Genomic DNA, 72089 nt, shown 5'->3' with positions numbered 1-72089 from the left:
CTGAATGAATACCAGGCCACATTTGGGGGATTTTGGTGAAAAGACTGATATGAATTCCCTTGAATCAGATGGGGCTGTGGGTTTGCAGAAGACACAGAGTGCTGAGAAGCCGGTCAGACAAGATCCATGTGGGGACCATACAGCAGAAGTCTCCCTGTGTATAACCCTCAGAGCAGAGGCGTCCATTCTCAGGAAGAAGGGGACACACTCTTCTAAGTATTATATTTGTTTACAATAGGAAACTGGCCAAGAGCTGCAGTTCTTTATTTGTATGACTTGTCTCTGTCCTATTAGACTGTTAACTTCCTAGATTCCTTGGCTTTCTTCAGGACTCTCACCTACCAAGACCGAGGAAACTTGGAAGGGCACAACAGAAAACTTCACCCTTGGGTATCTTCTGAGTTCATGGTGAGTAAAGCTTTAGAACATCCCAGTGTTTGCAAATCTTGCCTCCTGCTTCCAATTTATTGAGTTTCATTTGGCCCTGGAAGATCAATGATTTTCTTTTTACTTAAAAATTTAAAAGTTACTGTGCACATTATACTAGTTTTTCATCATGGTGTTTTCAAATGAAAGTTTTCGTTAGAATTCTTCCTCCTTTCTTTTCCTGCCCCAGACCCCTCCTCTTTAGAAGCTGTCTGTGCGCCCCGTCTTCTCGCTTTGTCACATGTGCTATCTTGTCCTCCCTCCTTCCTCATTTCTTCTGTTTTCCCCTTCCTGGTTTCATGTCTTGTACACACACCCACTTAGTCTTGCTTCTATATATACATAAAAACACTGTAAGCCTGTATCTAAATATGAGAGAGAAAATGCAATATGCATCTGAATCTTGGTTACCTTGCTTAATACATATTCTATCACTATCATTTTCCTGTAAATTTCATTTTCCTTTATTACTTAATAAAATTTTATTGTGTGTACACATAGAAATATATAGATAGATGGATAGATAGATTAAAAGGGAGAGTTTCCTCATCCATTCATCTGTTGATAGGCCCCTAGTATGGTGATTTGATGAAGAATGGTCCACATAGACTCATATATTTAAATACGTAGTCACCATGGAGTGTCACTACTTGGTGGATTATAAGGATTAGGAAGTGTGGTCTTGTTGGAGGAAGTGGGTCACTGGGGTAGACTTAGTCTCTTTCTCTGTCTATGAGTCAGGATATAGCTCAGCTACTGCACCAGCATCTACCTGTATGCTGCCATGCTTCCTGCCATGATAATGGATTAAACCTATGAACTGAAAACAAGCCCCAATTAAATGTTTCTTCTTCTTTCATGAAAGTTGCCTTGGTCATGTTTTTCTTCACAGCATTAGAATAGTGCCTAAGACACAAGGCTGACTGTTTGAGATTTTTAGTTATAATAATATTTGACCTTTACTTTGACATTGAAATAGGTCAAATGACTTGTCTGAGATCCCACTCTTATGGTAAGCCAGCATAGGCAGGCCCAAACTAACTCTCTCTGATTCCAAGCTTGAAAGTATTTTCTGTCTCAAGTGTTTTGCAGAGATGTCTGAACCTCTAAAAATAACTGTTTAATCTGTTCAGCATACAGTTGTGATTCTGTGTCTTAGGTTTTTATTGCCGTGAAGAGACACCATGACCATGGAAATTCTTATAAATAAAAACATGTAATTGAGGGGGTTCGCTTACAGTTTCAGAGGTTTAGTCCATTATTATTATGGTGGGGAGCATGGTGCGGGGCAGGCAGATATGGTGGTAGAGCTGAGAGTCCTACATCTTGACTTATGCAACATGAAGTAGACTCAAACACTGGGCAGCAGCATCCTGAGCATATGACACCTTGAAGCCTACCCCCACAGTAACACACTTCCTCCAACAAGGCCGTACCCATTTCAACAAATCCACACCTCACAATAGTGCCATTCCTATGAGCTTATTGGGCCAAACTATCACATTCTCTGTACAATAATGTGTAATTCTACACATTATTCATCTTCTTTATTCTTGAAGAACAGCTTTGGTACTCCCCATACAGGTGACCAAAGTTTGAATGTGAGAATAAAAAAGTTTTGGATTGGCTTGGTCTGCTCTCCCAGAAGAGCTGTTTTAGCTGTTTGGGTTGGGGTGGATTTGGCAGCTTGCTTCAATCAGTATTCCAACATGCGCAGGATTTCACATGCCCCAGCATCCCCATCCTTGGATCGATCACCCTCACCTATCTTTGCTGTCTCTGTCATCTCCATCTCTGTCGTATCTATCATTTGTATCTGTATTATTGCCATCTCTGTCGATTCTATCATCTTCATCTCTAGCTTTGTACCTATCCTCTCTCTAATCTGTATTTCTGTCTCCATTTATTCCCCCCTTTCTTAATCTCCGGCCCCTCATCAGATTCTATCACATTATTTTTCTGGTCCTCTTTATAGCAAAACATATTAATTGTCCAAAAGCATCTAATTGTATTCTAATACCTTCTATATAATCTATCATATACTCTAACTTCACTTCCATACTCCATTGGTTTTTGGATAAAAGTCGAGATGCAGACTGAGTCTCCTGTCTGAAACACACTTTACTATAAGAGGTTTGCTTGGTGGGCAATGGCCTGAATGTAAGGTCTCTATCAATTCATGGTGCCTGAGAGCCTCCAAGTACTCCACTGCCTCTTGGTATTTATATGACTACATCATTATTGCTCATTTATATGAATTTTATTAGAATTCTAAAGACAGAGCTGTTTTTGGTTGCGGCATCCTAAATAATAGAAAAGTCAATATAATAGTGCTATACAAAGTAGCTGTCTACCTTTCAAGACTTAAAGACTTGACCTCTAGGTATTATGATCCCTGATGACCAACAACCTTTAGTTTTAGCCCTCTCCAGGATCTGACTTTGTTTAGAGCTGACACACTCACCATCACATCTACTTCCCACAGCACACCTTTCATATGTATTGGTCTGAAGCTTCAACCCTGCAGAACTAGCCCAGTGCACAGTTCTGGTAGCATTGTCTGAGACCTCTGCTGACACTGTAGCAGCATGGCTGTTCCCCATACCCACTTCAGTTTCTTACAATGAACTTAGTATTCTTTTGATGGGCCAACCTTCATCTCAGGCCTGCTTCTGGGAGAAACTAAAACATGGCACCATTGGCTATGAAAAGACCCTCTAAGGAAAGAACTCATGCTCTAGTTAGAGAAAGGGATGCATGGGTAGCCCAGGGTGTTACAGATTGTATGTGGATGTACAAGTATCTAAGGGTGTTATGGACATGAGTGCCCAATGCTGTGGGTAATGTGGTAACTCCAATTAGGAAATAATCAAAGCAGAAACCACAGGCAGCAGCTGTGCTACTCTGGTCATTCCTTCTCTACATAGCAAACCTGAGCCTTGTCCAAAATGGAGTAGAGATAAAAATAAGGGATACTTTACCTCAATTGGATTGGAAATATGCTCAAAGATCCTCTTATTTGTTTCTCATTTATTTTTTCACCTCTCTCTCTCTCTCTCTCTCTCTCTCTCTCTCTCTCTCTCTCTCTGTCCTTTACACTTGGGTAATGACTGGATTCTCATATCAAATGATGGATAGGCTCACAACAACTCCTGGGGAGACATTACCCATTCTGCCATGGAGTTAAAGGGCAAATCTCAAGTCTTGGGTTTTAGGAGATCAATAACCAAGTTGCTTCCAGACTCACTGGAACAGGTTTTACATTTATAATGTGAAAAGAAGCAGGTTCAAAGAAATAAGAGAGTTCATCTAAGTGGAGCCAGATTCCACCGTTAAACCTTTAATTAACCTGATGACTTTGAGCAAAGAAAATCAATGGAGGCTTCTTACTTGTACGAGAGAATAAATTAATATTTTATACATGAATGTTTGTCCTTTAAAAAAAAAACAGTGTGCAGTTTCTTTGGTGAGTTCCCATGGCTAATTTTCTTCCAAGAGTTTATAATTGCATATTTTTAAAGCAAAAATTTAAAGTTGAAAATGTGTTTCCTGTACTGGAAGATTTCAAAAGAACTCAGAACAAATACATGAGTATGAGCGTTAATTTCTGCCCATACATATATACATACATAGATATATCTGTCTCGCCATCTACACACATAATAATTCTATCTGTTCATCTATCTGTCTATCTATCTATCTATCTATCTATCTATCTATCTATCTATCTATCTATCTCTCTATCTATCTATCTGCTTCACAAGAAAATGCTCCATGTTTTTTTTTTAAAGGCTTGTGTGTGTGTGTGTTGTGGGGGATGGTGAAGTGAGGAATGTAACAACCTTTTAACCTGGACATAATAAGGTTCAAATTTATTCTTGTGAGAAGAGAGGATTTTTATGAATAGTTGATTTCATTGGGTGTTGAATATCCAGTAGAATATTGCGTGAGTATTCTGAAAGAACACAAAGAAGATGTTTCCTTCTGTTTCTCACCCACTTAATTCACACTTACCTGACGCTCAGTTAGTTGTCAAGGCCCAAGCATTTCCATCACCCATGGCTTCAGACAAGTCTCTGATAATGTTCAAACTATGAGTGACCAACGTGGAGGCAAGCCTACCAATGTCACAGATGCCTGCTAATGCTTCCTTCTATCCTTACCAATTGAAACTGGATGATGTCTGTCTGTCTTGAGGGCAGACAGTATGTGTGGTCTCCTTTTGCTCTTTCTTTAGGTTTAGCTTTATGACTCAAGCTGTTAGCGCACAGAACGAATTTCTGACTGGCATTAAATCAGGAAAGGCTGGTTTTAGGAAATATGAATCATTTGCCTTGACTGAGCATGCATTTGGAGAATTTTATATTTATGGCATTGAAAGCTCTGGTGATTCAGCTCCAAAGCTGGACTTCATGTGTAATTCCCAGGGCTCTGAAAACATTCCAAAGAAATTTGAAGGGCCAAAGAGAATATCAAATAAATCAGCAAGGTTTTATCTCTAAATCTTAATCTTTTGGAATTCTGTAACAAAAGTCAATAACCTATGTTGTTTATAACCATGGAAAATTATTCTTAAGGATTTCAGAGGTTGGAGGTCCATGATCGAAGTACTGAGAGATCTAGGGTCTGGTGAGGGCTTACTTCCTGCTCATAGCTGATGACTTCTTGTGCCTTCACATAGAGGAAGTGATGACAAGACTCCTTCCCAGCTGTGCTGTCACAACCAAATTACTTTCCAAAGGATTTCTATACCACTAGCATCACTTGAATTAAAATGAGATTTTGACATATAAATTTGGGGATGGTACCAGTATTCATATTACAACACTCTTTAATAGTTAAAAGTAAGCAAGGGCATTTCAATGTTAATGATTTTTACTCCAAAAACAATGAAACAGAAAAATAAGTGGTCCAGTTAGCTATAATTCTGCCATTGTCTTTTTGAGACAGGTTCTCATATAGTCCAGGCTTACCTCCAGCTTGATAGATAGCCTAGGATGACCTTAAACATCTGGTCCTTGTGCTTTTAACTCCCACACCCAAGGGTGTCAGGAATGGGCTACCATGCCCACTTTATGTAGTGTTGGGGATAAAATCCAGGGCTTCATGAAAACTAGACATGCACTCTACCTACTGAACTACATCCTCCAGTCTTGACTTCTACAATATGTGATAAAAAATGTGGGAGTGGGTAAAGGATAGCCCTTTGGATTGAGAACATGATAGATTGACTTTGTCACTACCATAAATGGAAAAACAAATGTAAATCTTTCTAACTGGAGATGAGGATTTTCGAGGTATTTAAAGATCTCAGGTGGTCAGTGAGAGACAGAAACAGCAGGAAGCAGTCTTAAAAAGGGTCTCGTTAAGAACCCAGACACTTTGATTATTCATCATTTCCTTTAGCTCCATGACAGTCTGAACTGACTCTTGCTGTGGAATATTATTCTAATTGGGAAAAGATGTGTTACTTTGTTTATGCTGAGGAATATTTAGCTATATGAAGATGTGTTACTCTTGTTTATGCTGTGGGACATTACTTTTAACTGTGTAAAGAGGTGTTACATTGGTTTGTGCTGTGTTTGTTTAACAATGTAAGGATGTGTTACATTTGATTATGCTTCATTTGTTTAATTATGAAAATTGTGTTGCTGTTTCACCTTGCATTCCTAAGGTGATTGGTCTACTAAAAATCTGAGTGATCAATAGCTAGGCAAGAGAAGGATTGGTAAGGCAGGCAGGCAGGCAGGCAGAGAGATTCAGTAGGAGGAGAAATCTAGGCTCCAGAAAGGAGAGAAGAAGAGCAGCCAGGAGAATGAGGAAGCAATGAGGACCACACCCGGGGCCAGAAGGCAAGTAGCTGCCAGCCAGCTAGCCAGAAACAGTGAAAGTTAAGATACACAGAATTAAAAAAGGTAAAAAGCCCTAAGGCAAAATATAGATGATGAAAAAGTTAAGTTATAAGAGCTATTGAGAATCAAGCCTAAGCTAAGGCCATGCATTCATCACTAATACTAAGTCTCTGTGTCATGATTTGGGAACTGGTTGGTGGCCCAAACGAACAAGCTTGGTACAGACTCTCATGGGCTATGTCTCTAGAAAGGTTGTAGAGACTAAGTACATCCATTTTGAAGGATTTTTCCAACTTCTCCTTAATATCTCATTGGTTTTCCCATTTTTTTTTTTTGGTCTGATAATCTATGTCTGTGTAAGTTTACACACCATAAAAGGTGACTAGAGGACATGGCTACTGAGCAAAGAGAATTAGCAGATATAATCCCTAAAAAGTCATCTATTTGGCTAACTTTGGGTTTTTTTAATTCTCTTTGGTGTGTCATAGATTTGAATGTCAGCTGCATATGTTTTCTTTTCTTTTTTTTTTGGCTAGGTACATATAGATTCTGGGAATAAATTAATAAAACAGCCATAAGTATACATAATGATTAATAGTTCAGTTTTATATATTTACTCAAGTAGCATTTACTTGGTGCTTATATACCAGGCTTTATGGCTATTATGACAAACTAGTGAGGCATGGTTTCTGCTTCTATGGAGCACAATTAAATGAGGGATGTAGACAGCTACCTGGGTGATTTCCACTGATGGGTTATATGTTACCTTTGCTGTCCTTCTTATGATGACAGTATAAGGAAGGCGCCTTTGGCCTGCTCTAAATTTAATGAAGTCTTTTAGTATCTACCTCCAAATTAATATATGGTGACCCATAACTACATTATGAAGTTAGCCTTTTTGAGAGTTGTCTGGGTAGAGTCCTCATGAATGGGATCGGTGCCTTTCTAAAAGGAATTCCATGGGGCTCTTTCATCTCACAATCCACAGATTTGTGAGATACCAGTTGGTGGTGTTTATAAGACACTCAGTATAAGGTATTGTTATAGGAGAGCACATTAGGACAAAGACATCTTCTAAGAGGGATCCAATTTGGGTGTAGCGTTGCACACCTGTAATCCTATCTCTCAGGGAGCTTAGGCATGCGAATTTGGAATGCAAGGTCAGCCTAGGATGCATGAGTCAATATATATATATATATATATATATATATATATATATATTCAAATTATATATTTATATATATGTTGAAGTCAAAATAATAATGAATATAATTAATCCAGAGAAAGGGGAATGGAAAGGGGAAGAAATATATCAAGTATATGGAGCAGAGGGAGCAATATTTAGAGTGCTTCTTGTCAGTGTCTTCTGACAGAACTGGGTCTCTTTGCAGATCCTCTCTGGAGCTCTTCTGAAATAGATTTGCTTCTTATTTCCAACATAAAGTTTCAGAGAGAGAGAGAGAGGCAGAGACAGAGAGAGACAAAATGCACATGTATGTGCAGATACATAGAGAATCCTGGGATTAAAGGTGGTTATGAGTCACCCAGCATGAGTGTTGAGAACCAAATTTAGGTGCTCTGCAATAACAGAAAGTGCTCTTGACCACTGAGCCATCTCTCCAGCCCCTACAATGTAACGTTCCCTTCCTGTCCTAGTTTGTCTTTCTATTGATTTCATAAAACACCAACCCAAACTGACTTGGGTGGAAAGGGTTTAATTTGACTTACAGGTGAATGTTCACTCTCTAAGAAAACCCTGGATGAAGCTCAAGGCAGGAATAAAGAGGAAGAAACTGAATCAGAGGCTATGGTGGAATTTACTTACTAGCTTGCTCCCCATGGCTTTCTCAACCTGTTTTCTTACACAACCCAGATCTTCTACCCAGAGGTGGTGCCATCTACAGTGGACTGGGACCTCCCACATCAACCATTAATCTAGAGGATGCGCCACAGTAATTCCCACAGGTCAGCTTTTACTCGGTCGAGGTTCCCTCCTCCCAGATGACATTGGCTTGTGTCAAGTTGCAAAAATTAACTTGCATAACTACTTTACTAATAGAACCCTGGATGAAATATTTTTTCATTAAAAGTTTTTCTCAACCCTGTATTTGTAGTTGAGCACATGGACATCTGTAATAAACTCTGTTTCTCACACAGTCAGCCAGAAGTTACCATGTAACTAGATTTTAGCCAATGAATGTAGTGGCTATATTGAGTTCTAGAACAATCAAAATAGAAAGCGTTCTTCTTCATATCTTTCCTTTATACTGACTGGAACTGGAGAAACTGGCTTGGGCTAGGAAAGTATGTGTGATTTATCAAGGGTTACTGAGCAATAAAATGAAGGGAATCTGTATTCAAGATTGTAAGGCTAGAAGAGTTAGAGTAGTCTTTGACCTCTAACCTCTCAGGTGACATCAAGACAGTCAAACCTTTCTAAATATTGAGTAGAAATGGATATATTTAGTAAGCTCTTGTCCCTGAACCTCTTAGAATATGCTGCCCCTGTTACATCTCCTTTGTTTTAAAATAAGCTATTAATTCATTTTGTTCCTATATTTGTGCCTTTGATAGCTCCTGTTTATTCCTATGTCCCTTTAATTTTTTCCACCATCAGTGAAAGTTTTAAAATGTGTTTGCACTACAAGATGTTGCCCCAGGCTTGATTTGTTTTATGCCCCTGTTCTGGAAATATCCAATTCTCTAGTGAGTCATGTTTTGCTTTTATTGGACGATGCACAGAAAAGCAAAGGATTGAGTGCAGAGTGTGTCCCTTAATGTTAGGTGTTGCTTTATTTACCCTCCATAAGCAACATATCAAGAAAGAACGTACATGCTAATATATATATATATATATATATATATATGCACATGTATCTAGAAATATTTTATATGTAAATGCACATATGCATATCTAAGGCTAAAGATGAATTAATACTGTTTAAACTATAAGCCATTTCCATATGGATCATTTTAACTTCTCTCATTTATTTGGAACTTTCTACTCCATTAATGAAAAATACAACCCTTCTATTCCTTTTCTTCATTGTTTAATTTCAGCATAGGTGTATATAATTAGATAGTCTAGATTGCTAACCTATACTCATGAGAAATCATTTTATCAGCTGGGAAACATAGGACTTTGGAGCAGTTCGTTTTGCCTGTAAGGTGCTTACTTCACTCATTCCCAAAGCTCCCCTCTCTCTCTCCCTGCCCACTTCCAGGGAATTTGTTTCATTTGTATGTAATAAAAAGAGACTCTCAGCTTCTACATTCTTCTTGATTTCATCGTGGAATCTCCAACCTCGTAATTTTCCACCTACAGCATGAGGACTATACTGAATAAAATTGTATTTGATTATAGACCTTTAAATTAATTTTATTTTAGCTCCCCTTGTCAAAAAATAAGTAGAAAAGATGAGATAGATGTTAATGTACTTCATTCTTATAACCATTTTACTGTCTATATGTATTTCATAGTATTATGTTGAAAACCTCAAGTATGAACAATGGCATTTTAAATGTGCCTATGTTAAGAATGACCTGACTTTGACCCCAAGTATACCACACAAAAGAATAGAGCTGACTCCTGTAAATTCTACTCTGACCTTCACATGTGTGTGCAAGCCTGCTTGCACACATATTAAGTTTAAATTGGCAAAGCATACCTATTTTAATTGCCAATTCTTCAGTTCATTATACCCTAAAATAAATATTATTCAGCACATTTTATAGGTCCACTTGCCGCTTATATTCCGTCCTTGGAAAGAGTATATTAATATCTTTCAATCTTGCCAGCATCTCCAGCTCCATCACTTTGCATGCTGTTGTGATCCTTCTGTGATTTTACTGTTGCCAAACCCACAGCTCTCTTAGACACCTTCGGGAGTGCTGACCTTAACTGGAATGTGTAGCACATATTCTAAGAATACACTTTTTGAAGCTTGCTGGTCTAAAAAAAAACATGTAATTAAGTTAGTTTGGGGATCTATAGGAAAACGGACATGGAAAGAATTTGGAGGAAACTTAGAAGGATTTCTTGTTGGTCCCAATAGCTTCTCTTAGTCTCCCTTATGGTTGCATCCCATAGCATTTGTGTTCCCAATTGCGAAATCACCATCCATAGATTCTAACGGTCACGAGAACCATTCTGGGAGTGTATTGTCTCGAATGAGGGCCTAAGCGTTCCTAAGATTTGAGCCTTCACTCAGGAGTGTTCTAGAATCCAGATAATTAGTTTGAATAGCCCAAGGACTGGCTGTCCTTTCCCATTTGTATACTTGAGTGCTTTTTCTCTCCTACTGACTTTGTTCTCACTTGATGGATTGACTTGCTTCAACTCTGGCAGGACTACCCAGACTCATTGGCAAGAATGATGCTGTGGCTCTGTCTAGCGTGTAGCTTGGGTGGCAAAGCAGACTTGGCATGCTGTTCCACTGAGGCTTGTAAACAATAATTAAATGGACTCATGCCTCCTAATTCTGCTGTTTCATTTCCTTCTTTCAAAAATATGTGGAAGAGTTTTATCTCTGGATAATGAATGACAAGAATCACAGCTCTCTGCATTTAAACTAAATGAGCTCAATGAGGGTGTATGGCTCCTGCAATTACCATTTTACTGTTTTGCATATATTCACAATAGAAGACAAATCAAGGAGGTTCCGGCTTCTTGTATATGCTGAAAGCAGAGAGCTCAAAAAGAGATGTTTGAGGACCTCTGGCTGTCTGGCTCTTTGAAGGCCAAACCATATTTACAAAGCCTTCCATTGATTCTAAGACTGTCTCCCTGACCCTGCAGGGAAGTGCTCATGTTTCTAGGCATTTCTCTCTGTGTCGAAAGAAGCAGGTGATACCTGATTTACTTGTAGATGCAAGGTGAGATGATAAGAGATGACTGCTAGCACTGCCAGTGATGTGTCCAAAGGGTGTGAGGTGTGGAGAACTGGTAGTGGGATGTTTCTGGGACTGGTACTGACTGCATTGAACAACCAGGGGATGCAGCTCAGTTTGAAAATTTGATTTCTGTATCTTGAAGCTACATTTCCAACTGGAATGATTTGGGGGATATGTTCCCTCAAGAAAACAGTGCCTCTTAGAACAAATAAAATAGCGATATGCAAGATTAGCAACAGTTGTAACAGCAGCATTTAAGAACCTCACGCTGAATATCTTGGTTTTCGCACCTGGGTTTGGGAAAGTCAGCAATGTTTTAAGTCTGTGGAGGGACTTCAGTTTCTGTTCTGTTATGGATTTTTTTTTTTGTTTTTTGTTTTTGTTGTTTTTTTTTTTTTTGTTTTTCGAGACAGGGTTTCTCTGTGGCTTTGGAGCCTGTCCTGGAACTAGCTCTGTAGACCAGGCTGGTCTCGAACTCACAGAGATCCGCCTGCCTCTGCCTCCCGAGTGCTGGGATTAAAGGCATGCGCCACCACTGCCCGGCTGTTATGGATGTTTTTATATCTGCCTTGATTGACATGGAAATATGGGAGTCACATCTTTTAGTCATTCATGGCCAGTATACCACATTTACTTATTCTATGCTCTGTTGTTTTTTGCCTAAGATGGAGGAAGCAGAAATGACGAATAATCACAGAATGGCTGGGCTTGAAAAGCCCTTGGAGAACAAAAGACTTCTCTTGTTCTTATGAGGAAACAAAAGGGAAGCAGAGAGAGTGGTTTGTATTGCCATTCAATATTTATGGTGAGTTGTGTTTGCCACATGTGGCCATTTCTAAATCTAGGCAGGTTCATGGGAACCTGAAGTCTGTTTATTATCAGGTTAATAGGAGTATGCATGCTGGGTGGAATTATCATCAGTGAAGGCTGACTCTGGTGTGGTTTATAGGAGACCAGGAAGGCTAGGAAAAGCTCATTGTGCTGACCTGTCTTTCTTAGGACATAAATAGAACAACTATGTAATGGTTATTTTTTTTTTGTCAACCTGACACAAGCTAGGATCATTTGGTAAGGGGGAGAAACTCAGTTGAGAAATACCTTCCTCAGATTGATTTGTAAGCCAGCCAGTGGGGCATGTTTCTGTTAATGGTTGGTTGATAATTGAGAGGTCAGTCCACTGTGGATGGTTTTACCTCTGAGTAGCTGTCTGGGTTGTATGAAAAAGCAGGATAAGCAAGTCATGGAAAGAAAGCCAGTAAATACTGTTCCTCCATGGCTGCTTCTTCAATGCCTGGCTCCAGGTTCGTACCTTGAATTTTTGTCCTGACTTGCCTCAGTGATGGAGTGTGACCTAAGAGTTATCAGATGGAATAAGCCCTTATTTCCCCAAACTGAGTTTGTCTAAGGTTTTATCATAGCAACAGAGAAACTAACTAAAACAAATTTTATAAAATAAGACGAAGCACAATCGACTATGTATCAGTGTTAAAAGATGTAAGGAAGGAGGGATCGATTATGCTAATTAACCAAATGGTGGATATGGAGTGTGTGGATGCTTTTGAAGTAGCCTATAAGTTTCTTTGATTGTTCTAATGAAGATGTTCACACAGATTCCTTCCCCTTTGCTCTGATATAAACTGCCCTGTATTTCCATCTATACCTTTACTATTGAGGGATCTGGGACAATTACCTCTTTTCTAGAGTGTATGGTGTCTCTTTTCTATTTATGGCATTGTCAACAGCAGAGGTGGCTTTCCGATCACCTAAGAAAAGTTTTATTATTGACCCTAAGGGGCCATTTAAGTACAAATCAGTAGAAATAGAGCCCATCTCTCTGTGAATTCACAGGTGAGAGATTAATGTTGATCCTGTTTGAGGGTTCAAATATATTTGTCAGCTAGGTCCTTATACAGACTTTAAAATGCATGAAGAAGGTATGGGTCCTAGTTCTTAGAGAAGGGAGTGACACTGGATTTGTCATTCCGGCCCTAGTGAGTCCAGCAGATTCTTTGGCTCAGAGTTATTGCTGCTGTATTTCCCAATAATTAGGTATTTACATATCCACAAGTCCATTTACATCCTCTCCTATTTCATGAGCAAAAGTGAATAGTGATAAAACCAGATACTAATGAGTTTAGGACATCAGAAAAATCCAGATCTTTTGAGAATAAGTATCTCTTTAGGATGGGTGAAAGTAAAGGAAATCTCTGTGTTAAAGAGAAACATCTGTGATTTCTTGTTTCTACTGAGCCATTTCTCTAGCATTTCCTTGCCCTAGAACCAGGATGATATCTGCGATTTCTGGGCCACATTGAATTTCCATCCCTGGCATGTAAATTTGCCACCACTTAGGTCATCAGGCTCTCCCCTTTGAGATATAGCTTTCAGACTGAAGCATAATAACTCTTTGGTATGTTAGACTTATTCCCTGAGAAGGAAAGGATCCTTGATGGCGACTAGCCATTGTAGTGATGGAACTTTGGGCACTAGCCAAGTGATTGGAGATCATGGACCTGAGTTTCTTGTGTTTGGTTATCATGAGTAATCCCTTTGATGTCTAACAACTTGTAAAATTTGATCAAACTGAGGTTCAAATCACCAATTGGGTTCTTGTCACTGAAAAAAAAAAAGTCTCTTAAAACTTTTGAGAAACCTACTTTTGCCTCTCCTGGTGTTACCATCCACCTGCTTCCTTGACTTCTTCCAGTCTTCCTGTTCATCCATATTGTTAACCCACTCATACAGAAAAACATCACTTTCTCTGCTTTTGGATGGTGCTCATTGCAGTTGTGCTCTGAGACCTCCCTGTGTACCTTCTAGCTCCAATGTATGTTGTGGCAATTTGTGTCTTCTTCATCTTCAGAAATTGCAATTGAGCAAAATCAGTGTGAATAAGGCAAACATCCAAACCAGGCAGGTAAAGATGAAAATAAATGGTTGATAATTGGTCAGCAACTGCATGAACTATAGATTTGACTTTTGGAGCTATTTCACAAGGAGATAAGGAGGAACTTCTGACTCTCATGTAATATAAGAATTTTTATTGACTAAGTCTTGGTGATCACTTTCTAGTGTTGATGTCACTAGGTGTCTGTTGATCTTGTTTCTCTGGTCAGTTGCTAACTTTGAGCAATTCTTAACCATGGCTGTCTTAGGAATTTCTACTTTGCCTTTTCAATTGTAGTTCTATGATACTATTCAAAATGCTCCAAGAATTCCCAGATATTTGACCATGTTTTCTTTTGAAATTATATTTTCTCTATATGGTTGAGTTTGGGAACTGTCTACTGACCAGTTGAAATTGTGGGTCCTTCCCTGAGTTATGTCCAGCATGTTAATGAACACAACAAAGTCATGGAGAATTTTTTTAAACTTCTTAGATAGGCCTTTGTCCCTTAAAGATTACATCTCTGTGTTTGTATTACCTGACTCTCATTTCTCATGGATCTTTGAAATCCTTTTAGCTCTCAACTCTAATTACTGTTCAGAACATAAATAGGTAAGATAGAAGGCACATGAGACTTAGATTCAATGTCTTAGATTCTGAGTTTTTGTTCCACTCCTGAATATCATGATTTGGGACACATTCCTCGACTTTCTAATAATCATAATTTTAACCCATCCCCCAATAAAGGTGAACACATGCATACCCCAGCCCTACCAAATTAAATCCAACTATGGATACAAAAGATATCATGGAAATTTTACATTCTTATTATATCATCACATTCTTCTGTGGAAGAGGTGACCAGAAATAGAGACTCATTAAATTTAAGAATAACCTTTCTGTTCATGTTCTAGTGTGTTCTTCTTGTTGTGGGTTCACAGACTTAATCATTATCTTAATGTACTAAACCACATCCATATCTGCCTGATTAGATTCTCTTTTCTTTTTTTTTTTGATTGATTTTTTTTATTGAGAAAAGGAGAAAAAAAAAACAAGTTTCCACCTCCTCCCAGCCTCCCATTTCCCTCCACCTCCTCCCACCCTACGCCCCCTCCTCCCACCCTTCTCCCCCTCCCCCACTCCTTTCCCCCTCCCTCTCCAGTCCAAAGAGCAGTCAGGGTTTTCTGCCCTATGGTAAGACCTAGGACCTCCCCCCTCCGTCCATATCTAGGAAGGTGAACATCCAAAATGGCTAGGCTCCCACAAATCCATCACATTATGTAGGATCAAACCCCCGTGCCATTGTCCTTTGCATCTCATCAGCCCTCATTGTTCGCCATGTTCAGAGGGTCCAGTTTTATCCCATGCTTTTTCAGTCACAGTCCAGCTGGTCTTGGTGAGCTCTCAATAGATCAGCTCCACTGTCTCAGTGGGTGGGTGCATCCCTCGTGGTCCCGACTCCTTTGCTCATGTTCTCCCTCCTTCTGCTCCTCATTGGGACCTCGGGAGCTCAGTCCAGTGCTCCAGTGTGGGTCTCTGTCTCTATCTCCATCCATCACCAGATGAAGGTTCTATGATGATATGCAAGATATTCGTCAGTATTGCTATAGGATAGGGTCATTTCAGGTTCCCTATCCTCAACTGCCCAAGGAACTAACTGGGGACCTCAGCTTGGGCACCTGGGAGCCCCTCTAGGGTCAGGTCTCTTGCCAACCCTAAAGTGGCTCCCTTAACTAAGAATTGTGGTTCCGTGCTCCCCTGTCCACCTTCCTTTATCCCAATCCTCCTGTTTTCCCAAGGCCCGACCTCCTTCCCTTCTCACTTTTCTCTCCCCATCTCCCCTTACCCCCATCCCACCCCACCCCCAAGATCCCAATTTTCTCCCCGGCAATTTTGTCTACTTCCCTTAGCCAAGAGGATAACTATAAGTTTTTCCTTGGGTTCCCCTTCTTACTTAGCTTCTTTAGATTCACCTATTGTAGACTCCGTGACCCTTATTTATGGCTAGAAACCAATTATGAGTGAGTACATCCCATGTTCATCTTTTTGGGTCTGGGATACCTCGCTCAGGATAGTGTTTTCTTCACCAACCCCGCAACAGACAAAGGTCTGATCTCCAAAATATATAGAGAACTCAAGAAACTAGACTTTAAAATGCTAATTAACCCAATTAAAAAATGGGGCACTGATCTGAACAGAGAATTCTCAACAGAAGAAGTTCAAATGGCCAAAAGACTCTCAAGGTCATGCTCAACTTCCTTAGCAATCAGGGAAATGCAAATCAAAACAACTTTGAGATATCGTCTTACACCTGTCAGAATGGCTAAAGTCAAAAACACCAACGATAACCTTTGCTGGAGAGGCTGTGGAGGAAGGGGTACCCTCATCCATTGCTGGTGGGAATGCAATCTTGTGCAACCACTATGGAAGTCAGTGTTTCGGTTTCTCAGGAAATTCGGGATCAACCTACCCCTGGACCCAGCAATACCACTCTTGGGAATATACCCAAGAGATGCCCTATCATATGACAAAAGCATTTGTTCAACTATGTTCATAGCAGTATTATTTGTAATTATTTCCAGAACCTGGAAACAACCTAGATGCCCTTCAATGGAAGAATGGATGAAGAAAGTATGGAATATCTACACATTAGAGTACTGCGCTGCGGTAAAAAAACAATGACTTCTCGAATTTTGCATGCAAATAGATTCTCTTTTCTTGCAAGCTGAAAAATCAAAGGTAACTATTAGAAAACCAGAGGACTTGACATTTAAGGTAGTCGAATCAAGAATCATTATGGATACCTTAGACAATCTATTGTGTAGTAAGCTTTATCATTGGACTTTTTTTGGACTTCCAGTTTGCCAATAATTACATAAAAACACATTATTAATTGTGGAAGTTTGACCTTTAGCCTAGGTTTTTTTTTCCCACTATCATAACTCAAATTAACTTTTTTCTATTTATCTATGTTCTGTCATGTGGCTATTACATATCTTCCATTTTGTATGTCCAACTTCCTCTACATCTAGCCGGAATCTCCTGTGTGCCTAGATTCATCCAGTGTTCCTCTCTTTGCCTGGACGTTTTTCCTCTTCTCTTCTTCATACCTATTGACCATTGAGTTCTTTGTTAAACCAATTACAGTGACTCATCTTCTCACAGTGTAAACAAATATTCCACAATGCCATTGGGTGAAAAAGAATTAGAATCTGAAAGAGAACCATGCTTTCAGAAAACTTCCTAGTCTCCATTTTACCTACTTACTGTATAAGTTTAGTGGTATGAAGATGAATTTTTCTCTGTCACTATTGACTAACTCTCTAATTGTAATCTTCAGCCCAGCTGTGCTCTTGCTAAACTTTCTATCTACATCTGAACCATAGCCATAAATCTAAACTGTACTTGAGGTTCCATGGATGTGACAAAAAATTCTTTAGCTTGAGTTGAATGGCTCATAGGATTATAATGTTTATGGCAATATTATTACAATTATTACATTATATTTTGGTCTTTCTCTTGAGTAAGAAGGTATCGCAACTTTGATGTGTGTGTGTGTGTGTGTGTGTGTGCACATGTGTATATGTGTGCAGGTATTTGTATATGTGTGTATGTAAGAATTTGTATTCTGAACAATATACATGATATTATTTATCCATTGAATCCCCCATTTAACCTCCAATTTGCCCCCAAAAACTTTGTTGATATCTTAAGAAAATGTACATTAAGTCTGACGGCCTAGAACACCAGAAAGATGCATGTAATATTAGAGATGACTTCACCTTTCCTGAATACCACCAAAAGACCTAGAAAAAATGGTCTTTTCTTTAACAAGCGCTAATTAAATTCTGGAGTCATGTAATTCATCATTTAAATGGTGATATGTTTATCTAATGTTCATTTCAGTAACAGGGGTTAGACAAATTATTTCCTCTGACATTTACCCTTGAGGACTTAATGAAATATTCAACCTGTCCCTCTCGCTGTACTTGATTGGAACAGGGATATTTATCCATTTTTTTCTGAACCATTTTTGTGCCACAGTCATCTCATTTAATCCTTACCCCATATTCATTTTATAATTGAGGAAAACAAGGCTAGAGAATTTTTCAAAATTCTATACCTAGATCAAGAATTCTGGTCCTAGATTTGGAGTACCTGGGTTTGAATCTTAAATATAAAGTGAACCTGAAAACAATTTGAAAAATATCAGAGGCATTGATCAGCATGATTTGGCAAATGATTAATAATTTGGTAAGAGGTTTATACCATTACATGGTTCTTTTCGGGAAAGAATGATAGAGTGTAGGTGCCAGACAGGGAAACTGACTTTGTCCCCAGGGAATTTTAGCCTAGTAAAAACATATTTTCAATGGTCTCAAGTGAAGAGGAGGGTTGCTATTGGCATGATAAATAGAGGCTACATGATAGTGTTGTAACCAGAACCAGAACATTGTACACACAGGAAGCAATGGCCTAGCTATCAGTGCTGAGGATAAAAAAACAGCAAGCTACCTAAGTTGGGATAAGGACATAGGGATGTGAACTCAGGCTTTTCAAATCTCAAAGTTCTGTTGAGATAGATGGCTGTAAGTGTCCATATAAACATATTGATAATTATAGTGCATTTAAATCTATGTTAACTAAACATATAGTCCATGGTTCAGTTGAGCTTGGATCCAGACTACAGAGCCAGGAAAGACATGACTATCATCTTCAACATTTATAGGCTACAATGTGAGAGGGGAGGGCACTCCTTAGCAGATAGTTTTCAGATGTAGATTAGCTCTGCTTGTTTTGCATACTCCTTATGTACAAAGTTTAAAGAAAGATTAGCAAAAGTTGTTAGTGCACTTGCATTTTCATTGCGGCCACCAGTCAAGGTCAGGTATGGGGCTTCCCATTTATGATGGCAACATAACACTTCACAATGCTCCAGAATTTGGAGTGCTTTATAGTTTTAGATTTTGGGCTGGAGGTGTTCTCCATTTCACATGTCACTACATATGTATCCTTTGAGGATGGGGCCCTGAAAACATGATGACGATAAGGGTATGATGAAGAAGTTGAAGGTAGAGACTGCGATCAGAATGGTACATGAAGGCCTTTTTACATGTGTGTGCTCTGTGAAGAATGTTGGGCCTTTCTCTCATAGACAATAAACCGCTATTGGAGGCCATGAATCAAGGCCAGGAGTGGGATGAACTTTTAATTTATTTATGCACATAGAGCATATGAATGTGGACCTGTGCCTGTATTTACTACGGCACACATGTGGAAGTCAGAGAACAACTTATACGTTCGATTCATTTTTCACCGTGTGGGTTCTGAGGATTAAATTCAGGTCATCTGACTTGGGCCCAAGCTCTTTACTTACTGGGTCATCTTGCCTACACATAGGGTGGCTTTTTTGGTAACGTATTTTTTTGGTTACTTCTTGTTGTGACTAAATCACGGATTCAAGAAACTTAAGCGAGGGAGGCTTTACTTTGCCTCATAGTTTGGGGTGCATTCTATTATGTCAGGAAAGGGGTTGTTGCTGGATCATGAGGCAGATGTACCCACAGCCAGGAGGCAGAAAGAGATGCTTTCTGGTGTTTAGTTCATTTTTTTTTGTTTGGTCTAGGACCCTGGTCCATGGGATGGTGCTGCCTATGTTTGAGGTGGGTCTTTCCAGTTGAGTTAAATATCTCTGAACCCTCCCTCAAAGGGTTAAAATGGGATATTCTAAATCCCATCAAGTTGACAATGAAGATTAACTGCCTCAGAAATTATCTTGATGTATTAGAAATAACCTTGTACATGGATAAAAGGCAATCTGGTCAGCTGGATGCCTCGGGGCAAGTCATTTACTCTATCTGTACATCTTAGCTTCTCAGCTGTTCATTGCATAAGTCAATACTATAGAAACCAGGTCACGGTGGCAGTCTTGGTGAATACAGCAACCCTTGTCAACCTTAGTTTGTCTTCCTCGACAAAAAAAAATCCCTCTCATGAGTACACATTCTCATGCCTCATTGAAGACTCTATTATATATAGCAGGCCTGAAATCACACATACATATATAATACAGTCATTAATAAATGATTGGATTACTTATCTGGCACAATAAGTGGTTTCATTTAGGTTTTCAAAAGAGCATGAGGCCAATACCCATCCGCTTTTGTTTCCCTCTTGTGACATTGGCATATGCGAGGGAACATTTGAGCTTCAAGAAAATTAAAAGAATTCATCACGTTTCTCCCTTTTGGCTGGAAAAGTTTCTCTGCTCCAATTTTTCATGGTGCTGCAATGAAGCTTCCAAAGAACTCCCCCATCAAGGCAAACGTATGGTGCTCATTTCCACACATAACAGATTATTCTTTTGCACACATCCCAGCTGCTGTACTTCTCTTGGAGTTCTTAAACATCCAAGCAGTCATATTGTTGCCTGTTCTTGCTCTGCAGAATCACTTTCGCAAGCAATAGAAACATGATAAGTTTTGAAATTTTTTATGTCATTCTAATGTGAAGTCATATCAAAGATAATCATGCAGAGAATATGATTTCCCTTGACTTGTTTTCTATAGAATCTTTCCCTCCACGTGGTAGCATCTGTCTCCTTCTCTCACTTTTTCTCTCACCTACTTGGATCCACCTCCTGTAGAAGGTGTCTTGGCTCTCTGTGCTCCTGTCTTTGGGAATCTCACCTATTCCTTCCTGAGAGTGACCTCACTTTGCATATTAACAGTACTTCTCTCCTTCATCAGGCATTCCTGATTCCTCTAGACATTGCTGTTTGTTTGTTCCATTCTTATATTAAATACACTATCACAGATCCTATGTTATATATAAAATGTTTACTTTCAATCTTCCAAATTAGCTCTTACCTTTAAGATTTATTTTCATTTATATGTGTGTGTATTCACATATGCCTACATGTACATGTGCATACACACATACACTACATCTGTTAAGGTGTCCACAGAGACCAAAAGAAGGTATCAGATGCACTGGAACCAGAGTTGTAGGTGGTTTTGTGTCACTCAGTGTGTATGCTGGGAACCAAACTCATGAAAGAGCAGCAAGCACTCTTTCAACCATGGATCCAACTCTCTAACTTTCCCTTATCTTTAAACAAGCAGTAGATCTCAGATGCTGTAGGAATTCCTGCAGCCAGTAGCCTTTAAGTTACCCACCCACTTGGGTGGGGCCTCATATACTATATATGCTGATGTAAAGTGTGCGTCTGCTCTCTCTTCTGGCTGCAACATTTTGGTTGCTGTTCCCTGTTTGAGCAGGGCATTGTGATCTGTGAGTCTACCCCTAAATAAATAACCCTCTATTATACTTAATTCTGAACTAGTGTGGGATTTCTTTTAAGTGTCCTTCTTCATCTGGTGCCCAATATGGATTCAGACTCCAAGAGGATGACGGGCATTGAAAAGGCTCCTTATGGAATTTGTTAGCCATTTGGGCAAGAAACTGCTCTTTCCTGGACTGGTTGATGAACTGGACATATAGGACCCACAAAGAAATGACTGCTGAACTTGCATAAAAGTGAGACTGTCCTTCGGGATTCCTGCTACATGAAAGAGTCTGCCAGACACATTCTGCAAGACACAGAAAAAGGTGACTGAAATTTCCAGTTTATGAAAAAGTTTGCTGGATACTATGGACCAGTAGGCTGAAGGTGGATGCCCCAATGGTACATAAGAACTTTGGGTGACTGTCCAGGTAGTGAGATGTCTCTGTCAATTCTAGAATTTTGAAAATTGCTTACAGTGTACTTTCTGTTTACTTAGGTAATTTTATATCCTTCTGGAATATTTGATAGAGTTGAAGAATAGATATAGTTTTCCTTAGTTATGGTAAAAGATAAATATAGTAACTGTAGTTCTTGCTTGATACCTGTTTTGTTGTATGTATTTTACTATATTAAATTTCAAACCTTCTTTTTCATTTAAACCAGAAAAGGGGAGGTGATGTGGGATTTCCCTCTGTATGCTGTGATTACCATTGAAAAATAAAGGAACTGTTTGGGCCAATAGCAGAGCTATAGGGGAAGAGAGCTAGGTGGGGAAAATGAAGCTGCATGTTGGGAGAAAGAAGGTTGGAGTCAGGGAGAAGCCATGTAGCCCTGCCAGAGACAGACGCTGGAACTTTTCCTGGTAAGTAACAGCCTTGTGGTGATACACAGATTAATAGAAATGACTTAAATTAATATGTAAAAGTTAGCCAACAAGGAGATAGTTAACAGGCCAAACAATGATTTAATTAATACAGTTTCTGTGTGCTTATTTTGGGGCTGGGCAGCTGGGAACCAACAAGCAGCCTCCCTACAACACTCAGAGCTGCTGCTGCTCTCTCTCTCTCTCCTCTCTCTCTCTCTCTCTCTCTCCCTCTCTCTCTCTCTCTCTCTTCCCCACCCCGGCCAGCATCAATAAGAATACAGTCTCAGTGTCTTATCAGCCGAGGTGCATGGGATTGCATGTACCAAGTCAGTTGTAAGAAGGATGGAGAGAAGCTATGCCAATCACGTGATTACCCTGGATGGAGGCACCATGTCATTGTGGAGTTTTATCCTTTCCCTCTCCCCTTACTCATGACTATCACCAGGACTCTACCATGGGGTTGTTGAAGCTTAGTAGAAAACAGAAAGAGTATCCAGGTACTATCAGCTATCTCTGCCACATGGACTTGATTGAATGTATATATCCATGGACTTCTACGTATATATCTTGCTTATATCCTATCATAGGTGGTCTCATACCATTTTGTCTTCTTTATCTAATATCTATCTATCTATCTATCTATCTATCTATCTATCTATAATTTACCTATCTATCTACCTATCTATAGCAATCATTTATTTATGCATCCATCTGTTTATTCTATGTGTATGAATGTTATGCTTGCAGATATGTATGTGTACCATGTACATGCCTGGTTTTTACAGCAGTCAGAAGTGGGCATTTTATCCCCTATGAATGGTGTTATGGATAGCTATTAGCCACCATGTGGTTGCTAAGTACTGAACTTGGGTTCCCTGGAAGAGCAGTAAGTGCTCTCAGTCACAAGGCAACCTCTCTAGTCCCCAACATCTTATAGTTTTGATATGATTTTGATTTCATGTGAGTCTCCAATGGTTATAGTCTATCTGTGGTTCTCAGCCCTACAACAATCCTTCAATCTCCTTCATAGAAAGAACCACCTCTTAACTTCTATGCTTACCATCTTCAAGATGACAGAGCAATACACCTCTGTACAGTGCTTTTTATGGTTGTTTAATGCAACTTTCTAATACATTTTTCTTTAGAACTTGTGTAAATACTTTCCTGACATTCTTCACTATACATTTGGAATACTTTTAACCCAGTCCGCACCATAAAACATGATTTCCTTGAATGACCTTTGTAAGGGTCTCCTTACCTTTTTCCTGGTGAGTATCCCAGACTGTTCCTTTCCATCTACATTGGTTTTGGACATGGTACTGTAAGAATACCATTATTCTTCTAAGCCTCTAGAAGCATATGACTTTTCTTTACTTCACAACGCTGTCACTTTCACATATCTGAACATGAAGGTATCCTTTATCATACTCGGATCTAGACCTTTAGATAAACAGGTGTTTCCCAGCTTGAGTGATGATGTAGCTGTGCCATGTAGAGAAGTTGCTTCAGCAGCTCCCAAGGTCCTATGAGGTCACAATCAAGAGTAGAGTGTGCCTAAGGAGGTCAGACTCCCATCTTTCTTTGTTCGTAGCATGTCTGCTGTCAGGAACTCTTGGGTTACTGTCACATGGGATTTTTATAGCATGTCTGGCACAGCACAGAGCAACTAACTCAAGAAGCGAGAGCCATGGAAGAGAAAGAATGGAGCTTTTGAGGACTTGGTTTCCAAAGTCACATAGTGACCTAAAATATTTTCTTAGTTAAAAATGAGTCCCTAAGGCTGGGGAGAACCACCAGTCAATAAGGTGCTTGCTGTATAAGCGTGAGGACCGATGTTCAGATCCCCAAACACACATCAAAAGCTCGGTGACACAGAGGCTCTGGTAACCACAGTATTGCAAGGCAAAGGGAGTTATCCCCTGAGTTCACAGGCCACCAGCCTAGCTGAAGCAGTGACCTCTAGATTCTGTGAATCAAAAAGTGAGGAAGATGCCCATAAAGTATCTTGTAAGTTGTCATATGACTTCTTCACAAGCAGGATAAGTGAATGGCATCTTTGTGACCAGGCTGCCTCACCTCACCTTTCTGAGAGAACAGGTCCTTGTGTCTCCCTGTGTCTTTGGGGTGCTTCCTTCCTTCTTTCCATTGAGATATTGAGGTGAAACAAATGGCATAGGTTTGATACAAATAAGGTACAAAAGGGAAAAACTGTAAAAGGTCACATCTGCAATGTTTCTGAACAAAGACAATTTATTTAATCCCTTTGATCCCCAGTTCACTGTCACTCAACTAGAATAAAGCAGACACTGAAGCAAACATATTTGGAGACTGGTAGACGGTAAGTGTCTGACAAGCAGCAGGCATCAAAGAACCTTCAGCCAAATGCGTGAATGGATGTGGTTGGGTACTCCCTGTGTTTTCTACGGGAGAGGCAGGTGTATGGCTGGGGGGGTCGTTGCTGCTTTAAAAGAAAATGTACCCCAAAGTGAGTGGCACTGTTAGGGGGTATGGCTTTTTTGGAGAAGGTATGTTTTTGTTGTAGCAAATGTGACTCTGTGGAGGTAGGCTTTGAGGTCTCATATGTGGTCCAGCTATCCCAGAAAGACAGTGTAACTCCTGTTAACTGCATATCAACATGTAGCAGCTCCTCCAGCACCATCTCTGCCTGCATGTCACCATTCTCCCCTCCATGATGATAATGGACTGAATCTCTGAAGCTGTAAGCCACCATCTCAACTAAATGTTTTCCTTTTAAAAGTTGTCATGTTCATGGTGTCTCTTCACAGAAATAGAAAGTTAAATAAGCCAGGGTCCTAAATAACACCTTGCTTACAGAAACTAACAAAGACCTAATTTAGATACTACAGGGACAGCATCTGTTTTTCATCTGTATTTAATGCTTTGCTTAATTTCTTTTGCAAGAATTTTACGGGTGATTTAAAAATTGGAATTCATTTTTGTGTTTGATCACAGAATGAGTATAACTAAGAGTACTTTGTTGCTGTCACTGCTGCTGGGGTTTTGTTTATTTTTTCTTTTATTTTATATTACATTTACATTTCCTTTTAGACAGGGTCATCTTAAGCACAGGCTTTCCTTGATCTCCGTAACTCTCTATGTAGCTGAGTGACATTGAATTACTCCCCCTCGTGCCTTCATATCTAGAGTGCTAGGATTACAGACATGTTCCTCTCCTTCTGGCTTTGGTTGCCCTTTTTTTAAATTTAGATTTCTGTTGACATTCTCTTATGTTTTAAACCAACTTCTAATACATCAGACCCAGGAGTCTCTGAAGGAATGGGAGTTTCTACCTATGTTCTCTCTCTTAGTTATTTTGTATCTAAAGATTTTCTTCCACAAGGCAGGGGGTAGTACAGGAAGAAGAAGGGTGGAAACATGGGATCATGTGTCCCTTCCTGGTGTTTACTTTCCTGGTTAGGGGCCAGGCCCTGGGTGTAGAATCTCTCTGCACTCTGTCTGAAGAAAACTGACACAGCTTGAGAGATGACTTAGTGCCTTTTCCCTCTGTGAAGCTAAGTGTCTTTCATCCCTCTGCACTGAAAGTTAGCCTTACTTCCATCTGGATTCAAACTTGCAATTAGACACTGTCAAAATACAGTGTCGAAACAACATGCAACTTTTCCTTACAGATTGCACAGAAAGGCTGCATATGTTGGTGTGGAGAGATGCCTCGGCAGGTGCACTGCACACATCTTTCTTCTGTCTGAGACTCACAATCTATTGTCTTTCATAACAGAATGTGCCTAGCTTTACTAAGGGCACCAAAGAAGCTTTGCAGTGCTCATAGACATTTCTTCTGGTCTGTGTTGAGTGACTTGATATTCTAAACAATATCAGTTGCACTGAAATTGAGTAGATTGTGATGGACATGTGTAGACCTTGCTTCCTGATGTACAAGTGTTGTAAATGCAGGCAATGTAGAGGTTTAGGAAGTGACCAGATCAACTCATAGAGAGCTCCTGATATACTAGACCTCACAGAAGCCCATAGGCTGCATGGACAGAACATTTTTACAGTCCTAAATATGGTTAACGCTACTGTCTTCTTAATAACAGTTCCTCTACAAAGAAGCATAATTACTTTCACTGGATAGAGAATGGATAGAAATTATCCAATGACTTTTCTCCATTGTGTATTTAACATTTTCATTGATCAAAGTCAAGTAAAATTAATGAAAATTTTAATAACAAGAAGCTTAAGTAAGACAAAAGGTAGTGTTTTCAAAATTCAGGTGTTACTTTAGGGAAAGCTTCTTTTTTTTTTACTTTTTTTTCCATTTATTTATTTATTAAAGATTTCTGTCTCTTCCCCGCTACCACCTCCCATTTCCCTCCCCCTCCCCCAATCAAGTTCCCCTCCCTTGTCAGCCCATAGAGCTATCAGGGTTCTCTGCCCTGTGGGAAGTCCAAGGACCACCCACCTCCTACCAGGTCTAGTAAGGTGAGCATCCAAACTGCCTAGGCTCCCCCAAAGCCAGTACGTGCAGTAGGATCAAAAACCCACTGTCATTGTTCTTGAGTTCTCAGCAGTCCTCATTGTCTGCTATGTTCAGCAAGTCCTGTTTTATCCCAGGTTTTTTCAGACCCAGGCCAGCTGGCCTTGGTGAGTTCCCGATAGAACATCCTAAGGAGAACCCAAAGAAAAACATATTGGCATCCTCCTAAATATTAACCTTCATCAGGCGATGAAAGGAGACAGAGACAGAGACCCACTTTGGAGCACTGGACAGAAATCTCAAGGTACAAATCAGGAGCAGAAGGAAGGAGAGTATGAGCAAGGAACTCAGGACCACGAGGGGTGCTCCCACACACTTCTTTTAATATTTGTTAATATATTACATATATTACTATATTGCCCCAAATACCGTCCAGATCCTCCCTACTTCCCTATATGCTCAATTTATGGTTTTCTCTCTTTCTGGAAACAATGGCCCACCCTCAGAAAAGTGAAAATCAAAACAAACAGATACATTTTATGCTTTGGGGGGTCAACACACTCCTCCACATTTTAGTTGGGGACCACTTCTCACCATTCTTAACTCAAGCAATTTCATATCCACTGGGCTCAGATTGGCTTATGCCAATTATCACACCCTGTCCCCTGGATCGTGGGAATTGTCTTTCAATAGACAGATGACCAAAGTCTAGCCTGTGAGCATCAAATCCAAGGCCCTGGGGCCTTTGACCACTGTGAGAGGCTGGGAGTTAAGGTCTGAACCTGTGGCAACTACTTTGAGAAGGGTGGAGGGCATATGAAAAAGAAATTGCATAAAGAGGAAAGCAGAGCTTAGCCTGGAGTCAAAGGGAATAGCAGGTTTTGTTTGGAGTTTACTACATCACGGTTTGATGTAGAATTTAAATATACTGTTAGACTTAGAGTTTCTTGGTTTAGACTGTAAGGCATTAATGATTTCCTCACAAACCATTCTGTTTTCCACTGCTGGAAAATCAAGACTTCTAAATGATCCAAGTACTCAAAGAATGAGTGCCACTGGGACTCACATTTGGAGGAGAGAATTCCATTGGCATGACTTTTCTGATTTGGATAAACTTGCACTCCAAGGTCCTTTATTTTATTTTTCCTTCTTTTTTGGCTATTCTTGTTTGCTTTGCTTCAGTGTTTAGTATTGAGCTCAACATCTTGCATCAGTGAAGTTAAAAAAAACACATCTTTCATTTCAAAGGGGATAAGTGAATTTATTCTGGAGCCACATATAAGCGATGATGGCTGGAGAACACAGATTTAGGTCACTTTAAATTCCTTGTTCCAGTGTGGAGGCAGTTTCATGAAGTTTTTATTGTAATAGAATAATAAAAGTCTAAATCAAGGCACTTTTCAAATACAGTGGTAGAATCATTAGGTAGGAGGGGTAAAACAAGGTTGAGACACCTGTTAGAGACCCCCAGTGCTAGCTGACAGTATGGGTATTTCATAGGCACATCAGTTAAGTATGTTCAAAGAAGTACTCATTAACTCCATTCTCTCCCTGTCCCCCAATATTAAGCTTGTTTGTCGTTCAGCATCTAATACCTTGATTATTGCCACGACTTCAACCCAATCACTCTGTCCTGGACCCTGCCTTGTTGACAACATCACTTCTTCACACCATGTCCTTTGCCGGCTGTTCTTCCCTGAGATGTCTAACCTACCTATTTCCCTTTTTTCTTGCCTTCACCAAGGACAGATGATCTGATGGTTGCTCACTTGCTCCCAGTGCCTTCAACTGCTTGCTCCTGTCCTTCAATCCTACACTGCTGCAATGCTCAGTTTTAGAGCATTGTTGCATATTGTTGGTTCCCTTCTCATTGCCAAAGCTAGTAATCTAAGCTCAGAGACTGAGTCGTAAGAGACTAACTTTCAAATTGAGCTTGTTTTAGAATTAAACTTATTTTTTATTTTATTTTTTGTGCCTGAATATATAAAGGCTTACTTATGTGTGTGCAGATATGTGTGTATACATTTGTGCCCATACTTTGAAGATATAAAACTGATTTGCATATTCTTCAATAGCTCTCCATTTTGTTTATTGAGTTGGAGGATCTCCCACTAGTCAGGTTAGCGCTGATGATTCCCTGCCTTTGCCTCCTAGAATTGTAGGAGACTGCCACGTGTGCCCGACTGTTATGTGGGAATCCAAACCCTGACCATTCTGCTTGCCCATTAAATGCTTTATCCACTAACATATCTCCCATTGCCAGATCTTATTTAGATTTTAAAGCTTACATCAAATAGAGCCCAGATATTTAGGATAGAACCAAACATGATTGGAGAAAAAAAAGTCAACATAATAATTGAAATGATATTCTGTTATACTCATAGATTGGTGACTACCCCAGTTGTCATCAGAGAGTCTTTATCCAGTCTTTCCATCTATAACTGAAGGAAAAAATACAGAAATACACAGTAAAAATCAGGCTGAGCTCAGGGAATCTTGCTGAAGAGAAGGAGGATGGATTGTAGAAGCCAGAGGATTCAAGAGCACCACAAGAAAACCCACAGAAACAACTATCTTGGCTTCATAGGATTTCACAGAGTCTGAACCATCAAACAAGGAGCCTGCATGCAACTGACCTAGGTCCTCTACATATATGTGACAGTCGGGTAGTGCTTGGTCTGCTTGTAAGACTCCTAACGGGGTCAGAGAGAAACCATGTAGCCCTGCTGGAGCCAGATGGAACTTTATCCAGTAAGCCACAGCTGTGTGGCAATACACACATTAATAAAAATGGGTTAAATTAATACGTAAGTATTTGTAATAGCCAGAACCTGGAAAAAACCTAGATGTCCTTCAATGGAAGAATGGATGAAGAAAGTGTGGAATATATACACATTAGAGTACTACGCTGCGGTAAAAAAACAATGACTTCTCGAATTTTGCATGCAAATGGATGGAAATAGAAAAACTATCCTGAGTGAGGTAACCCAGACCCAAAATGATGAACATGGGATATACTCACTCATAATTGGTTTCTAGCCATAAATAAAAGTCACGAAGTCTATAATTGGTGATCCTAAAGAAGCTAAATAAGAAGGTGAACCCAAAGAAAAACATATAGTTACCCTCCTGGCTATGAGAAGCAGACAAAATTGCCGGGGAAAAAATTGGGATCTTGGGGGTGGGGTGGGATGGGGGTAAGGGGAGATGGGGAGAGAAAAGTGAGAAGGGAAGGATGTGGGGAACTTGGGGAAACAGGATGATTGGGATAAAGGAAGGTTGGATAGGGGAGCAGAGAAGCACAAATCTTAGTTTAGGGAGCCACCTTAGGGTTGGCAAGAGACTTGAACCTCCCAGGAGTGGCTCCCAGGAGCCCAAGGAGATGTCCCCAGTTAGTTCCTTGGGCAGCTGAGGATAGGGAACCTGAAATGACCCTATCCTATAGCAATACTAATGAATATCTTGCATACCATAGAATCTTCATCTGGGGATGGATGGAGATTGAGACAGAGACCCACACTGGAGCACCAGACTGAGCTTCCAAGGTCCCAGTGAGGAGCAGAAGGAGGGAGAACATGAACAAGGAAGTCAGGACCACAAGGGGTGTACCCACCCACTGAGACAGTGGGGCTGATCTATTGGGAGCTCACCAAGGCCAGCTGGACTGTGACTGAAAAAGCATGGGATAAAACCGGACTCTCTGAACATGGCGAACAATGAGGGCTGATGACAAGCCAAGGACAATGGCACAGGGTTTTGATCCTACTACATGTTCTGGCTTTGTGGGAGCCTAGCCAGTTTGGATGTTCACCTTCCTAGACATGGACGGAGCGGGGAGGACCTTGGACTTTCCACAGGGTAGGGAACCCTGACTGCTCTTTGGACTGGAGAGGGAGCGGGAGAGGAGTGTGGGGAGTGGGAGAAGGGGGAGGGAAATGGGAGGCTGGGGGGAGGCAGAAACTGTTTTTTTCTTTTTCTCGATAAAAAATTAAAAAAAAATAGTCCACCAATAAGAAGCTAGAGCTAATGGGCCAAGCAGTGATTTAAATAATAGTTTTCTGTGTGATTATTTTGGGGCTAAGCAGCAGGGAACAAACAAGTGGCCTCCTCCTATATTTCTATATGTGTGTGATATGTGTGCGTTTGTAAATGTGTTTATGTATATGTGTGTTTGTGTGTGTGATGTATGTGCATGTGTGATTTGTATGTGTGTACATATATACATGTGTGTGATATGTGTGTGTGATGTATATTTGCATGTGTTTGATGTGTATGTGCATGTGTGTGAGTGTGTACATGTGTGTGATGTATATATGTGCATATGTATGTGTGTATGTTTGCTTGCTTGTATGAATGCTGAGGTTTGAGCTTGTCATTAGGTGATGTTAGGCGTCTGCCTTTATTCCTCTCTACCTGATGCTATAGAGTTGGGGTCTTTCCTTGAAATCTGAGCTTACTATTTGAGCTTCTCTGGCGAGCTAGTTTACTCTGGAAATACCCTGCCTCCACATGCTAAGATTATAGGTGGACCACCATGTCCACCTGGTTTAAACTTGGGTTCTGGGTTCTGAACTCCTGTCCTCACCTCTTGCATAGCAAGTGCTTCAGCTTTTAAGTCATCTCTAGCCTCATATATTATATTTTTAAGAAAAGAAAAACATTAATGCTTAGTTTGAAAAGATTATAGAAGTTGGGCACTTATACTTAGAACTTGCTCCAGCAATTGTTCTCAATTCCATTAGAGTGAGAATTGCCAAGCACAATTGTACTGCCTTCTGGGATAGATGATTATTCTTGGAATGGGGCTGTCTTATGCACTGTAAGCCATTTAATAGTATCCTTATGTTATACATGGTATGTGCCGATACTGTCATTCCAAGTTAAAACAACTAATAATATTCCCAACCTTTGTCAGCCATTTTCTAGTTCCATTCTGTGGTCTAGAGCAGTGGTTTTCAACTTGTTTTGCAAAACATCTTAGGAATATGGAGCCTTTCACAGGGGTTGCACATCAGATACCCTGCATATCAGGTGTTAACATTACAATTAATAACAGCAGCAAATTACAGTTCTGAAGGAACAATGAAAATAATGTTGTTATGGTTGAACTGTATTAAGGCTTGCAGAATGAGGATGGTTGAGAACCACTGCTCTACAGGTCCCTGCTTCCATAAACTTTATATGCTGCATTCTAACTTCCAAGGGGATGGTGTGAGGAGTCAGGACTCTGTGGAGTTGATTTGATCATGAGGGTGATATAGTTGAGTATTCATTGATGGCCATGTCAAAAAGGCTTCACAGAACTGCCATGTCACTTTGAGAATTTGGGAGTGTTGCATACATGTACAAAGAAGACATTCTGACATCATCTGCCAGCACATTGATCTTAGATTTCATCTTGGAAACATCCGTAAATGAACAGTCTGTATTTATTAGTTAGCATATACAAGAGTGGGAATAGAACTCAGCTGGTTGACTATTATACTAGAATGTAGGAAGTCCTGGGTTTAATTCCAGCCCTGCCTAACTGGGTATGATGGCCCATGCCTCTAAGCCCAGTTCTTAGGAAGTGGAGGCAGGAGTCTCAAGTGTTCAAGGCTATTTTCTACTACATCATAAGTTTGAGGTCAATCTGAGGTACACGAGTCAGTGTCTCAAAAGAACAACAGCAGCACAAACACAAATATGTATCTAATCTAATATTTCTGTAGCATCACCAAGCCTCAAAGACAGAGTAGTAAAGTTCGTGAGCGGAAAATGCTATAGAAAGAATGTGTTCCCCTCCAAATTTAGCCATTGACGTCGTAAAGCTCATAATAATGATGATTAGGATCAGGGTCCTCCAGGAGGCCATTAGGTTGATGGAATTGGGGCATCATAATTGGGTTCTCAGAATTTCCCTTTGTCCCTTCTGCCTCTGCGTGAAAACAGGACACAAGGAGGAGATTCATGAACTGCCAAATGAGTCCTTACTAGTTAGAATGCAGAGACCTTCCAGCCTCTAAAACCGCAAGAAATAGATTCCTTTCTTTTATTTTGTTTTATTTGAGAAATTAATTTGTTATTTATAACCTATGTAGCCTGTGTTATTCTATTACAGAAGCTTTGTGGACTGACAGGAAACTAATTTAAGAGAAAATAATGACAAAAAGACAGGGGCACCTCAGAGTAAATGAGGTATCAGAGCAGACAGAAAGTACATGGCACTTATATTTTCATGTTCCCTTCTTTTTGAATAGCAAGCATGACCTACTAATCATTGAAGTCAGCCTTTTAGAGCCAAACAAAATCCCAGGAGGCTATAGCTGATAGGTTAGAGCTGGGAGTGTTTTAAAGTGTGCTTATCAACCTAAGCTACCTGAACTCTGATTCAGGGATCTGTTTTCATTTGCTTATGTACTTTCTACCTTTTTAAAGATTTATTTTTACTTTATGTGAATGGTTGCTTCTCTGTGCACAATGTGTTTAAGTAACTCTATTGCTATGCATTCAGTTTGTTTTGTGATTAAAAACATAATAATATCTTAGATTATGAGAAGGCAGAGTGTATGATGTGTATGCCAAGAGCGAGGAAGTTTTGTTGCCAGCCTGCCTTCCTGCTGCTTGTGTGTTAAGTGTCATTGGGTTACAGTGGGGCCTGTTACCTGACTGGCTATCCTAGCACAGTAGGGTCAGAGCAGAGAAATTGTTCCAGAGATTGTACAGCATGCAAAGGAAGAAATGTTTACTCTCTGGGCCTTTGCACAAAAGTTTTCTGATCCTTAATCTATTCCCTGCCATACTTCATGAGCAACCTTAAGGAGCTGGCACTTCCTCTAACAGTGTGGAAAAAGCATGAAGATATTTTATTTCAGAACGATCACTCTGGTTGCAGAGAGATAAAAGGCAAACAGACTTACATGCCCCCAGAGAAGTGCTGGGCATGGGGGAGCTGTCTTTTATCTCCCAAATTGGCTGTTTGCTCCTCTCAGAAGGGAGACGGCTGTTACATTTTTGATTTCTGTGTATGTGTGTGTGAGCGTTGTTAACTCTTACAGTGACTGGCAGAGCACTGTGCCCATGCTAAGCCCTACTTATGATGCAATGCATTGCTTGAACTGAAAATGAATGTGCACCACTTTCAGGAACTTGATTTGCTTGCATATCAAAAGTCACAGTTCTTGTGCTGGGAAGATGGCTTAGTCAGTGAAGTGCTTGCCATGCCAACGTGAGAACCTGATTTCAACCCTTGGTGCTCAAGGAAAAGCTGGGCATGCCAGTGCATGGCTGTTCCCACCACCAAGTTGAGGGAGACAAGGAGGATCCTAGGGTATCACTGTCCAGCAAGCCTAGCTGAATCAGCAAGCTTCAGATTCAGAGAGATACTTGACTCATACAAGCCATTCAGGAAGACACCTGCCATCAGCCTTTGGTTTCTAAAATCCTGTACAAACACACACACACACACACACACACACACACACACACACGTACACACAGAAAAAGATATTCACATGGACATGAGCACCTATGAACCCATAAACATAATCCATGAACATACACATGGGAGCAAAAATTATATGCTTTCAACAATTATGCTTTCAACAATTTCCTTAATATCTCAGCTTGTTTCTGATTCAGAATATAGACCTTCAAAGCAAAGGCTGGTCCTCAGCCACCCCTGGTTTCAGGAGGGAATCTCTTGTTCCTGCTCCTTATCTGAGCAGGACTGTAGCTATGAACTTTGTACCTCCCGCACTGTGACTTTGTAGGAAAAGGAAGACAGAACTGTTGTCTGCAAGCTCTTTAAGTGTGGACATGCTCTTGTCCAGGGAGGGAACACTAGGCAGTCTCTAGATCTTCTGGCTAAGTTCCCTGCATCTGCATCTTATGCAGAGGTCTTATCACATCATAGTCATACCACGGTTAATAGGAGTGTTATATGAATGAAGAAAATTCTGTAGTCTCCAATGTGGTTTTTAAAATATACATTTTTTTTTAATTTTATATACGTTCTTTTTCATTTGTGCAGACAGTAGAACATCACTGGCTGGGCTATAATGATATCAATGTTTGCTACCAATAAGGCATGATTGTGTAGACAGTAGCCTTAGCAGCTGGTAAACTTGCTTGCTGTGACATGAGTTGGCAGGACTTGAATGAATTGCATGTTCATTGATGAGAAATGGGAAATGTTGTGGGAAAATTCCTCTTCAGGCCATACCACTGTGCCAATAAAGCCATGTTGAATGAAAGGATGGAGTCAACGATTGGCTGACTGGTATCAGCCATAGGGTTTTCGGAGGACTGGGGAGGTCTGCTAGAGAAGGAGAGGAAAAGAGAAAAGAGATTCTTGGGAGGATTTCCAGGGCTGGTGGATGGATAAAATATGGAGAGATGGGCATCCAATCGACTCTTCACTATTCCTTGCTTTTATCAGGTCTTTATTTCAATTTCTGACTCCTGAGTTTTTTATTATACTGGAAAAATTTAGGGAATTGTTTCATCTGATCATGACAAATAGGCATACTATCCAATCCATGAGAGATGAAGCATAAGGTGTTGAAAAATGACTGGTTCATGTTCTTCTAGAGGAGGTCACCAGATTATGTATGGAGAAGGAGGTGAAAATTGAGATCAATATATGACTTTGAGTACAAATAAACTATTCCCAGTTCTGTAATGAGTTAGTGATATATCTACTATGAAAATGTACATTTAACCCATCACAAAACAGTTTGAAGCTAGGGATATTACTCGGTAGATAGAATTCTTGTTTACCCACACAAGGGTCTGAATTTGGATCACTACCATACACCTAAAACCTGAAAATGGCACCGTGTGTCTACAATACCATTATGGGTCTTGGGTGACATGACAGAAGGAAATATATCCTTGTAGCTTGCTGGCCGGTTAGTCTAGAGGAATTGTCAGGTTCAGAGAGAGACCCTGTCTCAGAAAACAACATAGAGAGCAGCCAAAGAAAACATTTGATATTTGGCACATATGTGTGCAATTGTGTGTGTATACACAGAGACACATGTATACCTGTGTTCATATCTGCTCATACAGAAACACATACACAATTTGTAAGTTATATCTTACAAAAGCAGGGGGACTATGAGGAAGCTGACTCACTGATATTTTGGGGATCTAGTTGTTCAAATAACTTTGGGTATTATCATTGGAGACAGTAAATAAAAATAGTATTTTCTTAGCAGTCTACACTGAGAGACAGTGCCAGCTTGAAGGTTTCTAGAATGATGGAACTGTGCAGGACTCTGTACTTGGGTGAATATTCTCCTTTTACCATCCTGAAACTCTTACTTTGCTAACAACTGCCTCTGAGTTTTTAATTTTTGTATGGCAAACAATGAGGATTATTCTTAATAGAAAATAGCAGGTTGTTTCCTGTCTCAAGGCCTCCCATGAATCCTTGCAATATTAGAATCCTTGAATCATGTGGGACTACAAGTAGGAGCTTGCACAATTGTTTGGAGACTTTGCTCTTTTCTCAAAACAGAGAGATGACATTGCATGTGGTATAAGGAGGGGAACCAAGGATTTACATTATTGTAATAATTTCCCCAATAGACACCAGAGATAGGGTGTAAAACTTCCTTGTTTGACTGTCAGTCCACACTGAGAAGGGACTCTGTGGGTATGGCTCTTTGCTGACTTTAAGATACAGCTTAATAGAGTACTAATGGCCTTTGATCTCATTCCAGTTACTAGGAAACTCAGGATATCTAGGTGCATTGGAAAGACTCTCAGTGCACACAGGGGGAGGCACGGATTGGAACAGAATATTGGTGAAAATGAGAATCAGGAGCTAAAAGTGGAAAGACAGCAATGGGAATAGTTTATTTGTCTCAAAGTCATATGGATTCAACACCTGGTACAACAGCAAGAAAAAATAGAGGAAGAAAAGGAAGAAGAGGTAGAAAAGAAGAGGGGGAAAGGAGGAAAGGAGGTAGAAGAAGACAGGATGAACAAAAGGAGAAAGAAGAGGGGAAAAGAACAGGCAGAAGATGATTAAAAGACGAGTAACTAAGCCAATTGTCAGATCCCCTGCAACCCATTGTACTCCGAGGCCAGAGGTGTTTCAGACTTTCAGAGTTGAACACTACTCCTAATACACACCTCCTGCAGCCTGTCTTCACCCTACCCGGTAAGGAAGTGTGTTGTTATTGTTTTTTCTTTTAACAAAAAACACAACTTCACACACCAAGATATAAGAATGTAAAAATAGAAATGTCAGCTTTGGTCAAGTGGCACTGTCAAATGTATTCAGATCAAGTTAAACTGTACTACCTACTGCTGTCTAGAGGACCAGCCTCCAGACAGTGCCGCATTTTGAAAGGAGTCCAACAGAGTCACCATAAACTAAACTTTTCATTCTGAGGGAGGCTTTAGAAAAGGGAACACTTATACACTCTCTTGATGGGCTCCTTCTTTATTCTTCTTTCTTTCATGGTCTTTCTGTGTTCTGTGTTCTTTCTCTGTTCTTACTACTGTGCACTTTTTTTTCCTACAGTGTATATTGAAGGCATAAGTCACAAACAATGCCACACCAATTTGGGGTTATGATTATTAGGGTGGTATTTATTTAAAGGGGAAAAAACTTACAGATCACTGTCCCAGGCAACAGCCCTCTGTGCAACCAGGAAGGGAGTCTAGTCGCCAGAGGAGCAGGAAGTGAAGAGAGAGAGGAGAGGGAAGTGGCCGCTTTTTTAAAGGGAGAGAAACCACGCACCAATGGGCTGGTACCTCAGCGGTGATAGGCTGGAGGAGTGGGAGGACCTCCCGCAACAGTATATGCCCCAACAAAAATTTTCAGGCAATATAGGGATTATAATGTGGTTATATTCTGTTTTTCAAGTGAATACAAAATAAATAGTAAAAACCAGCATGTTTTCCATATCCCTTACATAATTAAACATTATATGACCTACAAGTGAAAAACAAATTAGCCCAAAAACCCACACGCATTAATACCCGAAAAACTGGTTATAGATTAATCATGTGGGCAAGCAAGATGTTCTTGTCTGGTCTTTTACTGGCAGGCTGCATTTTGCAGTTACAAAGAAAGGGCCAATTAATTTATTACTTTTCTTGAAAGGTAATTTTATAAGGAGTTTTAAGGGAGCTGATCGGGGGAGGGGGAGGGAAATGGGAAGCGGTTGCGGGGAGGAGGCAGAAATCCTTAATAAATAAATAAATTAAAAATAAAAAAAAACAAGTCAGTCAGCTGAACTTTTAGTCCTCAGGGTACACACCTATTAATAACAAAAAGTTGAGGTCAGGAATTGGTACAAGAAATTTATCATCACCATTGATTATTAACCAGACATAGCAAGAGGAGCTAGCAACAACAGGTCATTTTATTTTCGACCCTAGCCTACCTAGTCTAATAAGATGAATTTTCAAGACCCTGATTAACCACTCAGCATCTTTGTTAGCACTGTTCTGGTCTTTAGACCAAGGGAAGTCAGTGAGGTGAACCAACTTATACATAAATAAAAAAAATTATTATATTTGTCATGTTGTCCATGTGTGTGGTGTTTATGTATGTATGCGTGCATATTCACATACGTGTAGGCACATGTGTGTGCATTTGCCGGTGACATTGTATATGGTGGCTTAAGGCTGACATTGAGAGTCTTCTTTGCTTGCCATACATCTTAGCTATTGTAACAGATTTTTTTTTTTTTTTTTTTTTTTTTTTTTTTGGTTTTTCAAGACAGGGTTTCTCTGTAGTTTTGGAGCCTGTCCCGGAACTAGCTCATGTAGACCAGGCTGGTCTCGAACTCACAGAGATCTGCCTGCCTCTGCCTCCAGAGTGCTGGGATTAAAGGCGTGCGCTACCACCACCCAGCCTAGGAATTTTTTTTAATTTATTTATTTATTAAAGATTTCTGTCTCTTCCCCGCCACCGCCTCCCATTTCCCTCCTCCTCCCCCAATCAAGTCCCCTTCCCTCGTTAGCCCAAAGATCAGTCAGGGTCCTGAAGCTGAAGCTCACCTAGCTAACTTGCTGGTGAAGCCCTCTCCCCCGCCTGTTTCATCAGAATCCTGGAATGACAGGTGGGCTGCTACCTCATGCAGCATTTAAACGGGTATGAGGATCCAAGTCTGGTCCTCATGCTTGCAAGGAAAAGAGCCTTCCCTACTATGCTATCTCCAAAGCCATAGACTGATTTTATATGTCTGTAAATTATGCATAACTCACATCTTCGGTCTGTGACCTGTGGATTGTCAGGAAAGCCACCCCTTGGCTTCAGTTTCCTCATCTACCTAAAAATGAGAGACTAAATTGCTGTTCATGACACCTAACACTGTACTTGTCTTTGTCTCTGTGTCTGTACATCCTCACAAGAATGTAGGCTGTGTTTGGTTTGTTCAGAAGTATTTACCTGTCTCTAACATAATGCCTTGTGCACTACAGCTACTTGGCGAATATTTGTTGAGTGAATGAGTGTTTGCAAATATTTAGCTTCTGAAGAATTTAGATTCCCAGCTCATCCTTGCAAATAAGCTATACACCTGAAGTTTTAGGCAAATACCTCAGGAGAATCCAGCCAAGGGTAGCAACACTCAGGTTACTCTGTGAATGACCTTGGAAGAGAGCTGGGGGATGCTCTTTCCCTCTGTAATATTCACCAGCAAAGATAATTTCAGTCCATTAATCCCAGAAGAAATAAAAATCTGGCCCACTGAATATTCTAGGGAGTCAAATGTTAACAGATTTTGTGTTTCCTTATTCACTTCCATTTGAGACCACAGAGCTGTATGACTTTGTGACATTGTCAAACTCATTTTCATAAATTCAAGGTCACCATTATCTTCAATTCTTACTTAAGTTTAAGCTTATGATGTCTCTCTTCTTGTTGTTGTAGTACTGGGGATGGAACTCACTGTAAGTGGAGACTGCTTGTTCACTTCCTGGCTGCCTTGACCCAAATAATCACACAAAAACTATATTAATTACAACACTGTTTAGCTAATGACTCAGTCATATTCCTAACCAGCTCTTATATCTTAAAATAACCCAGTTTCTATTAATCTGTATATCACCATGAGGCTGTAGCCTACCAGTAAGTAGGCTTTAGCAGCTACAGAGCTCCTTGACTGTGCCTTCTGTCTCCCTATATCTATTCCAGCCTCGCTATATTCGACCCTACCATAGGTCAAAACAGTTTCTTTATTAACCAATGGTAATAAAATATATTCATATCATGAAGAGGGGAATCCTACATCAACCCACAGCTTCATATATGCTAGGAAGAGCTCTCCATCCTCAACCCCACTGCAAAGGTTCTATTTGGGTGAACTTCCCTTGGCATCTCTCACCCAGTTGCTGAAGACTAACCCTGCTGATCAGCAGCCCAATCAGGCAGCCTCTTCCACTTCCTGTGGTGGTGATTACCTTACAAATGTCACAGGCAGAAATAGTAAAAGTCTCTGAATAACCTTGATGTTAGTCCACAAGACTCTTACCATTTCTGGGGTGTGCCTTCCATCTAGTCTGTTTACAAAGCAGTTGCACACAGAAGGCCAAGACAAATTTGTAGCACGTCCCCATTTGACACCCACAGTCAGTAGACTCCAGTGAGTCTTAAAGAGTTGAAATTACCAGTTTTATAATGTGTGGGAAGGCTTTTTATCTCTAAGAAGCAGATCACAGAAACTCATCAATAAAACTCTGGGGATAATTTTATTTCCACACTGAGGAAAATATTGACATCACCATCCTGGGCCCCAGGGAAGCTTGATTGTACCAAGAATAAAAAAAAAGGTAGATACTGTGAAACAGGTCACAAAAGTAGTGATATCCTCCCACAGAGATCAGGCAGGATGCAGATGTCCCTGTTCGGTCTCCAGATGGGAGACTGTGAAGGTAATGATCCACAAAGAGACCAATCTGACATCCTTTCTGTTCCCGCCCCCACCTGTCCATGTCTGAGCCTCCAGAGAAAAAACTAATTCTCACGTGACTCCCCAACTACTTAACTAGCATTCTAAAACAGGAATCTGATCATGCTCTAGCTTCAATACCTCACTAGTCTCTCACTCCATTCCCTCCAAGTCTAAACTCCTTCCTAAAGGCCCCATTACCTTGTGGACAGCATTTCAGAATTTGTGAACATCTCAGGCCTTTTTTCCCAGCATCTTTTTTTAGAGGTTTGGAGTTATTTTTAATTCCCCTTTTATTTTCACAGCATTATACTTTTATAAAATTTATTTTTAAGAAGCCAATCTTTTTTCATTTTATATACCAACCCCAGTTCCCACTCCCTCCCTCTCTCCCTCTTGCTCCCTTCACCTTCTCCCCAACCTCACCCCATCCACTTCTCAGAGAGGGTAAGTCTTCCCATGGGGAGCCAACAAGTCTAACACATTGCTTTGAGGTAGGACCAAGGCCCTCCCCACGGTATCCCTCCAAAGAGAATGGGCTCCAAACAAACAGGTAAAGCAATGGGTGTAAACCTTGGTTCTACTGCCAGTGTCCCCACAGACTACCCCAGCCATACAACTGTCACCCACATTCAAAGGGCCTAGTTTACTTGAGGTAAGCTGTTTCAGTGGGTATCCCCATCATGTGTTGAAGGGAGCTGCAGGCTGCGTTCCTGCCACCAGGCTCCCGGCCGCCTGGCTAGCTTATGCTCCGAAATAACAACACACAAACTGTATTCATATAAACACTGCGTGGTCCATTTCTATTAATGTGTGTACCACCATGAGGTGCGCTTACCAGGAAAATTCTAGCCTACATCCATCCTGGGTGGAAGCTTCATCGCATCTGCCCTGGAGAAGAGAGGGGGAGAAGAGCGGCATTGTGTCTGTCTGAGGCGTCTTACTTCACTTCCTCTTCCTCCCAGCATTCTGTTCTGTTTATTCCACCCACCTATTTTCTAACCTATGAGGCCAAGCAGTTTCTTTATTAATTAACCAATGACCTTCCTCCATCAATCATGGTCTTGACACTTTTGCTCATATTATTGCTCCTCCCTATTCTTGACTGAACTCTGGGAGTTCAGCTCAGTGCTTCAATGTGGATCTCTGCATTTGCTTCCATCAGTTGTTGCATGAAGTTTCTATGATGACAATTAAGGTAGTCATCAATCTGATTACAGGGGATGGCTAGTTCAGACACTCTCTCCTCTATTGCTTAGGGTCTTAGCCGGGGTCATCCTTGTGGATTCCTCAGAATTTCCCTAGTTCCAGGTTTCTTGCTAGCTTCATAATGGCTCCCTCAATCAAGATATCTCTTTCCTTGCTCTCCCTCTCTGTCCTTCCCTCCATCTGGACCATCCCATTCCCTCATGTTCTTCTCCTCCCTCCCCTTCTCCTCTCCTCCTCCCCTCTGTCTTCCCTTCTCCCCCCACCCCCAACCCCAAACTTCCAATTTTCTCAGAAGATCTTGTCTATTTTCCCTTCCCAGGGAGATCCATGTACACTTCTCTTAGGATTTTCCTTGTGATCTAGTTTCTCTGGGGTCGTGGACTATAGGCTGGTGATTCTTTCTTTGCTTTACATCTAATATCTGTGTATGAGTACATACCATGTTTGTCTTTCTGGGTCTGGACTACCTCACTCAGGATTTTTTTTCTCCTAGTTGCATCCATTTTCATGCACATTTTATGATGTTGTTTTTTACACTGAGTAGTACTCCATTGTGTAAATGTAGCATATTTTCTTTATCCATTCTTCAGTTGAGGGGCATCAAAGTTGTTTTCAGGTTCTTGTCATTACAAATGATGTTGTTATGGACATAGTTGAGTAAATATCTTTGTAGTATGATTGAGCATACCTTTGGGTATATAGCCAAGAGTAGTACTGCTGAATATTGAGGTAGGTTAGTTCCAGCTATCTTTCACTCTCTCATTGTGTTCTAGTCACTTTGCCTCTTCTTTATGCACTCTGTCTTATTCTGTCTTTGTGTTTTTCATGATTTTTTTATTATCTAGAATTTTTTTCTCCTGGTCTGCCTATGATATATTCCTTTTCAGCCTCTATGTCCTTTCTCCAGTGAGGCCATCCATGAAACCAACTACAAGGAAGATCTCACATTTTACTACACTCTACGTATCCTTCCTGCAACTACTTACTGTCATTGGGCTGTAATTTAGTTATTTGTGTTTGTTTTAGCATCTGTTTCCATCACTGTACTGTAACCTTAGGAGGTCAGAGCTCATCAGTTCAACAACACTTGACAGATTTCACATACTTGATTAAAATATCTACCAAAGGAATTTACATTCTCTTGTGCATGGTATATGTCATATCATCTCAATAGAATCCAAACCCTTTAGCTGAGTAATTATAAACTTAAATAAGAATTAAATTTGTAGTAATAAATGAAAGATATGAATTTAGATAACCTTAAACATCTGGAATAGGCTTTATCTTAGCCAGAGAGGTGGCATGTTGAGTTTTGGTCATGTTATAATCAGGTTGCAGGCCAGTTCCTTAATGATCAAAGTTCAAAGGGATGCCAATTAAATGCTTCATTCTAATGTTTTTGTATAAGGATGGAGAAGAGGTAAGGAAGTTCATTGGGGGCAGAACAAAGAAGTTAGCTCTTCCCTTAGATAAACTATTTTTTTTGAAACTTCAGGTTCTATTGTCTCTTTTTGTAACCCTTGGGTGTCTGGGTACAAATCAGCTGCTTTTCTTTTGCAATTCCCAAATAGCTGGCTTTCTATAACTTTGAAATCAGTTTACTTGGCTTTTGGGGGGATCCTTTATTAATAGTAGTTGGTTCTTCTCTAGGGCTTATGACATGTTTGGTCACATGATTTTGGCCCTAGAAATGCTACCAGCTATGGAATTCATACTTATAGAGTGAGCCTTAAACCTAATTAGAAAGTAGTTGCTTATCCCCATATCTTCGGTGCCAATATTGCACATGTGGGTGTGCTTGCTGGACCAGTAACTATTGCATCTTGCAGGGCTTATAACTGAGTAAAACTGGAGCTTCTTTTTCTCCTCTGGTAGTACACATAGCACCTTGAAGCACCTTTGAAGCTAGCCAATAGGGATGAAGCTTTCATATGAATACTCACTTGATTTCTCCATGTTCTTTGACGACCAGCAACAAGGTCCTATCATTAAGTTATAGAGGGAAGTCAATAGCAATGATATTTCTATTGCTGTAATATTTTTTGAGGTTCATGGAACCTCACTGTCAAACAACTGCAAAGGCAGGACACCTTCTTAGCTTTGAGTTTTTTATTTGCTAGACTGCATTGTCTAATAACACTGTGGTCCCATTATAAAGCAATTTCCCCTGGGAGATGTTGGGGAATGGAACCAATGTGGTTCAAATATATTGTAAAAACTTGCCTAATGACTAATAAAAATGAGGGAAAAAACCCAAACCTTGTGAAACAGCTTTTACAAGTGTAATTTTTCTTAACTGTGACTACCCTTCAGTTACAAATTGTAGTAGTCAGATGTTAGGTCAAAATTATCTCAGGGCCTGTACCTCAAGGCCTGTGGGACAGAGAAAAGCCTGGCTTGAGTTTGAGGGAACTGAGTGAGGATGAGACAGAAAAAACTAGGTAGATTCCCCTCCAACTAGAGGGAGGGCTTGGCTGTCTCTCATTGGCTGGAGGTACCCCCACATCACACCATGTCACTTAACCTATATAAGCTAATGCTCAGAGTAATAAACTGAGTTCCTGCTTTGACTTGACCCACTATCATGTCTGATTGTCCTGTGTTGTGGGGCTGCAGAATAGGCAGATACTGCACTCACATTTTCCTGGGAAATAAGGGAGGCTAAGGAAGCCTAGCAACTGGCACCCAACATGGGGCATCTGGTCCCAGGGCAAAGCGGTTTTCAAGGCTAGTGGGACTCCACGATGGGTAACACAACCTCACATAAAAATGACCCAACACTTAAGGTGCTGAGATATCCAGCTATTATTGCCCTTAAGGCAAGCTTTCACCCTGCTGTTCTGCCTCCCCTAATGGCAGGTAAGGAAGAGGTCAGAGACTGGAAGAGGTCTAAAGAATCCAAAAATAAGTATATATCTTAATTAAGGGAGCAATTTTAGGGTTGGCAAGAGACTTGACTCTAGAGTGGCTCCCAGGTGTCCAGGGAGATGTCCCCAGCTAGTTCCTTGGGCAGCTGAGGAGAGGGTACCTGAAATGGCCCTGTCCTATAGCCATACTGTCGAATATCTTGCATATCACCATAGAACCTTCATCTGGCGATGGATGGAGATAGAGACAGAGACCCACATTGGAGCACAGAACTGAGCTCCCAAGGTCCCAATGAGGAGCAGAAGGAGGGAGAACATGAGCAAGGAAGTCAGGACTGCGAGGGGTGTGCCCACCCACTGAGACAGTGGGACTGATCTATTGGGAGCTCACCAAGGCCAGCTGGACTTGGACTGAAAAAGCATGGGATAAAACCGGACTCTCTGAACATGGCAGAACAATGAGGGCTGATGAGAAGCCAAGGACGATGGCACTGGGTTTTGATCCTACTTCATGTACTGGCTTTGTGGGAGCCTAGCCTGTTGGATGATCACCTTCCTAGACCTGGATGGAGTGGGGAGGACCTTGGACTTCCCACAGGGCAGGGAACCGTGACTGCTGTTCAGACAAGAGGGAGGGGGAGAGCAGTGGAGCGGAGGGGGAGGGAAATGGGAGACTGGGAGGAGGAGGAAATTTTTAATTAAAAAAAAAAAGAATCCAAAAATAATCAACTGGCTAGGAGGATAGGGGAGAAGAAGATAGGTGAGGAACAGGAAAAGGTCAAAGATCGGGAGAGGTCTGAAGGATCCAAAAATAACCAATTAACCAAAAGAATGGGAGAAAATGAGACAGACAAGGGGGAAGATCAAAAATGGGTGCAATTTACTGGAGTGGTCACAGGGGAAAGGAATATGGCAGGCAGAGGCAAAGACAAAAAGGAAAGTAGATATTGTCTGTGATGAGGAGTGGCCATCTCCTTATGCACTCAGCCTCCCTGGAAAGAATGAAGTAGGCAAAGGGAATGAAACAACTAAGGGGACTCCATTCTTGCCAGGAGGAAATGAATATATACTTGGGTGGGGCCACACAGAGACAAAGGAAAGTTCAGGCCTCTGATCCTCCTGGGGTTGTCTGCAAACTTCCTGGGATAAGATTTGTTAGGACAAATGGATGCTGTTATTACCACTGACCATCTAGCCTTTTATGATGATAAAAGCAAGGTGTTTTCAGGCAGACCCCCCAAAAGTAGAGATCACTGCATCCAGTATTCCTCCATTAGGTGGGCACCTGGTAAGCTGATATGGGTGGAGCAGTGGCCATTACCTGAACTTATACTTAAGATGCTCAAGGAAATCACCAGAACTCTGATTAAAGAAGAGTATATAAGGCCCTAAATAAACCCCTGGGACAGCCCTGTGTTTGTGATATCTAAGCCTAATGGGACCTGGAGAATGTTACAGGACCTATGATTAACCAATGCCCATATGGAGCTAGTAGGGACCCCTTTAAGGGGCTTACCTTGGGTCCCTGCAATCCCCTCCCAGTTTCTCCTTACTGTAATTCATCCTAAAGGACTGTTTCTTCTCATTTTTTTTTCATGAGGAGAATTGTGAAAAGTTTGCCTTTTCCATTCCTACAATTAACTCCTCTCGACCTGATGAGAAATATGAATGGGCTATTCTCCCACAGGAGATGGCCAATAGTCTGGCTTTTTGTCAATAATATTCTTATAGTATCCTCTCTCCTTATTTTGAGAAAGATAATACCCTCCTATTTGTTTATATGAATGATCTAATAATTGGGCATTTGGAGGAATCAGGGCTAGCTCCCTTGGTAACCACTATTTTTGATATTCTCTAACAACAGGGTTTTAAAATAGCCCCAAACAAAATACAGAACACAAAAGGTACCCCCATTTCATTAACACTCACTCAAGCCAAAGTAAATGGACCCCAATTAATCCTGCCTAAGCCTCTCACTTTAACAGGGTTACAAAAGATAATGGGAGAAATGAACTGGGTAAGGCCCAGAGACTGGGCAACTAGATGTGTTATATGATCTCCTAAAAGGGGGTCAACCTTATGAGATCATTTCCTTGCCCCAAGAGGGTCATCAGGCACTCAATGAATTTATCAACGAGCTCCATCAGGTTTCTTTAGCAAGATAAAATCCTAACATTCCAATTCAAGGCTAAATATTATTAGGGAAAAAGACCAAGCTAGCTGCCATTGTTCCGCAGTCACAACCACTAGAATGGGTACACCCCACTCTCAGGTGTACTCCCAGACGGTACTCATCAAATAACTGATATGATTGTGAAAATCAGGGACACATTCCTCCAACATTATAAAAAAGGTCTCTCTAAATTAATAATTTCATTCAAAATTAAGGATTTAGAATGGATGACCAGACATTGTTCTCAATTGAGCTTTTCCCTGGAGGGATTTCTGGGTATCCTGGATACCCACCTTGGGGAGTCTCGATTAATGAAGCTATATCAAGAACTATACAGGAGAGTCCTCTTAGTCTTTTCTTTTAGGCCCCGGCCCCAAGTATTTATTGTTTGCACAGATTGTGGGAGAAATGATACTGCCATTGTAGTTTTCCCCGCAAGGGGGGACCAAAGCAAAGATTACAAAAATTCTCTCTTATGGAGGATCTGCTTAATATAAGGAAATGATGGCCATATATATTGCCCTACAAGAGGTCCCAGAACCCTGCAATCTCTACTCAGACATCACTTATGTAGTGCACCTACTGTCACACTTACCCTAAGCCTATAGCAGATTGGATTTCTACCTTGATAATACAACTTGTATCACTCTTAGAAGGTAGAAAATGCCCCAAATATATTCAACATCTCAGGGGACACCAAAATCTCCCAGGACTCATTTCCTAAGGGAATGCTGCTGCAGATGCTGCAGCTTCAGGGGCCTGTCTCATAGAGGTCTCAACTCTGCCCATACAAAATGCATGTCAACTGGAGAGGCCTCAAATACCTATACCCCCAGATCCCTACAGCAGAATTAAAGAGAATTTTTCATACACGTAAGACTTCAAGAACAATTGCAGTGGGTTTTTGATCCTACTGCACGTACTGGCTTTGTGGGAGCCTAGGCAGTTTGGATGCTCACCTTACGAGACCTGGATAGAGGTGGGCAGTCCTTGGGCTTCCCACAGGTCAGGGAACCCTGATTGCTCTTCGAGCAGATGAGGGAGGGGAACTTGATCGGGGGAGGGAGAGGGAAATGGGAAGCGGTTGTGGGGACGAGGCAGAAATCCTTAATAAATAAATAAATTTAAATAAATAAAAAAATAAAAAAAAATAAAAAAGAAAAGAAAAAAAAGAAAATCTTAAATAAAATAATACGCAAAGTGAAAAAAAAAAGACTTGCCAATGGATTCTCCATACCCCCCTTTACAAGGGCCAGGGGTAAACCCAAGAGGGTTAGGACCCAATATTATCTGACAACACATTACCCTCTGTTTGGAAAATTAAAATATATGTTTGTGACCATAGACATGTAATCTAAGGCATGCTGGATTACTGCCCAATTGGGAGAAAAAGCAAGCCATGTCAAAAACCACTTCTTACAATGTTTTGTTACATTGGGACTACCTCAACAGGTCAAGACCAACAACAGCCCCTGTTTTATAAGTAAAACATTAAAAGAATTCTTCCAGAGATGGAATATATCCCATACAACCCTCAGGGTCAAGCGATTGTTCAAAGACGTCACCAATATCTCAAAGAGGACCCTATAAAACAGAAAGGGAGAGAAGTCTCCCCCCACTTACAACTGCAAAAGGTGTTATTAACCATCAATATTTTAAATATTCAAAAATCAGATGAACAAAATAGATTCCAGAAACGTTGGGGATGCCTACCTAATGAGGCCCTGCCTAAAGGTTATGTGGAAGGATCCTATCACTAACCAATGGAAGAGCCCAGATCCCTTATTGACACAGGGCTGAGGATATAGATGTGTCTTCTCAAACAGAGGGGAAATGCCTATTTGGCTACCTGCTCATAACTTAAAATTTCTCCCCTCCCCTCAGAACAATGGGGAAGACCAAGATGACTAAGAAAGAAAGAAAGAAAGAAAGAAAGAAAGGAAGAAAGAAAGAGATTATGATGGACAACCCTTAAATTTAAACACACACACACACACACACACACACACACACACAAAATCACCAGTGACCAAGGGAAACTGACCTTTGAGAAAAGTGTTGCCTGTTTATTTCTGATAGTGGTAATCTTATTAACTCTTTTCACTGGGATCAAGATCCAGGCATCAAGCCTCCACCAACCACAGAAGGTGATGTGGATCCTGTCAATTGCTGGCACTGGAGGGATCCTAAACCAGACTTCTCAGATGACGACACCCTGGATATGGTGGCCTGACCTGATGTTGGATCTCTGTAATTTGGTGTATGGGAACTGGAACATGGGAAACTGGATTCTGGGGATCAGTGGGAATGAATGCAGAGGCTCTCATGGGTGCACCCTACCCCAGGCATCTTACCCTATTGAGTCTTGGTGTTCTCATGTCCTTAGGAGACATGCTGGTGTGGGCCCTCCTGCAACAACTGGCACTCCAACATGGTCGACTATATCCATGTAATACCTGAGAGGGCTTGAAAAGGAATTCTAGACAAAAAAAAAAAATACAGAGTTTAACTCAGCGTCTTGCTGTTTACTGGCAGTGTGCCACAGCTCCTTTAAGAGAGAGCTTACTGATTCAGCCATAGCAGTAAAAAAGCTGCATGGTTTTAAAACACAGCTTCCTGGCCATGCTATCAGCATGAACTTTGGCTATGGAACATTTCAATGGCATTGGTAAGCCCGGGTGTTTGTGTGCTCACTCAGGGTCAGGAGGAAAGTAGCTGAGACCATGCTTATGGCTTAGTGCTTCCCACTGGGGCATGCAGTGGAATCAGAACTCCTAAGCATGCATAAGCAGGAGAGCATGGCAGATTCCTGCCACCATACACAGAGATATTTCCAGGCCATGCAGTGCACTGCATGTTGCATTTAACTTTTAATCAGAAAAAAAGAGTTTATATGCTACTTGGTGCTACCCAGAGTTTTGGCAGTGAGGATGACTCCCACCCGGCAGTCCTAGAGCTGAGGTGAACTACCTCCATCATATATAAAGCCTGAGAGTGGTAGAGCCAGCACCCAGAGCTCTGAGACCAAGCTGCTTAGCATTTTAAGAAACACTTCTGATCAGTAAGTAATTACAGATAACACAATAAGGACAGATTCAAACATAAAAAAACTCTAAATGGATCACAGTGTTCTATAAGTGTATGTAGACTTGGAAGAGAGAAGAAAAAGAGTATAGAGCATTGAAAAAGAATCAAAATAGTCTTTAAAGAGACAGAGAACAGACAGATATAGAATAAAAGGAGTAAAGAAAAATAAGCCATGTAAAAATGAAAAATTTACAGAGTCTGGATTATGTATACTATGGTGTTATCTTTGAATTTTTTGACTGTGAATGAGCTAAAGTAAAGAGAGACATCTCATTGTATGGGCTGCCAAACTAAACCAGCACATGTATTATAAAGGTCTAAGGCTATGTTGCTTTGGAAAAGAGACTATTCTTTTGTTTTCACAGAAGATGAGAACCTGTGGATTGCTTATAGACCAATATGATTTGATAGACCACACCCCCTGAAAGGTTGCCATGAACACCCTCAATAAATTATTTTGCCCAAATGCTGAGTGAGATGAACCTAGCACACAGGAAACACCATTAAAGACCTGATTGACAGCACCCCCAAACAGCAGGAAGCTGTTTTTTGTATGGACAAATCTACGGCCATATTCCCAAGTATTGTCTATAAATGTTTGTTTATATTTAAAGGGGGATATGATATAGATATGAATAATTTGCATTGGTATGGATCTGAGTTTATTGATAAAAATTAATGTCAATTTTGTTATATGTATATTTCTGATCTTAATTAAGGTATTGTGTTTGTGTAGCTCATTTAAAAGTGTAATGTATAATTAAGAAATGTAGATTAATAGATAATCATCTATAATAGTCAAGCTTGTAGTCATGTTAGTTAGATTTTCTAGATGTATAAAATTATATTTTGTTAGGTATTCTTCAGATCTTTCAGAGACCTTAAGAATATGGCATTTAAAATATTTAAGAACTTAAGACTTTTCATGACAGTGAGACACACCTGCTCCTGGCAGCACCAAGCTACTTCAAGAGGATGATGAGCATTGAAGAGACTCCTTATGGAGTTGGTTAGCCATTTGGGCAAGAAACTGCTCTTGCCTGGACTGCTTCATGGTATGCTGTAAAAAATGGACATGCAGAACCCACAGAGAAATGACTGCTGAACTTGATGAAAGGTGAGATGATTTTTCAGGGTTCCTGGCTTCATGAAAGAGTCTGTGAGACATTCTGCCGGATACAGAAGAAAATGACTGGCAGACTACCAATATAGGCAGATCTGTCTTTGAAATTTCCTGCTTCATGGAAAAGTCTGCTGGATACTATGGGCCTGTGGGCTGAAGACTGGATGCCCCAATGGTACAGAAGAACTTTGGGTAACTGTCCAGGTAGTGAAATGTCTCTGTCAGTTCCAGAATTTTGGAAGTTGCTTGCAATGCACTTCCTGTTTACTTAGGTAATATTATATTCTTCTGCAGTCTTTGATGGAGTTGAAGAATTTATAGTTATAGTTTTCCTTAGTTATGATAAAAGAAAATGTAGATATAAATATTGTAACTGTAATTCTTCCTTGATAACTATTTTGTTGCATGTAATTTTACTATGTTAAAGCCTTCCTTTTTAATTAAACAGAAAAGGGGAAATGGTGTGGGAGGTCCTTCTGTCTGTATGCAGCTTTCATTGGTTAATGAATAAAGAAACTGCCCTGGACTATTGATAGGGCAGAACTTAGGTAGTCATGGAAGACAGAACTGAATTCTTGGAAGAAGAAAGAGTCAGAGGGATGCCATGGATCCTCCACCAGAGATAGACTCCAGTAAGAATCTTTGCAGCTAAGCCACTGCCACATGGTGATATACAAATGAATAGAAATGGGTTAAATTAATTAATATAAGAGTTAGCCAATAAGAAGCTAGAGCTAATGGGTCAAGCAGTGTTTTAATTAATACAATTTCTTGAAGTTATTTCGAAGCTAAGCTAGCCAGTCAACGGGGATGAACAAGTTGTTCCTTGCAACAATATGCCCTCCTGAAGATACCCCTTTATGTATGTCAGGAAGCAAGCAGACTGCCTCCACTATTAGAAACTGTGGGACAGTTCCTGATTATTATTGTTCTCCCTGGAGATGTGAGCAGACTGGGCTGGACATAATTAGAAAAGACAGAGACTACATTACATTATTTACAAAAGTCTTTGGATTCCTTAGCAAGGTAACCTTCCAAAATAGGAGAGGCTTGGATTTGCTGTTTATGGAACAGGGAAGAATTTGCTGAGCACTTGGGGAAGAATGTTGCTTCAATGGGAACTATTCTGGGATAGTTACAAGAACCCTAGATGAGTTAAGAAAATATTGATTCATTTAAGTCAAGAATCCCACATGAGACCTGGCTTAATTGGTCCCCATGGCTTACCACACTCATTTCTTTCCTAATTGGGCCAATGGCTATTTGTTTATTGATCTGTCTTTTTGGCCCATGTGTTCTCCAAAGGCTGTGACAAGCATTGCAAAAAAAGTCATGGATCTTCAAGTACAGTATGATAGGCTTGATACATCTCACCCCACAGATGAACTCTCAATTTGAGGGTATCCTGGCCTAAATTCTGGATAGGGGTGGCCCTGACCTGTATTCTCTCTCTGGTGGGCAATTCGGACTTGGTGACTGGGGTAGGGGGTAGCATATAAAACAAAAAGGGGAGACGTTGGGCCAAAATTATTTCAGGGCCTATATCTTGAGGCCTGTCGGACAGAAAAAAGCCTGACTTAAGTTTAAGGAAACAAGTGAGGATAAAACAGCAAAAACTAGGTAGACGCCCCTCCAGCCAGAGGGAGGGCTTGGCTGTCTCTCGTTGGCTAGAGGTAACCCCACATCACACTATGTCACTTAACATATAAGCTGACATTCACATTAATAAACTGAGTTCCTGCTTTGACTTGACTCCCTATCATGTCTGATTGTCCTGCATTGTGGCGCTGGAGAAAGGGTGGACAATGCACTCACCCTTCCTTGGGGAATAAGCAGGCTCAGGAAGCCTAGCAGTCATAGATGAGATCTTGGCCTACAATGATTTACAGCCTGTGATTTTCCTAGCATCCTATACTGTCTTAAATATTCAGGTAGTGAGAAAGTTTATGGCTAAAGCACTTTGTAGATATGAATCACCATTTTCATACTACCATACTACTAAAGGCTAAAAATGAATTTCTTTTGTTGCCTTAACTTATTTGAGATTTTGTTAGGAGGTTCTAGTAGACCTCAGCTACTCATCTTGACTAAAGTCAGCTTCTGTCTGGGAAAGTTTTACTCTTTGACCCAGTCTGAATCTTTAGGAGGGACATCTATGAGACAGTGAGGGATGAAGAGAACACCAGCTTAGTGAGTCATATCAGGTGAATCAGTCATGATAATCAATGGGGTAGGATAGTAGACATCACTGAGAGATTGCCCTAGTGTCCACTTTAAAGTATTTGATACCACTAAGCTGATAGAGGAGGGTCATCTGTCTATGTGTTACTTTCATTGGTTAATAAAGAAACTGCCTTGGCCCTTTGATAGGACAGAAAATTAGGTAGGCAGAGTAAACAGAACAGAATGCTGAGTAGAAGGCAATGAGGCAGATGCCTCAGGCAGATGCTATGGCTTTCTTCTCCAAGATGGATGCAGGTTAAGATCTTTCCCAGTAAGCCACCACCTCATGGTGCTACACAGATGAGTAGAAATGGGTTAATCAACATGTGAGAATGAGCCAATAAGAAGCTACAGATAATGGGCTAGGCAGTATTTAAAAGAATACAGTTTCCATGTAATTATTTCAGGTAAAGCTAGCCAGCAGCTGGAAGCCGGGTGGTAGGAAGCGGCCCGCAGCTCCTTCTACAGAATGGCGCCCAACGAATTGGTGCCCAATGTGGTAACAAACTCCATATAAAACCTGAGAGAGCTTAATTTTAAACACAGAAAAAACAGAGTTTAACACAGCTTTTTGCTGTTTATGGATGGCACCCAGATGTGGATTACTGAATCCACTGAAAGCCTGAGAAAGCTTGGGAAAGAATAGAGTTAAGCATGTTTTTTTTTTTTTTTTTTTTTTTTTTTGTAGCAGCAATTTCTCAGGTCTGATCTGCTTGCTAGAGGGAAGAAAGTGCTCTCATCTAAGAGAGGCTTCCTGACTTAGCATTTACAGCCATCTTATCAAACTTGCAGTGAGTTTTCAACATTTAAAAAAGTCTACTCCAAAGAACAGTTTTATTTGGCTATATTCTAATAAATATTTTCAGAGTATATTGTCGAACATTTATTTTAAAAAAGAAAGAGAATAAGCATATGAATATCAATTAAGTAATCAATGATGGTTTGTTTTTCTTCAACTGATATGATGTCGTGCTTCCTTCCAGCCTTTTAAAGCAATGCTTTGGCTATGATGAGGTAGAGCCAAATGCAACAGATGTTGCTTAGTCATTTTTATTTATTTTATTATTAGTGTTATCGTTATTGTGATATGTGTGCTCATGTGCATTTGTGTATGCTTGCTTCTGCATTCACATGTTGTATATGCATATGTGCCTGTGTGTATGCAGTCAGCCTCTTCAGACACATACAGAGACAAGATGTTTATACCAGGTTGTCTTCCTCAATTGCTTCTCCATCATAGTCTTTTGAGTTCCAATTTACCTAGATATTACCATTTCAACTAGACCAACTGGCCATTGAACACCAGAGATTCAGCTGCCCATGCTTCCAACTCTGGAGTTACAGGCTCATGCCACCATGCTTGGCTTTTATATGGGTATTGGGGTTCTAAATCAGATCCTCACATTTTGGCAGCTAGCCTTTTACCCACTGGTTAACATTTTCAGCTCAATATTTAATCATTTCTTATTTACTTCAAGTAGCAGTTTCATATGGTTCTATCCCAATATATTCAGAACATATTGTAGGGTGTTCATGAGAAAATAAGGAGAAGGAGAATGAATATCTGAATATTAATTAAGTAATCAATGATTATCTATTACAGATTCAGATGATAGATGAAGTATACAGTGGAAAATCCATAACATTGAAGTATATAACCCAAATGGTGTGACTGTAAGCACTTTGCTTACCAGAGCCAGAGCAAATGCATATAACAGGATGGGAAGAGAGAGGGCCATATCTCTGGGGATGGTTAACTAGCAGAGAAAGTCTCTTATCTACACCTGTCCATTAATGTATGATTCCAAATTTATCCTTACATTGCTCAAGGGTAGAGGGAAGTAAGAAAGCTGAGAGAGAGAGAGAGAGAGAGAGAGAGAGAGAGAGAGAGAGAGAATTTATGACAGGTGTCCCTGAAATCTAGTAGACAGTTCCCTGGTGGTCCAAAATTCCCCTTCCACAGGGATTCTGAGACTATTTTTCAAATAATTCTCTCTCTTTCTCTCTCTCTCTTTCTCTTTCTCTCTCTTTTCTTGTGTTTGAACCTAGGGTTTCAACCATGATATGTCAGAGGTTTACCACTGTGCTATGTCCCTAAGCCTTTTAAATTCTTAATTTTGAGACAGAATCTCACTAAGTTACCCCAAGGCTGGCTTTGAACTCATATTATAGCCCAGTTAGGCTTTTAATTCTTTCTGCTTAATCCTCCAGAGTAGACAGGATTACAGACTAGGGCCACAGGTCCCAAGATGCTTAATTTTATTGATTTTTTAAAAATCATTTAAAAGTAATGACATAAAGCTGTTGTCATTGTAGTACCAGTTCATGTAAAGGCACCAAACTCGTAATAGAAAAGTCACTTTCTTTTAGGAATATCTTTGGTGAAAGTAGTAGATTAATTAATCTTATTAAGTTCTCATCCCGCATAATATACTAACAAATTTTACAACCTGCAATTATAAAATTGTTCATTGTATATTGTTATACCTTATATCATACAAACAAAAAGAGGCACGGCAAATGTGGGGCTCAACTTAAAGGGCAACATGTTGACACTTGTTTGAGCTGCCAGCAATCTAGCTCTTTTGTTCACTGAGCACCATTTTACCTGAGAGAACAATAGGCAGACACAGCACGATTGTTCAGACTGTGGAATGTGGCAGATGTTTTCTTTAAAATGAATGAGGCAAGTTTGTCACTTTAAGAGAAACAACAGACAGCATTTGTGGCAGATGACAAATGGGAGCATTCATTCAGGCAGGCTCAGAAATTTGGAAGAACTTGAATCTTCCAACATCAGTGTGGCAGCTTCCTAATGTTTAAAGTCTTTCTTTCTTTTTTTTCCATTTTCATATAAATTGGTTATTTTAGCATGTGATAGGCTGTTGTTTTAAATAATATATCCTACCTACTTTTTAATTTTAATTTAATGTATGGAAAATAGCAAAGCTCTATGTCTGTGTGCTAAGTGATCTGACTGGGTCTTTGGAGCATTATACAGAAAGATATATTGAAGTAAAAAGATGCTATATATAGGAAACATTGTAAAAAGCAATGTATTAATGGTTTTTCATCACTTCCAGACTACACTTGATTTAAAAAAAAAAAAAAACATGTTAAAGTTGTACAAATGTCTCGGGTGCTATGTCACTTTGTGATTTATATACATGGTGTTTAAGGTAGGCTCAGCTCCTTAACATGTCTAGCACACACACATTGGTCACTGCTTGTGAAAGCACCACACTTCCAGAAATCCCTCTGTGATGGGGAAGGCAAAACAGTGATCATCCTAAATTACAGTCACAATGATGGTTAACATTGTCAGCTTGACAAGGCCTAGGGTCACTGGCTAGACAAGCCTCTGAGTGTGTTTGTAAGGAGGTATCTAGTTTGAAGTAGGAAGACCCACTTACATACAGACAGCCCTATTCCTTGAGTGGCCACTGTGGGATAGTAAAAAGGAGGAGGACATGAGGTGGGCACCAGCACTCATTTTCTCTGCTTCTTGACTGTAAATATGATGTCAACAGCACCTTACACTCTTGCCCTTCTTCTTTCCCTGCTACGAGGGAAATGTCAGGTCAAATTACCCCTTCTCCCCAAAAGTTTTTTTTCCAGGATTTTTGTCCCAGCACCAAAAAAGTAAATATCTAGCCATTTAGCAGACCTTTGATAATGCTTGTATAGACCTTGAGTGACTTGCTAATCCCATGTAAGAAAAGCAAAAAATCAAGTCCTGATATCAAAGTCAAAGGAACTAGATACCATATGCACTACCCCTGGGCAATGGTTTAAATAGGCTCATGAATATTTGCAGAAGGTTGAGCGGATGCAGTGTGTAGGGATGCCAGTTTTCCCCACACTCATATTAGTTTAATAAAACACTGATTGGCCAGTAGCCAAGAAAAAATTATAGGTGGGGCGATCAGATTAAACGAATTCTGGAAAGAAAAAAGGCAGAGTTAGTTACAAGCCAGAGACAGGGGAAATAAGATGAGAATGCCTTATTGAGAAAAGGTACCAAGCCATGTGGCTAAACATAGACAAGAATTATGGGTTAATTTTTGTTGTAAGAACTAGTTAATAATAAGCCTGAGCTAATTCACCAAATAGTTTATAACTAATTTAAGGCTCCTATGTGTTTCTTTGGGACTAAATGGCTGTGGGACTGGGTGAGATAGTAACTTCTGTCTATACAGATAAAGCTCAGGTTATCCTCAACTGTTTTGTTACAGAAGATTATTTTCAGACCAACCATTGGTAATTATGTTAGTAGACATCTATTTAAAATATTTATAGTTGAAAAATTATTTAAATTCACTCAAATAATGAATATAAGAACATAATAGCATTATGTAAGGCTCATTTTATAATAAACTATTAAAATATATTTCAAATCATATTTTTATTTATTCAGTGTGTGTGTGTGTGTGTGTGTGTGTGTTTGTATGTATAGATCAGAGAACATCTTGTGGGAGTCAATATTTTCCTTTTCCCATGAAGGTTCTGGGGAATCAAACTCAGGTTGTGAGACTTAGTGACATGTGCCTTTACTCACTGAACCATCTCACTGTCCCTCTCATGTCTTTTAATTCAGAAAAATTGATTTTATTTTATTAAAATTACATTTGTTATTAAGATACTTGTACTAGTTACTTTTATGTTGCTTTATTAAGGTACTCTAACCAAAGGTGACTGTCAAGTCCCCACAGTATACTTCATCCAAAAAGGCTGTATCACCTCCACAAACAATGACATCAACTGGGGACCAAGCATTCAAATACCTGAGCTACTGGGGGATATTCTACATTTAAAACACACAACACCTATATTAGAAATTGAAAAATAATTGAATAAATAGAAAGAAAAGAAGCCATGTTTATCCATGTAACCTGTTCATGTGGAAGAATAAACTATCCCATCCCATTTATTCTGGGCACAGTTTAATTGGTTATTTAGAAAAGCTGTAGGCTTTTTGTGTTAGAGACACACGTGCAACTCTGAAAACTGTTCTTTGGTTTAAAAAAAAGGCATTACTGACTCTATATCTGTAAATAAGAGATTCAGGCAGAAGTTTTCCTGGTAGAGTCACCCATCTTTCCCAGGAAGATATTCATATAATGGGAAGGGGTTAAGGGTTCAATGCCTGAGTCAGGGGGAGGGGATCCTGGGTGGTTTCTGGGAAATGTAGTCTGTGAGATAAGACAACTCTATGCCCTGCTCTTTTTTCCCCCCAGCTTATCTCAACTTTGTCACCACCTCCCTACTTCAAGTCCACACTGTTTATTTCTGTAGTTCAAAATACTTTTTAGTTGTCAACTGGTATGCCTCATGTTTAGTGTCTGGCTCCCTGTTTCCTTTACATTATACATATGTATTTTTCTTGCTTGTCTATTGCTAGATTGTCCTATACATTAAAATTACTGAAACTTCTTATAGAGAAAATAGAAAATTTGAAGCTTCCCTCCACCCAGAAGATCAAGGTCCAACTTCCCATTTTTATTTCAATACTTGCAGATTATACATTGAACTATTATTTGTAAAACTCTGTCCGAAGCATTGGCACAAATGAGACCAACTCCAGAACTGTTGGTAAGACCATAGATTCAAGAGTTAAGGGATATTGTTCTAGTCTAGTTTGACTTTAGTACTTCTAGACACATGACCTTAAGGAAGTCATTTGGTGCCACAGGATGTCCGTTATCTTCCTTACTGAGCAATTTTGGAAAGAGAGACTAAGATACTCAGTGTCTCAGTAATCAGGGTCAATGTAGTTGCTCATGGTCAGCAGGTACAGACCAGACCTGAAAAGCAAGGGGAATGAAAGCAGATACAGGGTCTGCCTGTTGGAAGCAGCAGACTGGATGTTCCACAGAGATTAGCAGTTATAGCCCTCAGGGCAGGGGGAGTAGGGGAGTAGCCTTTCCTCTCCTTTCCTCTCCTGCCCTCTTAGACACTGACTCTCCTTAGTCAAACCTGGTCAGAATTCCCAGAATAGGACACTGTTAATACGGCTCTAGGATATCAGTCTTCAAAACCCAAGGACCAAATCAGAAAGAACAAGTATAAAACAAGAGCCCCAGAAAATGAACTAGCTATGATTCTGGGAAAAATAGTTTGACATTTTCTTTTGGAATTAAATGTTTACTCTCCATATGTCCTACTAAAACCTTTCTGGATACTCACAGGGGATGAAAGCATATGGTTATATGCAAATCCCTTTGGGAATACCTCCAGTTGCTCTGTTCATCATCATACAGAAACTACTAACATGTCCTGCAGCAGATGGATGGATAAACAAACTCTAGATCAGCGGTACAATGGAATATACTCAGCAGCACAAAGAATGACTAAGACCAAATATATGCGCCTTGAGAGAACTGGCTTGAGTACAAGATGCCAGAGTTAGAGACTTAATGTGATGATTCCATTGACAGAGCCTTGTAAAAAGCAGGAAGCTATAGTGTGCGGAACAGATTCCTGATTTTCAGATATTACGGGTGGAGAAAGTGTAACTATACATAGATAGGAATGAAATGTTTATTGATTACAACAATTGCAAAGTTCTATACATGCATCAAAACTCATAGCCATAAACTCAAGTGGATGCCATTTTACTATCTGTTAGTTTAAAATTGTTTGTTTGGGGAAAATGTTAGTCATGCATTGCTACGATAGTTCTAGACTTTTGAGGATACTGAAAACCTACCTTAAAACTGAATTTGAGAGTCAATCTAGATTGAAATATGATCATCCTTTGTATAAATGGCCCCCAAGAGGGCACTATAGAAAATACTGACAGAGGGAGGTAGACAAGAAGAGCAGAACTGGCAATAGGGTTACTCAGAACAGGCCATGGAGCTAGAGAGTCTGTAAAATACTGTTCCCAGATGGGCATGAACATGAGAAAGGAAGAAGCAGATCTGACTGCAAGGAGCAGAAATACAGGCACAGATAAGAACACAGAAACTGCAGATGACAAACCAGACTACACTTTGGCTGATCCTATATCAAGACGAGAGAATCACTGCCATTTGTGCTCTAATTATTAAGGAGCAGAGGGAGAACTAGGATGAAGTAGGAATGGGTAATGGAAGGAAGCAGAGCTGAGCAAGACTCTAGCCGCTGCTTCTTCCAGACTTACAACTCTTCTAGACACAAAGGAACCAGAAGGACGTCTCTCCTTACTGAAGGAGTCCAGCGAAGACACATTTGACCATGCACATTCCCTGCAGTGTACAGTGCCAGGTAAGAGTAACTCAGTAACAGCATAAGGTGTCCTATAAAGACCACTGACTCATGAGGTGTGTCTCTGTCAGGTCATTCCATCTTGCCACACCTCAACTTGTAAATCTACAAAATGATTATGATCATGTGTACACAGTGGTGTTGGGGGGGGTTTCATGGAGATAAGAACTGTGAAAACATGTGATGTGGGATATACTTCTGGACATGTGATGTGGGATGTCCTTCTGGACATGTGATGTGGGATGTCCTTCTGGACATGTGATGTGGGATGTCCTTCAGGACATGTGATGTGGGATGTCCTTCTGGATATGTGATGTGGGATGTCCTTCTGGATATGTGATGAGGGATATCCTTCTGGATATATGTGATGCAATAAAAATAAAAAATGAATAAAACTGTTCGGGCCAATGACTTAGGTGTATACCTTAAGTTAACCCATTTCTACTAATCTATGTGTCACAATGAGGTTGTGGCCTATCAGTAAGCGTTTGGCATCTTTGTCGTTAAGCAGCCACATGGGCATCTCCCTGACTCTGCCTGCTCTCTCTCTATATTTCTGTTTGGATTTTCCATCTGACTTTACTCTGCTAAGCCATTGGTCAAAACAGCTTCATTCATCAATCATTAAAGGCAACCCATATACAGAGTCTTTAGATAACAGGTTATGGTGTCCTGATGGAGGAAGGTCATTGGTTAATTATAATAAAGAAACTGCTTGGCTGGCCCTCATAGGTTAAAACATAGGTGGGAGGAGTAACAAAACAGAATGCTAGGAGGAAGAGGAAGTGAGCTCAGATGGACAGCTCTGCTCTCTGGAGCAGAGATGCCATGCCCCGCTCCCGGGCAGACAGACGCAATGAACTCCGACCCAGGATGGATGTAGGCTAGAATCTTCCTGGTAAGCACACCTTGGGGTGCTACACACAGATGATTAGAAATGGGCTAAATTATTATGTGAGAATTAGCCTAGAAGAGGCTAGATAGAAATGGGCCAAGCAGTGTTTAAAAGAATACAGTGTCCGTGTAGTTATTTCGGGGCATAAGCTAGCCAGGTGGCTGGGGTGCTGGGGATGCAGCCCCGCCGCTCTTATTACTACAGTATCCCATACCTATAACCCCAAATGTCTAGAAAGCTGAATCAGGAGAGCTCTAAGTTCAAGGCTAACCTGGTCTAGCATTGAACCCAGTGCCTGACTTTTTGGCTAGACTGCCTAGGTAGCAAATGAACACATCCCTCTTTCTTGTCCTCACCAGTATTAGGTTTATAAATGTGCCATCATGCCTAGCTCATTTTTGGGAGGCATGGACACTGGGGAGTTGATCTCAGGCCTTCATGTTTGTGTGTCAAGAACCTTCCCAGCTAAGCATTCTCTCCAGTGCCCGAATGCTCTTAAAATTTATCCCTATCTCAAGACATGCCACTTAATACACTTCTCTGCATCCATGGTTATTTGGTGGCTCCCTCTCAAACACCTGACAACACAGTTCGAACACATTGTGATTTGATTGCAAGAGAAAACTGTGCACATCTTGCAAAAGATGCAGAATTTTGCCAAGATGAAAGAGGTGATGGAGAACCTTTCTAATCACATGCAGAGTAATTGACAAATGAGGTTCCGACAGTGTTAGACTGATGAATAATTGAAGAAGAGAAAAATCAGCGAGGATGATGACACCATAAGCTTCAAAAGAGAATAATTTGATGATATGAATATCAAAGGGTGCAGGGAGGCCTACGGGAAAATTGAAATCTTGAGGATTTTCACAGCAATAATCATCTTTATAGCTGAGCGTTGAAGGGTATTGTATCATCCTATTATTTAATTTCTTTGGAAAATGGCCTCAGAAAGTTTAGTTCTTTTTTACTTTTTAATGATTTCCAAATAATGACACCATTATCTATGTTTCAACAGATAAAACATACACAGTTTTCATAAATATAACATTTTAAGAAAAAGTTTCTACTCCCCCTCTTTTTGTAGGGAATTTTTGTTGTTATTTTTAGTGGTTATTATCTTTGGAAAGAAAAATATTCTCCCCAAAGGTTTACATGTCTCCAGCATAGCAGTGGTTAAGATGAAGATCACTGGAATGGGTTGATTGCAATGTCTCTGATCTCATCGTGGGTTAACCGTTTAAAGAGTTAAGGTTTGACAGGCTATTAGGAGGTGGCAGAAACTTGGAAGATGGTATTTAGTTGAAGGTTCTTGGTGGTCATACCCAGTCTCTCCCCCTCCCTCTATTCTCCCTTTCCTTCTTCTCTCCTTCTTTCCTTCCTTCCTTCCTTCCTTCCCTTTCCTTCCTCTCTCCCTTTCTCCCTCCCTCCCAACTTCCCTTCCCCCTCCCTTTTTTCTCCCTCTTCTTTCCCTCTCCGTTTTTCATATACCTTCCTAACTTCGATGAAATGACCCCAGCTCCTTCCACTATGTAGTATAATTTTAGCCTGGAGTCATAACTTAGAGCCTTTCCCCCCTCTGAAAAACTAGAACAATAATATTGAGGAAGCTTTCTGAGGATTTAATGAAGCCATGCACATTAATATATGTCAAATAATATTTACACTGTAGGTGTTCAAAAACATAGCAAGGATTATTTCTAGTACAGGCCTGGCGACCCAGAAAATATTGTACTCAATATTTTTCGCCTTCTGCTTTCCAATTTCCTTCCAGATTTCTTTATTTCCTCTGTTTGTCCCGTTAGATGGACAATATAGAAAACAATGTCTGCTCTAAATTTCATTATTGTACCTGACAGTGTGGAGAGAGAGTTTACTGAGGAGAGGAGAAGGAAGGGGAGGGAAGCAGAGGGATCAGATTAGGAGGTGAAGACAGGTACCAGGTGAAGAAAAGGACTCTGCACCTTCCATGATATGTGGAGTGTTCACATTGAACAAGGGCTTTTCTGACCTACACGGGTTACATTTTGTTGTCTATAGAATAAACCTGATTGTAAATAACATTATGAGCATTTTTGTAGATAAGAAAAAGAGAATTTACATATAAGTTTGAGTTACTTGCCTGAGATTGCATTCACAGCCAGAATCTGAGGAAGATGGGTTTAAACCCTGCTCATCACCTCCAGCCCCTTCACTATGTAATCCCTAAACTGTAGTGCTGTGGGCCAAAAGAAAGATATCACAGGAAATTTTAAATCTTTGAGAGCCTTTTTGGGGGGTTCTAGCATTACTCATTTACCTTTGACACAAGATGGGTCCTCTTCTATTTGGGAAGGCCATCCTTTTTGAACCTATTTTGAAGCTTCAGGAGGGATACACAGGAACAGTGAACTGAAGCATGAATTTAATTAATCTTATTAAATAAAAACCCAAAGTCAGATATTAGGGGGTGAAAGTTGAACTATCAGAGAAGCAGAGCCAAATCTCAGACCAAATGTGGGCAATTCTCTCTCTATGAATCCTGTCTCTGGTAATCTTCAGACTGAATGGGTCTGAGATCCTGTCTCTATGCACATTTTATTCCTGTCTTTGCCTCCCTAGTGCTGGGATTAAAGGCGTGTGCCTCCCATGTACTGGGATCAAAGGCATGGAATCCCAAGTACTGGGATCAAAGGTGTGAGCCACCACTGCTGGCTGTCTCTCTTTTAGACTGGTTCAGTCTTGTGTAGCCAAGAGTATCCTTGAATTCCTGATCTTCCTGTTTCCTCCCATGTGCTGGGATTAAAAGTGTGTGCCTAAGAGAGGGCAAGGTACCCCGCCCTGTGGGAAGTCCAAGGCCCTCCCCACTACATCCAGGCTTAGGAAGGTATGCATTCAGAGAGATTAGGATCCCAAAAAGCCAGTACATGCAGTAGAGACAAATCCCAGTACCATTATCATTGGCCCCTCAGTCTGCCCCAATTGTCACCTACATTCAGAGGGTCCAGTTTGATCCCATGTGTGTTCAGTCCCAGTCCAGATGGAGTTGGTAAGCTCCCATTAGCTCAGGCACATTGTCTCAGTGGGTGCACCAACCCCTCATGGTCCTGACTTTCTTGCTCATATTCTCTCTCCTTACACTCTTCAACTGAACCTTGGGAGCTCAGTCCAGTGGTCCAATGTGGGTCTCTGTCTTTATCTCCATCCATCACTGGATGAAGGTTCTATGGTGATATTCAAGGTAGTCATCAATCTGACTACAGGACAAGGTCAGTTCAGGCACCCTGTCCTCCACTCAGGCACCCTTTCCAGACTGGAAAGAGGGGGAGGGTATGCTGGGAGCAGGTGGGAAGTTCGAGGAGGAGAGGAAGTGGAAATTTTGATTGGTATTATTTATAAAGTAATAAAAAAGAAATTTAATTTTAAAAAAGTGTGTGCCACCATTGCATGGCATCTATGGTTAACTAGTGGCTAGCTCCGCCCTCCGATCCCTAGGTAAACTTTATTTGTCAGAACACAAACATCATACAACAGTGAAGAAGGATGAAATGCCTTCTCAGCCAGACACATAAGCCTAACCACATCTGGCAACTGTGGTGCTGGATGTCACACTCAGATAGATAGTCCTTACACAACACAACCAAGTTTTTGTCTTTGATAGATTATATGTAACAGAATTTGTAAACTATTTTTTTTAATTTCTGTGGTTATCTTCACTAATTATTTTTTTAACCCAATGAATTTAACCTGATACATGAAGATTTGTATATTTTTGGATACCATGCAATGTTTGGGTGTGAGTATATATTTTTGTAATATTGAAATACATTTCCTGGAGCATTTATCTATTTTCACATTTTAACTTGGTACTGAGAAAGTTTAGGCAGAAAATGCTACAGTGCCAGTGAGTTGGAGAGACTTACTGAATATTATTCATCTTAGCTGCTGGCCTGGGGCTCTGATGGAGTCCTCTGACTCCTGTCTTGCTTTGGTATTTTCCATTTCCTACTTCTCCTTCTCTCACTACTTTTGTAGTAGTCTGAGGTCTCTGGGCTGTGCACCTCTAGATGCTAGGTGGTCAATGACACCCCTTCAGAGAGGGTGGTAGAAAGAGCAAGCTATGCATCCTGGAGATGCATTGCTTCTCTATCCTCACAACTACCCATCTGTTACTCCGTCTTTGCTGAGCCCCTGCTGATGCATGCCCAACCAGAGTGAGAATGGATAAATATAATGAAATCACTCAGGGGCCAATTTCCCCTAACAGAAAGCGAATTGCATTTCTCAGGCATGTGGCCAGAAGGAGGTTGATTAAACACAAAATGTTTCTACAAAGGGGACAATATAGGGGGATACCATTCACACATGCGTGGGAAGGGAATTCTCCTGCATTGACACAGCATCTATGTTTCTGTTCACTTTATATACATGCCTATCTAGTTACAGAACTGAAGATGTGAACAGCTTGGAGACACTGACTAAACCTATGCCCCATAATTTAGCATGTCCTGAGATTCTTTTGAATGTTCCGGAAAGGGATATGAAATGTGAAATCACATCAAACAGTAACGGAGCGGCTTACTCTGCATTTTCACATGTTGCTGGGTGTTGGCAGAGATCAGAAGATTTTTTTTTTCAAGATGGTATCTTTGAGTAGTAAATGCTAACATGTCTAAAAGCTGATGTAATTTGATAACTATGAAATTATTTTTAATTTTGTGTCTCTGTGTGGGAATGTGCACATGGTGGTAATGCCCAGCGAAGCCAGAAGAAGGCAACAGATTTCCTAAAGCTGTAGTCACATGTCAGTATGAGAGGTTCTGGGAACCAAACTTTCCCACCCTTTGTAAGAGAAGCAAGTGTTTCTTAACTGCCAAGCCATCTCTCTAACACTTACTTTCATAATTATTTTCTTACAATTTCAAAAATATTTATACTAATCATATTTCCTTTATCTCAGTAATTTGGGGCTGTTTTTTTTTTAATTTGAAATGGCATCTTGGGCACTATATTTCTACTTCTCTGTGAATTCTTATTACCTGGAACTTTCCCTCACAAGGAAAACTTGATGACTATGTGCCCAAAATATATTTTTATTGGTCGATTTGTTGACTGATATATGATAGATAGATGATAGATCATTGCTTGACTGATCTATCACTAACATACACTAAATGTTTGTTTTGACGACTTGGCTCATAAGACAGGAAGTGTGGCATATCCACAGCTTATAGGGCAGTCTGGCAAGCTAGAGAACCAAGGATGAATTTGTAAATTGGCTTCTAAGTCAATCTGTGGGTAGCTTTACTTCTTGTTGTGAGAAGATCAGTCTTGACCTCGCCTTATAAGACCCACTGACATAAGGAAGTATAACCAGCTCGACTCAAAATTTCCCTCTTAACATATCTCTTTAAGAAGACACCTGCAATTTTTTTTCTAGAATAGCGTTTGATGATGTATATGGCCACTGTGTCCATCCAAGCTGGACTGTCATGGGCTTGTTTTAGTCATGTGAGTTGTCTTTGAGATTGTGAATTCAAATCACTAGGAGGAAGACATGTGTCTTGGTCACTGTTCTAAAAAGAGCCATTATGATCAAGGCAACTCTCGTAAGAAAGCATGTAATTAGGGACTTGCTTACTGTTTCATAGGTTCAATACATTATCATGGAAGGGAACATGGTGGCACACATGTCACTGGATGTAGCCGAGGGCTGCATCCTGCTCTATGGGCCAAGAAAGAGAGCCATGCTGGACCTGATGTGAACTTCTTGAAACCTTCACGCTTGCCACCAGTGACATACTTCCTCCAACAAGGCCATGTCTCCTAATCCTTCTCAAATAGAGCCACTTCCTGGTGACTAAGCACTCAAGAATATGAGCCTATGTGGGACAGTCTTATTCAAACCATCACAACATGATTTTATCCTCTTCTCACTCCTTCCACGAGCTCTGCATAGCAGGAGGAAGAAAACTAAGTAATAAATACCCAGTGCTTTCTAGTTAGCTTTTCTCCGGCTGTGATAAAATATTCTGACCAGAGGTAAGTTGGGGAAGGAAGGATTTAATTGCCTTAAATTTCTGGGTGATAATCTATCATTGAGGGAAGTCAGGCCAGAAACTCAAGGTAGGATTTTGAAATAGAATCAATAGAGGATTGGTGTTTGCTGGCTGATTCTCCAGCTTGCTTTTTGGTTTATACTCAGTTAAGCCCATCATCTTAGGGATACAACCACCCATGGTGGATTAGGTCCTACCACATCAATCATTAATGGAAACAATTCCTCACAAACATATCCATAGCCCAGTCTAATCCGGGAATTCCCTCAGCTAATGCTCTGTCAGACACGACATGATAGGTTGTGTCAAGTGGACCGCTCAAGCTAACTCTATGACTGACATGAATATGAAGATATAAACTATGATTGGTTAAATGCTTCATGAGATTCAGTAACCCAGAGCCTTGAGCACGCTAGGCAAGTTCTCTACCACAGAGCTCCGTCTTTAGCACTCGCTTTCCTTTTCGTTTTTTTTTTTTTTTTTTTTTTTTTTGAGAAAAGGAGAAAAAGAAAAAAAAAAAACAAGTTTCCACCTCCTCCCAGCCTCCCATTTCCCTCCCCGTCCTCCCGCCCTTCTCCCCCTCCTCCCACCCTTCTCCCCCTCCCCCCACTCCTTTCCCCCTCTCCAGTCCAAAGAGCAGTCAGGGTTTTCTGCCCTGTGGTAAGTCCTAGTTCCTCCCCCCTCTGTCCATATCTAGGAAGGTGAACATCCAAACTGGCTAGGCTCCCACAAAGCCAGCACATTAAGCAGGATCAAAACCCCGTGCCATTGTCCTTGGCTTCTCATCAGCCCTCATTGTTCCCTATGTTCAGAGAGTCCAGTTTTACCCCATGCTTTTTCAGTCACAGTCCAGCTGGCCTTGGTGAGCTCCCAATAGATCAGCTCCACTGTCTCAGTGGGTGGGTGCCTTTTCGTTTTGAGACAGCATCTCACTGAATGGCTCAGGCTGAGGCCGAACTTAAGACTGTCACCTAGAAAGGTCTTGAATTGAAAATTCACTTAACTCAGCTTCCTAGGTTTCTGTGAGGGCAGGTCTGTGGCATAAGGCTGAGATTCATATAAACATTTTAAGCACACAAAGGTTACCATTTATGGCTAAAGTATGCACGTCAAAAGATGCTTCTGCAAGAGAGCAGATGCTTAACCCCTCCTCTTTCCCAGCTCTTCTATTAGGTGGTGTGTGCAAGGATGTTCATTTTGATATTTTACATACTTTTGCATGCTTGAAATATTTGGTAATAGAATCATTAGAACACATACTTCCTTCTTTCTCAAGTTCCTGGTGAACATATATGTTTTTCCCTTCCTCTTCCATGTAGCTGCTCTGGATACAGCCCTAATAAGGGCTCCAGATACAGAACAAGAATTATTATATTGTCCATTGAGAAGAAGAGGCGGAGCTGTGCATCAGAAAAATCCCATTAGGGCTCTGTGTATTCATCTATTACTGAGGCTGAGCCCAGGCTATTTAGTGCTCAGCAGTCAATCTTGAGCATTCCACCAGGGATACACCATGTAAATGTTTAAAGGAAAGATCAAGGAATACATAAGCAGTTAGCTGAGTTTCTTCCCTCTCAACTCTTCTGAAAAACAAATAATAATGACCACTGGATAAAGAAGGCAGTCATCTTTAAATGTGAATAGGTTCGAATTACTGATACAACCAACTGAACCAGAACACACAAAGTAGAATTCGAATTCTGCTATCACACCCAGTATATGTATGATGATGGTGAAGACACACACCATTATATTTGTGTGTGGGTATTTCACATTCTCTCTCTCTCTCTCTCTCTCTCTCTCTCTCTCTCTCTCTTTCTCTTTCTTACAGTTTTTGAGACAGGGTTTCTCTGTGTAACAGTCCTGGCTGTCCTGGAACTCACTTTATAGACCAGGTTGGCGTCAAATTCAGAGTTCTGCCTGGCTCTGCCTCCCAAGTACTGAGTGCTAGGATTAAAGGTGTGTGCCACCACTCCCCAGCTTCATGTTACTCTTTTTAATAATGCTGATTGTTCTCTTGAATTGATTTCCCATGAAATAGATTTGAAAAGAAAATTTTTAAAATGGGTTTATTTTGAGGTTGGACATAAAGATTTTGATTTGTCCCATGAAACATAGATGTTTGCATGTCTCCCTGATGAGAACAGAAAGACTTGCTTCACATGAAAATGAGTTACACAAAGTAGCATTCTAGTAAAACGTGACATTGGCACAGGGTATAGTCCTTTAGCCACTACAGTAATGCGAATGAGAATTGTCCCTCAGAGGCTCAAGGGTTTGAATACTTGATACCAGTTGGGTGTCACTCTTCAGGAAGGTTTAGGAGGTATAACCTTGATGGAGAATGTATATCCCTGGGAACAGATTTTGAGAATCTAAAGCCCCATGTGAAGTCTAGGTTACTCTCTACTTTGATGTGAAAGATGTGATTTCTGTTTCCTCTCTGGTTGCCAAGCCTGCCTCCTGCCATGATGGAGCCTTGTCTCTCTGGGATGTAAGCCTAAAGAAACTTCCATCAATACATTGTCTTGACCATGATGCTTTCCCACAGCAACAGAAAAACAATAAAGCCATGAAGAGTAGAAAGGAGAACATGTTCACAAATTTCTGCAGATAACTTGGGTATGTTCAAGCCAGGAAGAATCTTTGGCAAATATCAAATGAATAAGACTGCTTTTTCTTATATTTATTACCTATGTTCTTGGAGGTCACTAACAGGTAGAGGAAAATTGCATATTTACAATAGTGTGAATGCCATTTTTCTAGTCAAGTACTCAGTGTGCTTCCAATATGCCAGATATAGTTATGATAGTAATGCATTGATGTTGGTTTTTATTTACACATGCCCTGGTAGAGTTATGTAATCGCAAAGCAAAGATGAACTTGAGCTACACAAAATCACTAGGATGGCTGGCTGGAGAGCTGATGAGGCTTCTCTGACAGAATGATGCACACAGTGTCATCAGAGGTGGGAGACCACAGAAAGTCAGTGTGCCAAGAGTACACACAGCTGCTTTCTGAGCATCATTCCTGAGATAGGTACTTTTCTAGCTGGGTGGGCTACTTCAGTCAAACAGGCAGACCTGTCTCTGGAGAGTTTGTATTTGGGAAGGGAACACGAATGAAAAGTAAATGTAACAAGCAATTATTCTGTGCTCATGGTGAAGTGAGGTTATCACTGGCAGGGGAGATACTGAACAGCTGAGGTGGTTTGAATGCAAATGGCCCTTATAGGCTCATATGTTTGAATATTTAGTATCCCCTGTTGGTAGAGCTGTTTGGGAAGGATTAGGAGGTGTGGCACTCTTGAAAGAGGTATATCACTGGAGACAGTCTCTGAGGTTTCAAAGACTGATGGTATTCCCAATATACAGGAATGAAAGATAGCACTTGGCTTGCTCTCTCTCTCTCTCCATTTCTCCCTCCCTCCCTTCTTACCACTTCTTCCTCTGCCTGCTACCATGTTCCCCTTCCCTTGGTGTGGCATTCCCCTATGTATGCTGTGAATATGTTTTATTATCATTGGTTAATAAAGAATCTGCTTTGGGCTTATGTCAGGGTAGATTATAGCCAGGTGGGAAATCTAAACAGAGATGGAGAGAGAAAGAAGGCAGACTCAGAGACAGATGCATGGGAACCTTATTAGTAAGCCATGAACCTTGTGGTAAAATAAAAAAAAATAGGAATTGGTTAATTTAAGATGTAAGAGTTAGTTAATAAGAATTCTAAGCTAATAGGTGAAGCAGTATTGCAATTAATATAATTTCTGTGTGATTATTTAGGGTCTGGGCAAGTGAACAAGCAGCCTCCACCTATGTGCCCTGATGGTCATAGACTCATCCTAAAAATGCAAGCCCCCAATAAATTTTTCTTTCTATAATTTGCTTTGGTCATAGTGTCTAATCACAGCAATAGAAAAATAACTAAGACAACAGCCAAGCTAGGCCAGGCTTTATCTTCTGTTTTCAAAGGACCCCTCTTACTGCTGAACTAGAGATGAATGCTTTGTAATGAATATGGAAGGAAAGACTACAGGACTTTCCTAATGATTCACAGAAGGTTTGATTGTACCATAGGGGATAAGATGATGTCATAATTCAGATGTTGAGTCTACCCCACCAAAGACCAACTTGTTAAGGTTTGGTCCGCAAGTGGAGCTTTTGGACGGGGTAGAACCTCTAGGAAGTGGAGCATGTAAAAGACTCTTGGATCATTCATAGCATGTTCCTAAAGGCGATTTATAGACTCTGTGTCCTAACTCTTCCCTCATCTTTCTTTGCTCCTTACCTCATGACGTAAATGGTTGCACTATACTATGTTCCCCCCAACGTGGTGTGCTGCCTCACTGTAGCCTCAAAGCAGTGGAGCTGACCAATGGACTGGGATCTCCACGACTGTAGTAATATGGACGGCGGGGCTGCGTCCCCAACACCTCAGCCGCCTGCTAGCTTATGCCCGAAATAACAACACACAAACTGTATTCATTTAAACACTGCTTGGCCCATTTCTATCTAGCTTCTTCTAGGCTAACTCTCGTACCTGGGCTAGCCCATTTCTAATATTCTATGTAGCACAGCTAGGTGCGCTTACCAGGAAGATTCTAGCCTACGTCCATCCTGGGTTGGAGCTTCATCGTGTGTGTCTGCCTAGGAACCAGGAGCATG

The sequence above is a fragment of the Microtus oregoni genome, unplaced genomic scaffold (genome assembly GCF_018167655.1).
Source record: "Microtus oregoni isolate MIOR12 unplaced genomic scaffold, Mior012 000002F_ref0000024, whole genome shotgun sequence".
Classification (NCBI taxonomy): domain Eukaryota; kingdom Metazoa; phylum Chordata; class Mammalia; order Rodentia; family Cricetidae; genus Microtus; species Microtus oregoni.
This window is presented reverse-complemented; position numbering follows the sequence as displayed.